Source organism: Moschus berezovskii, chromosome 16, assembly GCF_049115385.1.
Source record: "Moschus berezovskii isolate FMDL1 chromosome 16, NW_MosBer_1.0, whole genome shotgun sequence".
Taxonomy (NCBI): domain Eukaryota; kingdom Metazoa; phylum Chordata; class Mammalia; order Artiodactyla; family Moschidae; genus Moschus; species Moschus berezovskii.
The window spans coordinates 12717864-12789952 of NC_142475.1; the positions used below are offsets into that span (position 1 = coordinate 12717864).

The 72089-nt window shown below is 42.5% G+C and overlaps 1 protein-coding gene and 1 non-coding gene across 5 annotated transcripts; both read right to left on the reverse strand.

The window, feature by feature from the left end:
- Nucleotides 1-16460: 16460 nt before the first annotated feature.
- CFAP418 (cilia and flagella associated protein 418) lies at nucleotides 16461-44839 on the reverse strand. Of its 4 annotated transcripts, XM_088844676.1 has the most exons (7): nucleotides 44551-44688; nucleotides 39017-39099; nucleotides 37976-38048; nucleotides 36788-36852; nucleotides 36195-36260; nucleotides 26770-26865; nucleotides 16461-21097 (listed from the first exon to the last, which is right to left on the reverse strand). In XM_088844676.1, exons 2-7 carry the CDS (start codon nucleotides 39076-39078, stop codon nucleotides 20944-20946), a joined length of 516 nt encoding a protein of 171 aa, XP_088700802.1. In that variant the 5' UTR covers nucleotides 39079-39099; nucleotides 44551-44688; the 3' UTR covers nucleotides 16461-20943. The 4 variants fall into 4 exon arrangements, with proteins under 4 accessions (XP_088700802.1, XP_055287851.1, XP_088700801.1 ...); XM_055431876.2 differs by lacking the exon at nucleotides 37976-38048 and having other exon boundaries at nucleotides 39017-39104; nucleotides 44649-44839; XM_055431877.2 differs by lacking the exon at nucleotides 37976-38048 and having other exon boundaries at nucleotides 16464-21097; nucleotides 39017-39104; nucleotides 44551-44832.
- Nucleotides 44840-45194: 355 nt separating this feature from the next.
- On the reverse strand, nucleotides 45195-45276 carry TRNAS-AGA (transfer RNA serine (anticodon AGA)). The gene has a single exon. It is a non-coding gene; the product is annotated as a tRNA-Ser (tRNA).
- Between the last annotated feature and the right edge of the window lie 26813 nt (nucleotides 45277-72089).

The window sequence follows — 72089 nt, forward strand, 5'->3', positions numbered from 1 at the left end:
GTTTGAAAACATGAGAAGGCCTGAAATTAAAAAAAAAAAAACTCTCATAATATTCTTTCATTTGTTTATTAATCTACTTTCAGAAAGTGAGGCAACTTATAATTAAAAACACCTATGTAAACTGGGCAGATTTAAATATGTCAGAAACAGCAGCAACTAGACAGGAAATAGAAAATTCTGCCCAGAACCTAAGGCAAATGGCATTAAGCACTAAATGTAGATCTGATGCTCTCTTGCTTTCCTCACTTTCCTATATAAGAGATTCTGAAGAAGTTGCATTTCCCATGACTCTCATCAAAGGAGTTATGAAACTGTTACAGTGAAGAGCCGATTTTGACTCCATGTTGGATCTGTTTATTTGAATTTAAACTTTACATTTCATTGCTTTTGTTGTTATAATCATACATAGTGGCCTGCCTCAGGGAACCCTGCCCCTCTGCCTGAATGTTAAACTAATGTGCCTTTGTTCAGCTCACAGGGAGATAATCTGACGCTGCCCACCTGTGAATGGTGGCAAGAAAGAAGAAACTAACACATCCCTCCCTGGAGGCTGGTCATTCCAGGAGATGTTTTGCAAGACTGATTGCCGTTTTTACTTTACTTCATCACCCCTTCTCCCTCTCCATTCTGCCTTTTTTATGTAACTTCCTCATCATTTCTCTCTCTGGTTCTATAAAAGAACCTGGCGTCCAGACCCGAACTCAATGGTTATTTTGAGACATTAATCTGCCATCTTCTTGGTCAGCTAGCTTTCTGAATAAAGTCATATTCCTTGCCTCAGCACATTATCTCCTATTTTACTGGTCTGTTGTGAAGCGAGCAGAACAAGCTTGGACTTGGTAACAAAATATTTCCCCAGGAACTCAAAGCTGAAGCCTGGGTCAACTTTCAGCAGCTTTCAGAGCCCAGAGAACACTCAGGACCATGTTTTTGGTCCTGTGGCCCCTGCTCTGCTCACTTTGGAAGGTTACTGCTCACTCCCCATGTTTGTCCTGGACCCCACGCCCTGAGACAGTGTATGTCTGGGCCTCAGTTCACAGGGTTGGTGTCCAGTGGAGAGGCAGCCTTGGTAAGTATGGTGAGGCCAGGTCCTGAGGACTAGCTCTCAGCTTGTATGCCCACCTGGCCAGATTTCCCTCTGAACACCCTTCTGAATTGGGGGTGTGGGACCAGTAGGGCCAGGAGAAATCACGAGTGGGAGAAACAGGAGTTGGAGAGCGGGCAGGGACAGGAAGTGACCTGGTGAGAGTTGATCCTCACACTCACACAGCATTGGGTCTCCAGTTACTATGCTGGGTGACAGGACTGAACACAAGGAGTCCATCATGTGTGGAGCTTGGCATTGGGTCACGGCTTGGGTTAAAGGGGCAGGCCCACCCTATTGGGTTAAGGGGCAGGCCCACCCTATTGGGTTAAAGGGGCAGGCCCACCCTATTGGGTTAAAGGGGCAGGCCCACCCTATTGGGTTAAAGGGGCAGGCCCACCCTATTGGGTTAAAGGGGCAGGTCCACCCTATTGGGTTAAAGGGGCAGGTCCACCCTATTGGGTTAAAGGGGCAGGTCCACCCTATTGGGTTAAAGGGGCAGGTCCACCCTATTGGGTTAAAGGGGCAGGCCCACCCTATTGGGTTAAAGGGCAGGCCCACCCTATTGGGTTAAAGGGCAGGTCCACCCTATTGGGTTAAAGGGGCAGGCCCACCCTATTGTGTTAAAGGGCAGGTCCACCCTATTGGGTTAAAGGGGCAGGTCCACCCTATTGGCCCCTTTCCCATCTGGTCTCGGTCACTCCCCTCTCCTGCTTTCAGAGCTCCAGTCATATCGTGGATCTTCCAGTTCTGGGAAAGGGCTTCATGCTTTCCCGTATCTGGGCTTCCCCAAGACTGCGTTCCCTCCCATGAATATAAACCCACAACCTTTCCTGGGTTGCTGCCCACTTCTTCTGCAGGGAGAAGTCTCTGATGCCTCACTCTGGGGGCAGACTCTCCATGACACCCTGCAGTTCCCCTTCGCACTACTCACTGCTCTTATAATTGCATGGATGGAGTGGATACTTCCTATTTTTATGCCCCAGCAGTCTATTTTGTGTGTATGGCTACAGGACCCTTGTTTAATTTGGGGAGTACCACCTCTCCTTCACTCTGGACCTATGTGTTTTGGGAAAAATTGACCCTGGGCACTGAGAGTGGAACATGTGACCTAGGCTAGCTCAATCAGTATAGTCCATCCCTGTGGGCTTTAGTGATTGGTTTAGAAATGGGCAGGTGATCCAGTTAAGCCAATTAAGGCTAAGGACACTCAACCTCTGGATATTTGGATTGCAGGAAGCACTGATTCACTTCCACTAACCTGAATCAGTGATGATATGAACCTGCATGTTCCTGGACAACTATGAGTGAGAACTGAACCAACCCAGAGGGAAAAGAGCCAAGAGAGATCTGCTAGTGACATTGCGGAAGCTCTGAATTGAGCTGTATCTAAAGTCAACGCTATGTTTTTGCATTTCAGTTGTTGTTCAGTTGCTAAGTCACACGCGTCCAACTCTCTGCGACCCCATGTCCTTCACTATCTCCCTGAGTTTTCTCAAACTCATGTCCATCGAGTCAGTGATGCCATCCAACCTTCTCATCCTCTGTGACCCCCTTCTTTCCTGCCCTCAACCTTCTCCAGCATCAGGGTCTTTTCCAATGAGTTGGCTCTTCACATCAGGTGGCCAAAATATTGGAGCTTCAGCATCAGTCCTTCTAATGAATATTCAGGATTGATTTCCTTTAGGATTGACTGGTTGGATCTCCTTGCAGTCCAAGGGACTCTGAAGAGTCTTCTCCAGCACCATAGTTTGAAAGTGTCAATTCTTTGACTCTCAGCCTTCTTTATGGTTCAACTCTCACATCCATACATGACTACTGGAAAAACCGTAACTTTGACTACACAGACCTTTTAAAACAGAGACACTTTGTGTTGGGTATTCTGTCAGTCGCAATTGACATCTAAATAATACCCTTGGTCTAAGCTGTCTTCCTTTTGCAGTGAGCACAGGCATTATATCTGTGTCCTGGGGCCTGGCTTAGTGCCTGGTCCATAGGGATGGTTAACAAATGAATCAACCAATGAAGAGGTGGGTCCCAAGAGCTCCCCAATCTCACCCTTTCTTCCTTTCAGACCTAGAAATGAGGCAAAGGTTGTAGTTCTTTCTGGGTGATGAACTTGTTACAGAGTCCCACTGGAACCAATTTTCTTTAGAGCTGAGAACTCCAAGAAAGCAGCTACAAGTCATGACTAAAGGGTTGCTGGGAAAGACCTGTTGCTCAGATTTTCAGAGTGTCTATAGTTTTACTGTTGGCAGGATTTCTTTGGCTTACAGTTCTGAGACCTCTTAGGAGTTCTTTGTAATCTATATCTGCTTATATGAGTATAAAGTGTCTGAAAAGATACACAAGAAGCTAAAAAAAATAGTTACCTGCAGAGAGTTGAGATGAGAATTGGCACAGTGGAAGGCAGGTGGGTATAGGAATAGTTTTGATATTGTTTAAATTTTGGGCCATTTGAATGTATTACCTTTAAAAAACTAAGTTAGAGAACATCCATGAGGTGCAGTACTACTAGGAGCCATCATCAGCACTTAACAGCTGGGAAGGGCCATTTATTTATCAGCTCAGTTTTCAACTGGGGGAGCTGGTTTCATTGGGGGAGTCGCTGATAGATTAGGCAGGAGTGGTTTGCCCTGGTTGAGGAAGGGGAGATAGAGGGACAAAGCTTTCAGGGGACCCTGTGGTTGCGTCACGCATCTGACACGGTGAGGGGGAGGAGAATTAGGCAGGTCAAGGGAGGGGTAAGACATTAAAGACCCTCCTTCCCAGGGGCCTACCTGTCCCTGGATGGACTTGATGGTTTCCAAGACTCCTCTTGGTGGCTCAGATGGTAAAGAATCCACCTGCGATACGGGTTCAATCCCTGGGTTGGGAAGATTCCTTGGAGGAGGGCATGGCAATCCACTCCAGTATTCTTGCCTGGAGAATCCCCATGGACAGAGGTGCCTGGTGGGCTACAGTCCATGGTGCCTTAAAAGAGTTGGACACGACTGAGCAACCAAGCACACAGCACACAAGACTCCTCTTATTAAAAAAAATTCCTGATACCCTCACCTGTGTATATGCAGGCACAACTCTTCAACTTCCCAAGCCTGTTTGTTGACTCACCTGTAAAACAAAGGGCTGGATTGATGATCTAGTCCCAAGTCCTTTCCAGTTCTGATGCTCTTTTACTAAGATGACCATGTCTTCTCTCCCTGAGACCCCTGTTCAGAAAACACACCGGGAACAACTTATGTACCTTCAGGACATGCCAAGCTTAGACCCTGAAGAGAGCTTGGCTGTTGGAGCTCCCAACAAGAGCAGTCCCAGGTCCTTCCCGTGTTTAAATGTTGCTTATTGGAGTCAAGTGGATGAGGACGCGGTGTGTCAGTTGACTATGTAGTTGATGTGCCTCCTGCCCCACTTGCCCTGCACCCTGGGGGCTCCTTTGCGGCCCTCCTGATGCAGTGTGTGCCCCCACTGGCCAGTGGGCTTCTGCAGAGCTGAAAACCTGTGCCAGTGACTGTGACCTTGGAAAGGCTGCTGGCTGTCACCTCTGAGAACCCCTGTGAGAATGGGAAGACCCTCATCTTTGGAGCACAGTGGTAGCAATTGTTGTGGTCATCAGTGGTCAGGGGGCAGCAAGTTGGGGAGGGGGGGTGGGCGATGGGCAGCATTTGGTGATGACTGGAAGAACTCCGACCTGGTGTGGGGTGATGGCGGAGCACCCAGGCTGGTCTATGGGGTTGGAGGAGGGGTGTCCCTCAGGAACAGGCTCTGCTGAGGGGCAGGAAGACAGGTGGCCCACTGGGAATGTTCACAAGGGCTCAGCTTTAGATTTTGATATTATAGCAAATGAGTCAGTCAATTCAGAGACCGAGTTAGAGTGACAGGGCTGAAAGCTGCTTGTCACATCACATAAAACGGGCAGCTCCTGGCATCCAGCCCTTACGGTAAGAACAGCAGCAGCTGCTCAGGGAGGGGCGAAAAGCGTGGGAGTAAAGATGCTATTCAAGCCCTATAGACCCTACTGCCTATAATGAACTGTGACAGAGAAAAAGAGATACAGTTTATATACTACCTATATGTCGTTTTTATTTAATTTTTATTGGAGTATAGCTTATACTCCAATAAACTGTAACTGGGAATTATGTGTATATATATATATAGCTATATATATAGCTATATATCAGCTAACTGGGAGTTTAGAATGTTGTGTTAATTTTTGCTGTACAGCGAAATGACTCAGCCATACATACACACGTATCCCCCCCTCCTGGGTCTCCTTCCCCTTCGGGTCACTCCAGGTTATTAAACAGAGTTCCCTGTGTTACGCAGTATATTCTCATTGGTTACTTATTTGCTACATAGCATCAGTAGGGTATGTGTGTCAATCCCAGTCTCCCAATTCCTCCCATCCGCTTACTCTACTTCTGTGTCTTTTTCTGCTTTGCAAATATATGTCATTAAATTCCGTGATGATTACATGGCTTGGGCTTTTGTGATCAATAATTTGTTCGATGTAATAATTAAAACAGTATCAGTATTTCTGTGACTTTGCTTTGAGCCTTCATTTTCTCACTGGGAGTCCCAGTGTATGGAGGGGGCCAGGCTCATCCTCCTGGAGACCCCCTGGGTGATGGGCTCGTGGTTGCCCAGGCAGTCAACAGGGAACTGGAACAGCAGCTGAAGGGCTGACTCAGCTGTCTTCTGGCATCCTGAACACAGGGCTCTGCCCTCCGTCTCTGCTCCAGGCCTAAATGAGTTCAGGCTTTGAAGTTAACCAGATTTGGGTTGAAATCTCAATTTAACAATTCAGCTGAAGTAGGCAATTTTCTGGAGAAAAATAATTATTAAATTTAGTGCAAAATAATAAAAATGTGTATGAACCACTATTTTAGCCTATTCTGTATACTTCCCTGAATATTTGAAATATTTCATCATTAAATATATTTTAAAATTCTAATAATGATAAACAGATACAGACTCTTCATCCCGCTCCTTTAGGGAGGAAACCAGTCACTCTCATCCATAGCTCCTCCCACTACATAGATCGATGCAATCTTGTGAAAGGGTAATTTGACAGCATCATCAAAATTTAAAATGTGCTAATTTGATCAAGCAATCCTTTTTTTCCCTTAAAGCCACCACCATTTACTCTCACAATTTTATGGACCATGAATTCAGAAAGGGCTTGCCTAGGCAAATCATTTGTTCCACATCAACTGTGGTCATTGGCTAGTATTTAGATGGCAGAGGGGCTTATTAGGATGGTTTAAGATAACTTCACTGAGTAGGAAAGGCTTGGCTCCACCGGTGTCATCAGCCAGAAGGTCTATATAGGGTCTCTTCGGAATGTGGATAGATCTTAGATTAGTTGGATTTTTATTCAATGGACTGTTTACATGACCTGGCTGCTCAAAATACAGTCCATAGACCAGCACTATAGGCATCACCTGAAAGCTTCCTAGAGATGCAGAATCTGACCAGAATTTCCATTTTTAATAATCTGTAGGAAATATTACGTACTAGTAAGTGTACAGATATCTCTACAAAGACATTGCCTGAAATACTGCCTTTAACAGAAAAATTAGGAAACAGAAATCTCCATAAACAGAAAAATAGATAAATCTTAGACCATCCATAACCATGGAATATCAAAGAGCCATTATAAATGAGATAAATCTATGCATACTGGTCTGGAAAGATATCTATGATGTACTATTTGGTTAAGCTCCCTCCTCTCAAAGACTCAAACAAATAGCAGGGTAATATGTCTATGTATCAGTACTCCATTTTTGTTAAGAAAAAATTTCAGGAAATATCTCTAGCATCCATCCATCCAAAAGTTCAGAAGGATGGACATCAGATGAACAATATTTACCTTTGGGGGTAGTGGAGAGATTTTTGCATTTTTATATGTTGTATGTCGATGCACAAAAAAGTGAGTGTATAAAATAATTGTTTATTTTGTTTTGCTTTCTGTGTATTTAAATGAAAAAAAAAAAAAGCTTTAAAATAAAACCAAATCACTGTATTCTGGGAACATCTGTGCTGAACAATCAGGCTTAAAGGTCATGAAGATAAGGTTTCCTGGTCTCAGAAGGCCCGTCAGCACAAACTGGCTCACCCTTGCAATTTCCTCCATCGCCTCTGCCAAGTCAGTCACCTTGCTTTCCCATCTTTTGTTGTGAGGAGTCATTTCATTGCTCCTCTTTAACTTTAGGTCCAGTTATACTCCTTGAAGTGCTCAAGGAGTTGAATCTTGAAGTGAATCAGTTAAAGTGTTCCACTTTCCAGGTGGGTTCACAAGCTCAGATGACAAGTGCTTCCGTGTAGAAAGGGTTGTGAAGCTTCCTGGGTGAGCCTGCTCAACTGCTTGGTGCCTGTCCTTTTCTCCTAAGGACAAGGCAGGTGGTTTAGACTACGGAGGATTTCTATTCTCAGCCAGAGAAAAAACATTTAGCTTCACCACTACAAGGTGTCTTTAACACAGAAGGTGGATTTTGATGAAAAACTGAAACACCTGATGTTTAGGAATGTTCTGGGTGCTTTTCCAGAGACCAAAGTCCAACAAAAAAAATGAGATCCAGTCCTCAGTGCAGGTCTGCCCCCTATGGGCTAGATTCTCAATTTATTAGGGTCACTGGAGAAGGAATTGGTAACCCACTCCAGTACTCTTGCCTGGAGAATCCCATGGACGGAGAAGCCTGGTAGGCTACACAGTCCACGGGGTTGCAAAGAGTCAGACACGACAGACAGACTTAAAAAAAAAGTCAGCCTTAAGAATTTTCCTCAGCTTGTTGTGATCCACATAGTCAAAGGCTTTAGTCAATGAAGCAGATGTTTTTCTGGAATTCTCTCGCTTCTTCTATGATCCAACTGATGTTGGCAATTTGATCTCCGGTTCCTCTGCCTTTTCTAAATTCAGCTTGTAATGGTTCAATTTTTGGTTTCCCAAATTTGGGAAAGGAGTTCTTCCAGGCTGTATATTGTTTTCCTGTTTATTTAACTTATATGCAGAGTACATCATATGAAATGTCGGGCTGGAATCAAGATTGCCGGGAGAACTATCAATAACCTCAGACCTTCAGATGATACCACAGTAATGGCAGAAAGTGAAGAGGAACTAAAGAGATTCTTGATGAAAGTGAAAGAGGAGAGTGAAAAGCTGGCTTAAAACTCAACATTCAAAAAACAAATATCATGGCATCCGGTCCCATCAGTTCAGTTCAGTTCAGTTGCTCAGTCATGTCCAACTCTTTGCGACCCCATGAATCACAGCACGCCAGGCCTCCCTGTCCATCACCAACTCCCAGAGTTCACTCAAACTCCAGTCCCATCACTTCATAGCAAATAGATGGAGAAACAATGGGAACAGTGACAGACTTTATCTTCTCTCCAAAATCACTGTGGATGGGGACTGCAGCCATGAAATTAAAAGATGCTTGTTCTTTGGAAGAAAAACTATGACAAACCTAAACAGCATATTAAAAAGCGGAGACATCACTTTGCAGACAAAGGTGCATATAGTTAAAGCTATGGTTTTTCTAGTAGTCATGTATAGATGTGAGAGCTGTATCATAAAGAAGGCCGAATGCTGAAGAATTGACACTTTTAAACTATGGTGCTGGAGAAGACTCTTGAGAGTCACTTTGACAGCAAGGATATCAAACCAGTCAATCCTAAAGGAAGTCAATCCTGAATATTCACTGGAAGGACTGATGCTGAAGCTGCAATACTTTGGCCACCTGATGAGAAGAGCTGACTCACTTTAAGAGATCCTGATGCTGGGAAAGACTGAAGGCAGGAGGAGAAGGGGACGACAGAGGATGAGATGGTTGGATGGCATCACTGACTTAATGTACATGAACTTGAGTGAACTCCAGGAGATGGTGATAAACAGGGAAGCCTGGCGCGCTGTCCATGGGGTCAGAGTCAGACACGACTGAGCAACTGAACAACAAAGTGATGTCTAGTTGCTGACTCCTTTGAGACCCCACGGACTGTAGCCCACCAGGCTCCTCTGTCCATGTGATTTCCCAGCCAAGAAAACTGGAGGGGGTTGCTATTTACTTTTCCAGGGGACCTTCCCCACCCAGGGATGGAACCTGTGTCCACTGCATTGGCAGGGGATTCTTTACTACAGAGCCACCAGGGAAGCCCTACTCAGAAGATGGGTCTTTTAAATTCCCCAAATTCCTCGAGTAAAAATTGCCCCTTTCTTGTCCACTGTGACAAGCTGTAGCTATGTGAAGGCTTCTTCAGGACTTCCTTCCTTTGCTGGTCCAGGTCTTGGGGATGGCTGGTGCTGGGCTCAGATTGTGGGCTGATGACAGCTGACCCGAAGTTGCAGCGGGAATTTTAGACTATGAAAGGGGAAGTTTAACGGAGTGTTTTCCTTTCTCCCTCCTGGAGAGCAGGGTGTGTTTCTAGCACAAGTACTGACACATGGGTTAGCAGTTTCCATTTTCGTCGCCTTAGAATCAATGATGAGCAAACGGGGGGATGTCCAGCAGTGACTTTCACGCAGTGGGGAAATCATTGCCTTGCACCAGCTCTGCCTGTAGATGTCCACACTTGGGTGTTTGGTATTGGCCAGAGTCCAAGACACGTAACGTAAAAGATCCGTTATTATGATTCCTTAGGAAGTGACCCATGTGTTATCAACTTGACTCCTGACTGAAAACTGGCGCCTCTCTTACTACAAACCTGGCACAGTGCAGGAGGGCACTTTAGGTGAAAAGCGCCTGTGCTTTGATGCTCCCTTTAAATGGGTTGCTTCGGGTCTCCTGCTTTAAGGCAAGCTTGGGGGTACTAAGACATGTTTAAGGCAAAATGGAGAACGCTGAAGGGGGAGTTATCCTTAAGGTATGCATTCACATTCACTAAGCACTTACTAAGTGCCAGGCACCACATTAAATGTTTTACGTGGATCATTTTATTCACCTCCTCCCAGCAATTCTGTGATGTCAGCATTCGTATCATCTCTGCTGCACAAGTTGGGGAGAAGGGACTCGGGATGGGTAAGTGACCTGCAGATGACCACGTCCCCTGCGAGCTCAGAGTCAGGATTCCGAGCCAGGCTGTCTGCCTCCAGGTCTGCGCTCCTCCCCTCACCCACTCCAGCCGCTCACTTGTGGCACTGAAGGCTGATGAACAGGGCCCAGGCGAGGAGGGGCACGGAGCCCCTTCGCTGAGGACACAGTGCTGAGCCACATGCATACCCGCGTCATCTATGCCTTTACAGGTGGGGCCATACAAATTGTTTCCTTCTCATTTCTTGGGTTTATTATTGGACCGTGGATATTTCAGAATAAATGTGCTGGCGATTAAATGTCTAAATGCCTGCCATAGAAGCTGAGTGGAAAGAAGCCCAAGTGGTCTTCAGGGCATAGCCCGCTGTGGGATGAAACCAAGAGAAGGGACTAGGAAGGTTCCAGATGCTGAGGCTGAAGACACTTATAAGAGGATATGCCTCCGTCCGCTGGGAAAAATCTTGTTTAAACCTCAACCCCTTAGAAAAATGTAAAAATAAAACACGATATTCTTTGAGAGCAAATCTTTCATAATTTCCCCAACACATCAATTTAAAAAGAAAAATCTTGAATGTACGTATGAATCTTTTAAAAAATTTTGTAATGTATATTTAAAGAATAATTTTAATTGAAGGATAATTACTTTACAATGTGATGGTTCTTGCCATACATCGACATGAATGACCACAGGTAGACATGTGTTTCCCCCTCCCACCTCCCTCCCCACCCCATCCCTCTGGGTTGTCCCAGAGCACTGGCTTTAGGTGCCCTACTTTATGGGTAGAACTTGCACTGGCCATCTATATTACCTATGGTAATGAACGTTTCAATGCTATTCTCTCAAATCATCCCACCCTCGCCTTCTCCCACTGAGTCCAAAAGTCTTGTTTTTTTGCTGCCCTGCATGTAGGATCGTCAGTACCGTCTTTCTAGGCTCCATAATATGTTAATATGCAGTATTTGCCTTTCTCTTTCTGACTTACTTCACTCTGTATAATAGGCTCCAGGTTCATCCACCTCATTAGAACTGACTCAAATGCGTGACTTTTTATAGCTGAGTAATATTTCATTGTGTATATGTACATCAACTTCCTTTTCCATTCATCTACCAGTGGACATGTTGGTTGTGTCCATGTCGTAGCTATTGTAAACAGTGCTGAGATGAACCTGGGGTGCATGTGTCTCCTTCAATTCTGGTTTCCTTGGGGTGTATGCCCAGCAGTGGGATTGCTGGGTTGTATGGCAGTTCTATTTATTCTCAGTTTTTTTAAAGAATCTCCACACTGTTCTCCACAGTGGCTGTTGTATGTATGAATCTTGAAAGTATATCAAGTTTCTCTATTGACTTAAAATTGTCTTTCATGTGCTTTCTAGAGCCCTATTTTCTGCCTAATATTATTAGTGAGGGCTGCTGTTCGCAATGGCAGATGGTGCCAGTGACTCACTTTCTGGGGGGCTACATCTCTGAGATGCTTCTTCTAGTGGCAAAGGATTTGCACAGTCCAAATCTGGAGGTTGCTGTCCTTTTCTGTATTAAGGCGAATGAGTCATTATGAGTGTCAAGCCTCAGACTCAGCATTGACCCCACACTGTTTCTAGGTACTAACGGAAACACGGATGACAGTACACTCTGAACCATAAATGAAATAAGTACTTTAAAATGCTTACATCATGAAAAGAGATTCATGAAAATTTAATCCTGGGACATTAAAAATCACTTAGTATAGCCTCATATAAAAATATTGGCTTTTAGCATATAATTTCTTTTTTTAAAAACAGGTGATGATACTAAAGACCAAAGAGGAATGTGACATGCTGAAGGTCATTATCACTGCTAGTAGATTATCAACTCAGGCCTCACCCTGAAATAACTGGGAGCTTCTTGTTTTAAATACTGATGTTTGGGCCTTAACTTCAAGACAAATTAATCAGTTTTTGGGCCTAGGGCCAGGTCCTGACACTTTTTAAAGCTCACCAGGCAACTCAACTGAAGTCAAAGTTGAGAACCACTGCATCAGACAAGAATCTGGGCCCTAATATTCTCCCAGGGTTATCGAATTCAGGGCAGGCTCTCATTCCTCACCCCTGAGCCCTTGGAAGACTTGACTAATGGAATCTGGAACTCTTTCTCCTTGCATCTAGCCTGGCCTCCTCTCATTAGAGTCTACCACCTGTCCTTCAGCACTGGGAGACAACCTGAGCCTAGGACACCTGGGCACTGTTATCCTGCTTCCTCTGAACAAAGTCATGGAAATGTCTTCAAGTATTATTTTGGTAAAGCTGGGACTGCATATTCTTACAGTCCAGTGTATTTATCAGTTGCTCTACCAGGGCTCTGCCGGGGAATACCAGGGTGAAAGCCCTGGGTTACACAACCGAGGCTGCAGCTCATCCTGCAGAAAGCAACTTCTCTTTTCCCTCACACACAGATGCAAAGCCGAGTGGACCAAGGTTTGGATCCTACTCCGCTATTTACAACCTAGTAGGTGATTTGGGGCCAGTTCTTCGTGCCTCAGTCTCCTCACCTGCAAATAAGAATAATGACAGAACTATCTCTAGAGTCCAGCCTTCTTGCCTCTCTTCTGGTATTGATCTCTAGCAAAACTGATGCCTAGGCCAGCTGTCTTTTCAAGTCTTCTTTATCTGTTTGGATCTCAATCCTCTCAGGCCCCTGACAACAGCTTGTTTGGACGAACAAATCCTCGAGAAGAAAGGCCTCGCCCACTAATATTTGGAGTTCCTGCAATGGTCTTCTGAAGACAGTGACTGCATTACAAAGCCTCTCTTCAAGGGTGCTTTGTTTCCTTCTAGCCAGACATGAACTCTGTAGTCTCCTAACAATTTGGATTTTATCAGAATCAGTTCTGTTCAAATCTGAGAGTAAACGGTGTAGGCTGCTGACCAGATGCAAGAACAGCAGTCCAGCAGCCTGGGTCATCATCTGAGCCCTGAGCCCATGTCATGCACAGAAACCATCTTGCTTCTAGTTGGGACCAGAGTCGGTTAGATCTGTGAGGCCAGCCAACCCCCAGAACTATCGATTTTTTGGATGGAATCTAAGTTCCTTCCAGGCTCTCATCTCAACACTGCTTAACATCTCTAGCCATCCCCCGCTGCCCCACCTACCGCTACTCTTGCCTCTTGGCCAACTCTGTTTCGCGTGCCTTCTGGAATGTCCATTTTGTGGTGAACTCCACATGCCCCCAGTCTTTAACAAACATGGCTTTCTTGGGATGCCTCCCTGAGGTCCTCTCATTCTACAAGTTTGAGATGTCATTCTTTTCTGCCTGAGTTCAGATGAGGACGTGCAGTCTTCCTGGAGGGACAGGAAAGAGGAATTGTGAACAAAAGCACCACCTACAAAGTGTGTGCCACCTGGAAAAAGCGTTTGTCATCTCCCTCGACTGCTTCTTCCAATTAGTTCCATTTCTGTCCCACGGGACTCCATGGGGCAGGCTCTGAATTCAATCCTACCTCCCTGGTGCAGCCTCAGCTCTTACTACCATTCTCCCACACTAACAGTGTAAGTCAAGCCAAGGAAATTTACTTCCAGTTCTTTAAAGGCAATCATCTGCAAGAAGGTAGAGCCTCCTTCCCTCCACTTGGATTTCAACGCCTGTGTTCTGTAAGGGCCCTGATGACTTTTCTCTGAGAGCACTCAAGGTCTCAGCAGTTCACTTCTTTCCCCACTGACTGAAAGCTCCAAGAGGGATTCAGATCATGTTTTTGAAACACCACCTCCCTGACCCCAGAATGTGGGCTCTTCCCCACAACACAAACCCCGTCTCCCAATGCATGGCTAGCACAGCACTGTATTCTGAAGGGAACAGTATTCAAGTATCTTAAGTTGGAAGGAAACTCATGTGTCATTCAATGCAACTCTCATTTTAAATTTGAAGCCCAAGACACAGTGGCTTACCCACAGTGCTCTAGGAAGTCAGTGGAACAACGGTCCAGACAGTTCTCCCTGAACTGCCAGGAGATCATTCAAAACCATAAAGAGCTTGAGATCTAACCTCCAAGATGGATATACAACAAGCACACAAATAATTAAAATACAAGGCACTGCATGAGAAATGAAAGCTTGAGAGCAGGTGGGAGGGGGAGAGATCACACCTTTAGCCGGGGGTGAGATGTGGGGAGGGAGGCGGCAGAGTGTGCAACAGCTCTCAATCTTTTTGGTCTCAGGACTCTTTTCCTGCTTTAAAAATTATTGCAAACTCCAAAGAGCTTGTTTTATTTGTGGTTATATCTATTGATATTTATCATATTAGAAGTTAAAACTGAGAACATGAAAACTATTTAGTTAACTTAAATCCATTACAAATCACTTGTTCAAATCACTACTAGTTTCATTGGGAGTCTCATGCTCAGAGTGGTAGACACAAGTTTTCCAAAATTCTAATTTTTGCTTGAAGACTTACATTTTATCACTGGCAACAAATACTATCAGTTATTTTTTCTGGAGGAAAATTAACTTTGTTGATTTTTGAGAAAATATATGCTAAATAAGTCTTGAATACTCATAGTTTATCAGTTGTTCTTTCAAGCAAAAATGGATTCCATGAAAAAAGTGGTTTGTTCAGTTCACAACTCAACTGCACAAGTGCCTTCTGTGTACCCTCCTCCCACTTCAGTTCAGTTGCTCAGTCGTGTCTGACTCCCTGTGACACCATGGACTGCAGCACGCCAGGCCTCCCTGTCCATCACCAAATCCCAGAGTTTGCTCAAACTCATGTCCATCGAGTCGGTGATGCCATCCAACCATCTTACCCTCTGTCGTCCCCTTCTCCTCCTGCCTTCGATCTTTCCCAGCATCAGGGTCTTTTCCAGTGAGTCAGTTCTTCACAGCAGGTAGCCAAAGTATTGGAGCTTCAGCTTCAGCATCAATCTTTGCAAAGAATATTCATGGTTGATTTCCTTTAGGACTGACAGGTTTGACTCCCTGCAGTCCAAGAGACTCTCAAGAGTCTTCTCCAACACCACAGTTCAAAAGCATCAGTTCTTCAGTGCTCAGCTTTCTTTATAATCCAACTCTAAAGATACATACATGACTACTGGAAAAACCATAGCCTTGACTAGACAGACCTTTGTCAGCAAAGTTATGTCTCTGCTTTTTAATATGCTGTCTGCTGCTGCTGCTAAGTCGTGTAGTTGTGTCTGACTTTATGTGACTCCATAGACGGTAGCCCACCAGGCTCTCCCATCCCTGGGATTCTCAAGGCAAGAACACAGGAGTGTGCTGCCATTGCATTCTCCAATGCATGAAAGTGAAAAGTGAAAGTGAAGTCGTTCAGTTGTGCCCAACTCTTAGCGACCCCATGGACTGTAGCCCACCAGGCTCCTCCATCCATGGGATTTTCCAGGCAAAAGTACTGGAGTGAGGTGCCATTGCCTTCTCCAAATATGCTGTCTAGGCTGGTCATAACTTTTCTTCCAAGGAACAAGTGTCTTTTTAAATTTTCATGGCTGCAGTCACCATCTGCAGTGATTTTGGAGTCCAAGAAAAGAAAGTCTGTCACTGTTTCCCCATCTATTTGCCATGAAGTGATGGGACAGAATGCCATGATCTTAGTTTTCTGAATGTTGAGCTTCAAGCCAACTTTTTCACTCTCCTCTTTTACTTTCATCAAGAGGCTCTTTAGTTCTTCTTCGCTTTCTGCCATAGGGTGGTGTCATCTGCATATCTGAGGTTACTGATACTTCTCCCAGCAATCTTGATTCCAGCTTGTATTTCATGCAGCCCGGCATTTTGCATGATGTACTCTGCATATAAGTTAAACAAGCAGGGTGACAATATACAGCCTTGACATACTTCTTTCCCAATTTGGAACCAGTCCGTTGTTCCATGTCGGGTTCTAGCTGTTGCTTCTTGACCTGCATACAGATTTCTCAGGAAGCAGGTACCGTGGTCTGGTATTCCTATCATTTTAAGAATTTTCCACAGTTTGTTGTGATTCACATAGTCAAAGTCTTTGGCCGAGTCAATAAAGCAGAAGTAGATGCTCTTCTGGAACTCTCTTGCTTTTTCAATGATCCAATGGATGTTGGCAATTTGGTATCTGGTTCCTCTGCCTCCTCTGCACCATAGTATAATTGTCAACAAAGTGAAAACGTGAAAAAGCACTAATGTCTTAGTGTTACAAAAATAGGTTTGACCATGTGGACCCCCTGAGGACTCCAGGGGACTTCTCTGAGAGTGGAAAACACCCTGAAAACCACTGATGTACAAGATACAGACTTTAAGAAATGAGTTGGATTTTGATAGAATAAGATGAGGGTGAGCAGGAACATTAAGACAGCAAAACATGAAGTAGTCTAAGGAACAGTGGGTGTGCTGTAGATCTGGTTGGAAGAGGAGGGAAGCAGAGGCAGAAGACAAAAAGATTCTCTGAAAGGCCTAAGAGGCCTTCATGATGCTCAAATAGGTTTAAAGTAGACAGGCAGAGAAGGCTAGAGTGAGTGGGTGTTTTTGAAAGTTATTTCAACTTACATGAAAATAAAGCTAGACATGTTTATATTTACTAGTAATAACATAAAGTGACAGCAGCGCAGGTTTTCACAGATTGAATGTTAGGGAATGAATAAACGTGATCAAATGCTTTACTGTAAGAAACATGTGGTACCAATTAATTTAGATAGGAGGAAGAAGAGTGAGAGCATTTATTAAGCACTTATTCTGAACTAAACACCATACTATATCATTTTCACATGTTATATAATTTAATTCTTACAACATGCTTACAAAAGGATTATCATCATTCACAAAGATGAGGTAAATAAAGCTGCAAGGTTAAGTAGCTTTTCAAGGGACATGACTTCCAACTCTGACTTTGTAACACTTCATATTGTCACCCATCTTTAGGGAAAGTCTGAAAACAAATTTAATTACCAACCATACCTATATATTCCATGCCACATTTTAAAATAGGGTGCATTTGGTGTCACAAACCCAAATAAATGTGATACAATGTAAAATCTCTAAAGAGATTGTATATTTTAAATTTTTTCTTTCCTTCCAGAATTACCTTAAACAATATGTAAAGCTATTATGTTGGCTGATAAGAGATTTTGTTAAAAACCTAACAACTGAAAAAAAAAAATCAGCATTTGAGTTACTATTAAGCTTCATTATAATACTTATTAGATTTAAGACCCCCCCTCCCACATTAAAAAATATCAGGTGAGTAAGAAAAGGAGGGAAAATCATTAAAAATCATAGTTTGATGCTATCTTTTTTGGCCCAAGAAAAGGAGGGTGCTAAGTGTACGGACATCATCATATGGGTCTGGATGGACACCAACTCGTATCAACACGGCTCCTTCCTGCACTCGGACCTGTTCCTTTAGCTGCCAGACTCTCTCACACGTGCACGTACACACACATGGACACAGGCACTGAAACTTACGGCACGCTTCTCTTCCTCAATGCAGAGAAATACATTCTCTGTTCGACTGGATGGCTCAAAACTTTTTGTTGACATTTTAAAGGAAATTATCAAAATTATATCGCATTAATCCCAATATGAATATTTTATTATAAAACAAAAAAATGCAGCTAAATACAGAATAAAGCAACTTATTATTTATTCACTTCTGGGCAAGATAAAGGTATAAGAGTACAACATAGTTCAAATAAAGTAGTGAAAGTCTGTCGCTGAGCCATGAACGACACTGGGATTCTTGGCCTCCAGAGGAGAGAAATTCAATCCGGGGCCAGTGACGAGGCTTGATGGCTCCGAGCTTTTGTGTAATAAAGTTTTATTAAAGTATAAACGAGATAGAGAAAACGTCTGACATAGACACCAGAAAGGGGCAGAAAGAGTGCCCCCCTGCTAGTCTTTAGCTGGATGTTATATAGCTACTAGAGTCTGCTAATTAGAGAAAGGACCTATCTCAAAATCAGAGACTGGCACCAGGACCCTCACTCACAGCATGCATTTTGAGATAACACTGGCACAAGGTGAGTTGTCCCGGGCCATAAAATGATTGACATGAATCTTGAAGAAAGGCAGGTTTCCAAGCAAATACACTCTCATTAACACAGCTTAAGAGAACATTTGCATGAGTAAAATGTACTGGTTTGTCAAGTCGGTTCTGAGTCTTAGGTGAACGGACTTGAAGTCAGAATCTGGGGTATATATATAGTTCATTAACATAGCTTAAGACAAACATTTCCATAAGAAAAACTCATTGGCTAGCTCAAGGTTTGAAAAAAGTTAAGTTCAGGTGGAACCAGGTGTCATCATGGCAGCACAGAACTTTAAAAGAAACCTTATTTAAAATCTGCATAGAGAAGGGGAAAAAATCTAACACTAGCCACTTAAGACAGATAAAAAATGTCTGACACCTGCAGCCTATTTCCTCTGTTTGGAGACCCTTGGTCTTCCTGCCTGTTGCCCTCTCAGTAGCTACCTGGCTTGCCCTGGTGGCTCAGCTGGTAAAGAACTCACCTGCCAAATGCAGGAGACTCAAGAGACTAGGGTTTGATCCCTGGGTCGGGAAGATCACCTGAGAAGGAAATGGCAACCTTGTTTCAGTATTCTTGCCTGGGAAATTCCGTGGACAGAGGAGCATGGCGGGCTAGTTCATGGGCTTGCAGAGTCCGACATGACTGAGCATATGCACACAGATTTTTCATTTCTAGACAAGATAAAGGTCTGAGAGTACCATACAGTTCAAATAAAGTAGCTACCTGGCTTGATAAAAAAGAGACACTTGCTGGGACTTTCCTGGTGGTCCAGTGGTCAAGAATCCAAGCAATGCAGGAGACTCAGGCTTGATCCCTGATCCAGAAACTAAAAGCCCCCTGTTGCCAAGCAATTAAGCCTGTGCACCACAACTACTGAGCTGGCACTGGGGCTCTACAACTAGATAAACAAATGGGTTTGTTACATACTGTGTTTCAATAAAACTTTATTAAAAAAAATAAGATACCAGAAGGTAGCAGAAAATTATTATAAATATTGAAAACAAATGGGCAAAACATCTTGAGAGTTTTATAGACTTTGCATTTAAAAATTATAATTGATTACAAGCTACACTCTTCTACACTGACAGTAGAATAGCTGTGTTTTGGCTAATAAGTTACAATTGGTACTAGTCTACTCATTTGTACATAAACATATACTTTCTACATTTTAGATGAAAAATTATACAATATTAAAAAGTTTATAAAGTAAATTGCCAACAAAAATATGAACTCATTTACACATTTCTGACATTGGGGAATTAATTATTATAATTATTATGTTATGGACTGCTAAACATGGGCAATATATCTAAGTTACAGAATAGTTATAAAGAAATAATAAAAGCAAAAAACTCAAATCCATAATCTAGTAAGTTTCCTCATTTAAATTAAAAAAAAAAATCACCATTATGACTAAATGTGCCAAATTCCATGAGGTCCTCAATGTGTGGATCTTGCTGCTCTGCTATTTTTTACAATAGGCAATTCAACCCAGATCCTCCTATGTTTCTGATAAAATTTTAGGGGATAAAAAACTTTTATTGAAAGATAAGATCTATAAACATATCCTTAATATAAAAATGTGAGCATCTGCCAGTGAGATGTATCCTAGAATACTAGACTGACTTACTAGAACAAGTTATACACATATGCAAAAGTGTCATGGTTAGGAGGATTTTAATGACCAGATCTTTCTTTGCTTGAATAAAATGGCTGGAACAGATTCAGGATAAGACTAAACAGATCATAACTGTGTTTGGTTACTCCCTTTAAGGAAGCCTTGTGTCACATATCTGAACTGCATAATAGACACATGCTGTGAAGAGGGTCTGGCAAACGAATCTCCTGATAAGGCTGGGAGCTGGTAATTTTGAGGTAACCGCTTTTCCAAAGGTGTTGCTTTGTAGGATTCCTCAAGTCTTAGTCATATTAAGGAGCCCAACAGGTTACCTGCTGGTTCAGCTATGCTTTATTTCTCTTTTCATGTAGTTATCTAATAAACAGCATGTGAACCTGATCCTACCAGAAAAATCAACAGGCTGCCTGAGAAAATATCTTACTTGCTGTTCTCTTTACTTAATGGAGTTTTAGGGCATTAAAGGCAAGAAGGTACTTGGAAAATCCAGCAATGATCTGAATCAGGATTTTTCCTTGCAGTTTTAGGTGTATCAAAAAAACCTTTTTTATATAGAAATGAATATTTGCTAAAATACAAAACTAGATACCTTTTGATATCTAAATGAACAAAAGGAGGAGAAATAAGTTAAAACTGGTAATATACACTTACTATTGTGCATAGAATTGCTTTGAATTTGTGAAGTAAGATCAGATACAGGCAGTGTTTTCACCTACAATTCGCCCACACTATTGAGAACCCTTTCATCAGTCACTGACTATATGGATTCTGACATGTCTAAATTATGAGTTTTGCTAACAACAGATCTGACCAGAGCAGGTGATGTGTACCTCTCTCAGCAACCTCTCTGCAGGGCCAGCTTTATTCCCTTTAACTGCTATAATGAGGAATACTCACGCTAAGTGTATTAGCAGTCAGGAGTACAGCAATTACTAGTGAATGGCTATATATCTGTATGAAACTCCAGGAGACAGCCTAGCAAAGAAGTATTTGGATCACCTGTTACGTTACTAAGTGAAATGCTCATATATCAAAAAGGAATAATTCCAAAATGTTAAAGCACATTATCTTCCCAAGTCCATTTAGTCCTTGAAAATTTGTACAGCCATTAAATGAAATTTTGTCTTTTCCAACGGGCATGATACTATGTACCTTTACCTAAACTCTGTGGCGATTAACAGAGACTGCTCTCATGGAGGCACCTGTCTGAATGCGGAAAGTCTGGATCCTTAGTGTTTACCACAAACCCAGCGAAGCTGATGATCGGTCTGAAGGTCAGTCAGCTCTTCAACAGTTCTCCAGCTGCACTGGCAGGCATATGCTCGTGTTCCTGTCTTCTTTACCAGCTTTGTTTTTAATTTATGGAATTCTGGCATATTGTTCCTGTTGGTAAACAAGAAGGTTTCAGTATAATAGCTTTGTTCAGTGCTTAATGATTTAAAAAAAAAAATTCTCATTGCTTTATTTTCCAATCTTTACAACGTTCAAACACTAAACTACCCAGTGTTTTCACATGCAAAACAGAAGATACACTTTGGTGTTCTCTTTCTGAGGGTTTCAATATTCTAAAATGGTAATCCTCTAGGTCTGTTTATTAGGGCTGCTGTAGAACACAGTGACGTAAAGAGCTGAAGAATCAGACTTGTCCTATCAGAGACAATATGATGTAAGAACAGAGTGGAAAAGACGGTGGTTCATCTCCAACCTCAAACACTTACCCGTGCCATATTCTAAAAGCTTGCACATGGAGAGCATATAAGGGGCATAAAGTAACAGGCTTCTGATATGTTAACTATGGAAATTTTTCATTAATAGAGAAAAAGTGCTTGTTATTTCTATGTGTTGAATTCACACTGTATCTCATTTGTTTCAATTTGTTCTTATTCACTTATGGTATCAGAAAAAAAAAAGCCTATCCTGAAATAAATGTCAATAATTTTAACATAATTGAGTTAATGGGCAGAACTCATGAAAAACGATAACCATCTGACTTGGTGCTATTATAAAAAAGTCTACAGAAGTTAAATTTAATTCATAGAAATTAACAGAAAATCAATTATGATTTTCATAGTTCATATACTGAATTTACGTAACTATTCCACGGCAAAAGAAGATGAAAAAATTCAAAGTGGAATGCTGAAAAAATTGACAGTAAAAATGATGAAATACAGTACAAGTATTTAAAAAAAAAAAAAGACAGTGCTGTTATTTGATGTTACTGCAACGGAAAGCAGGATACAAAGTGCCCTCTGGTGGCCAATGGGCACCACATTCAGTACCGCACAAAATTCAGGCACAATTTAGACACGAACAAAAACCTGAAGAGATTTTTCAGGGCCAAGGGTCTGGCTTCAGGAGACAGAGACTTTGACTAGCTGAATGATTCAGCTAAGGTTACAGTGAGATAGGGGAAGAAATGAGTAAGTTTTATGGGAAAGAGAACGGCTGAACAAAACTAAATATGCTTAATTAAAACTAAATGGCTGAGTGAAGAAGTGTCCTTTATTCAATCTGTAATATATTTTGACAAACTTAACATCTGACACTTGATTGGACTGAATCCTTACAGATTTCAGGAACAGGAACACGAAAGCCAAGGAACTAATTAATACATTTCAAGTAGTGCATTATTTTAAAAGCTTCAAAAGAAAATATCATTATTTTCCATAAAGGAAATACAATTTAATAGAAAAATAAGGGCATTTTATTTAGCTATTATGGAAGGATGGTCAAGTATAGCTTACACTTCTTTTAGAAAGTTCTAGAACTTGTCAAAGCTAGGCTACATTTACTGCCCTCACTTGTAAGATAAGGACAATGAAACAACTAATGGGTTTTTACTGTATAACCAACATGCAGATTGGTACCACTAAAAATGAATGGCTCCCAATGTCCTGCAGGGCATTCAGGGATACTCTCAGACCTTTTACCTTGCCTTCGGTCATCACCTACTTCTGGTTTCCCCAGTGATCATTTCCCATCCTCCTCAAGTGTTTCATCTTCCCTCTACTTCTCTACCTACAAGCAGATCACATCTTCATTCACAAAACCAGGCAATGAGATGTGAAAAGGCTTCTGTTTCCTAGCTTTCCCCCCAAACACATCCGCATATGACCACCTTCTACCCAGGCACAGAGGAGGCCTCTTCCTACCCACAGCTCACTTTCCATCAGCACTCTGCACCAAAGCCTCCAGGACCTTGCTACTCACATAACCTCCCCTTCCAATGTCTTCCCTCCCCTCCACAATATAAACATCAAAGCATCTCCTATCTTAACTAAATGAGCCTTTAACTCTGCACTCACTGACAGGTTTCCAAGTCACCTTTCTGGGTAACATCTTCCAGTCTCATGGTTCTGACTTCCACTGTACAGACATTTCTTATCTGAGCTTCAGAGTCACAGGTTCATCAGCTCCCATAATGAACGTATATACTCCTCCTTCAAAACTGTTCTTAAATTCTATCAGTGGACTGTATCATGGCCCATGTTAGTAAACCAAGACAGAGATCCAGGACCCGTCCTGGGTGACAGTTGTCTCTCATCTTCCACAGTCAGACTACCTCTAAAATAGCTCTCGAATCCATCTCTAGTCTATCCTCCCCACTGTCATAACTCATCCTCACTTCCTTCCCATTGGATTACCACAATATCTGCCATCAGTTCAATTCAGTTCAGTTCAGTTGCTCAGTCGTGTCCGACTCTTTGCGACCCCATGGACTGCAGCACGCCAGGCCTCCCTGTCCATCACCAACTCCCGGAGTTCACTCAAACTCATGTCCATAGAGTCGGTGATGCCATCCAGCCATCTCATCCTCTGTCGTCCCCTTCTCCTCCCGCCCACAATCCCTCCCAGCATCAGGGTCTTTTCCAATGAGTCAACTCTTCCCATGACGTGGCCAAAGTATTGGAATTTCAGCTTCAACATCAGTCCTTCCAATGAACACCCAGGACTGATCGTCTTCAGGATGGACTGGTTGGATCTCCTTGCAGTACAAGGGACTCTCAAGAGTCTTCTCCAGCACCACAGTTCAAAAGCATCAATTCTCTGGCGATCAGCTTTCTTCACAGTCCAACTCTCACATCCATACGTGACCACTGGAAAAACCATAGCCTTGACTAGATAGACCTTGGTTGGCAAAGTAATGTCTCTGCTTTTTAATATGCTATCTAGGTTGGTCATAACTTTCCTTCCAAGGAGTAAGCGTCTTTTAAGTTCATGGCTGCAATCAGCATCCGCAGTGATTTTGGAGCCCAAAAAATAAAGTCTGACACTGTTTCCACTGTTTCCCATCTATTTCCCATGAAGTGATGGGACCAGATGTCATGATCTTCAGTTCAGTTCAGTTCAGTCACTCAGTCGTGTCCGACTTTGCGACCCAATGAATCATAGCACGCCAGGCCTCCGTGTCCATCACCAATTAGGAATCACTAATTCCTGTGATTCTAAATTGGTCTGGTTCCCATAAATAGCGAGCAATCTTTTATAAATCCAAATATTCAGATCTCTCCCCTGATTAAAAACCTTCAGTGGTTGTCCACTGCCTAAAAAAATTAAGTCCAAATTCCTCAGCACCACTTCTGTGCCTCTGCTCTTTTTGATCTCTTGCTCCTACTTCACCTCTTGCCAAGTTCTGCTCTTCTACCCAAAACTCCACACAGTCCAAACTGCTTGGAAGTTGCCAAACACACCACGCGGTTTCACCTGTGTCTTTAAAAATATCTCCTAAAAGAACACCAGTGTCCATCTGGCTTGCCAGGCAAACTCCTGGTATCCTTCAAGGCTCTGAGGCTTTTCTGATACCTCAGGGTAGAATGCATCCACCTTGCCCTGTGAAACTCCTCTTTCACACCTATCACATGACATTGTAACAGGGTCTCTCCTTCGCAAAACAGAGTGTTGCTTGAGAGCAGGCACTGTGTCCTATTCATCTTGTGAGCTTGGTATTTAACAACGCTATGGACTAGGTCCTAAAGAAACCTGATAAAAAGAAAAGGTAGTAAGCTCTACAAAATATCATATCGATGATCTATATCCTGATGGGGATTCACAGCCTCTCCTTTATCTGTTCCATTCTCTTACCTCCCAAACATATTCCCAAGCATCCCGAGGCCTGAGACGGTATTTTCTACTGACTTCAATAACTACTCATTATTCTTATTTTAAACACTGTATTCAGTATGCTGTGTAAAAATAAATCACAATAAGCATCGTCTATTTTTAATAGGTAATGAATCTTCTGTCTCTCACTGTAAAGTCTCTAGTTTTTGAAAACCAGGCTGCTCATAGCTATGGGCTTCCTAGGTGGCGCTCATGGCAAAGAACCTGCCTGTCGAGGCAGGAGATGCAAGAAGTGAGGGTCCGACCCCTGGCTTGGGGTGGCCTCCTGGAGTAAGAAATGGCAACTTGCTGCAGCATTCTTGCCTGGAAAATTCCGTGGACAGAGGAGCCTGGCGGGCTACAGTCTATAGGGTCGCAAAGAGTGGGACGTGACTGAGCAAGTAAGCACAGCAACAAACAGATCTACAGTAAACTAGCTGCGGTCGCGCCTGATAACTCGGAGATACTGTGAGCACCTCAAGTACAACCGAGTCCCCAGTAAGCTTCCTTTACGCCTGTGCTCACTGACGTTTTGATGGTACACGCACTCTATTACACTAGTTCTATAAAAATTGATGGTTCATCCTAGTGAAATATGTGGACTATTACCCATGCATTGCATCAACTAGAAGAAAGTATATAGCAGAGGGCTTAGATAAGTCAGAAAAGATGAAATGAATCTGAAATTAAAAGCTAACTTTTCCAACAATGGGATTAAAAAGTGGACTAATACCAATCCAGGTCAGGAGTAAGGGCTCCTGACCTGGATTTGGGGATTACACTAGGCTTTTTTTGGGTTGGGGACCATGAAATCTCTCAAATTGTTATTTTTCTATCTATTTACATATTTGAGTTTTTCTTTGCATATATGGAAAGGAGTCAAAGTTTTCACAAGATATTCAGACCACTTCTTGATGTGAAAAGTTTAAAAACTCTTACATTAACACTAGAGGAGACTCCTATAGATTGACATGAGAACAGCTACCAGAAAGGTGTGAAGAAAGCCTTTCACCCGTTTCCTATCCTACACAAGTGTGTTGCAATAATTCTGATTACTTGTATCTGAGAATATAGTCTTTGTTTAGGCATAGGTTTGGGGGCCCCAAAATGCATGATATATGTACTTTACTAATTTTTAGCCCTTAAATTTTATTTGAAAACGTGAAGGTATAGCTCAAATATATTTTTATACCTTAAAAATATTAGGCATTCAGTAAGTATTACAAAAACATGAGTAAGACATTATCTCAACCACAAGGAGGGAGGCAGACATATACCAACCTAAGAGTTTTTTAACCTTTTATTACAGTTAAGTACTGTAACAGGTACAAAGTGCTGTGGTGACATGAAAAAGGATAAATTTAATTCCAAGTTGAGAGAGTGGTAAGGGAACCATGGTAAATGAACAATGAATTGTACCGAGGGACACGTAGGGTTTAGGGAGATAAAATGGTGGGAAGGTACCCCAAGAGGTGGAGAGTTAACACCAAGTCATAGGGAATGGGAGTGCTGAGTAATCTGACGAAGCTATAATCTTGTAAAGGTGGAGACTGTATGGTGGAAAGACAAACAGCTGGGTGACAGATTGGGACTGAATCATGGAGGGTCTCATATGTCATGCTATGGAATTTGGATATTATTCTGTAAGCAGAGGGGTTTTGGGCAAGAGAATGACATACTCAGAGTTATGCTTTAATTCTCAGCTAGTGAAGGGTGGTCTGGAAGAAGAGACTATACTCAGGAAAAATAGTGAGGAGGCTACTTCTGAACTCTTCTCCAGAACTAACATGTCCTTAATCAGGCTGACAGCACAGATGGAAAGGAGATGACGTGAGAAATATCAGAGTGCAGGTCACACAATCTGGCCAAGGCCACCAAGAGGCATCACAGCACAATAAGAAATATAAAGGTGCATTAAGTACATTTTTCACAGAGTGAAGTTTTTAGAAACATACCTGAAAAACAGGTAATCACACGATTTGTCCCACCTATAGTCATCATAGCTTTCTACCCAGAAATCACAGGCTATACAACGCAGATGGTCACATGCTCTGTTCAGAGAAAAAGAACTGTACATTAGAAATGACTGGTAAGTTTAAATTTGAAAAGTTTAAATCTGGGACCTCCCTCATGGTCCAGTGGCTAAGACTCCATGCTCCCAATGCAGGTGGCCCAGGTTCAATCTCTGGTCAGGGAACTAGATCCCACATGCTGCAGCTAAGACCTGGTACAGCCAAATGCTGCTGCTGCTAAGTCACTTCAGTCGTGTCCGACTCTGTGTGACCCCACAGACGGCAGTCCACCAGGCACCCCTGTCCCTGGGATTCTCCAGGCAAGAACACTGGAGTGGGTTGCCGTTTCCTTCTCCAATGTGTGAAAGTGAAAGTGAAGTCGCTCAGTCATGTCTGACTTGTAGCAACTCCATGGACTGCAGCCCACCAGGCTCCTCCGTCCATGGGATTTTCTAGGCAAGAGTACTGGAGTGGCTTGCCATTGCCTTCTCCGACAGCCAAATAAATAAATAAAATATTTTAAAAATGTGAAAATCTGCTGATTTATTCATAGACTATACCATACATTATAGGTTACTGAGTAAACAACAAAAACACAAAGATGAATGTGATTATAAATTTTTATATTAATGGACTGATTATCTATTTGAATTTTTAGGTTAAATTTCTGCATAAACCTACCTATTTTACTAAGATCTTACATACTGATATATATATATGTACACATATATATTTACAGATTTAAAGAAAAAAAACTGATGTGAGATCTTTTAGTTTTTAAATTGCACCTAAGTAAATCTTCACTTAACTTTTTAAGTGTTTCCCTTCCTAATGAAAACTTCAGGATACCTCTATCCAGAATTGCCACACTGTATTGAAATGAATCTGCTTCTCCTGTAAGTGCTGGGACAATATCTTATTTGCTCCTGTTTCCCCACTACTTTGTATTAATGTATTCATTCACTCACTTAAAAAATATTTACTGAAAGCCTACTATGTGCTGGTGAGATTCTGTCCTCATATAGCTTAGATTCTAATTTGAGAATAAACTATACTTATAATAACTAAATTATATACTATGTTAGATGATAAAAATGTTTTAAATAAAAAGTAGAGTCAATAAAACTGGAAGCACTGGGAGGAATTGTACTGTAATTTTAAATTCAGTCGTCTGCATAGGTTTCACTGGGAAGATATGTCTATATAAGCAGTTTCTTTAGATGAAGTAGTACTTGTAAAGGAAGTAGGATTAAGAAAAGGTTATATTTAAAAAGGATGGAAAAAGAGGGGGCTTGCATGTCGATGGCAGAGGTGCAGTAAAAGGCCAAATGCTGTTGACGAAAGAGGACAGAACTGCTAAAACGATACTGAGCACATAGAAGGTAGTCAGTGACAACCTGAGGAACTGAAATGCCAAGCAAATCTCAATATTCATGGATTACACGGTAATGTCAGGAGTAAAACGATGACGTGCAGTAAGAACTACGAACTGCTGCTAGAAACAGTTTGACTTGTATAGTAATTGTGATTTACTTTAAAGAAATCGCCACTGTTTGAAGTATTTCAAAACTAGAATCAATATAGATACATTTCATCATCTAAAAATTAAAAGGAAATAAGGGTTTTCTAAGATACCAAAAACAAAATGAAAAGACCAGTGATAGAGTGAAATAAAACATCTTTAACACATAATCAAATATTTATACTGACAAACAGTGCTTACAAATGACAACAATGAAAAAAACCTAAAATACACCCTCACTAACACAGGTAGCACAGATGAGTGGTTAAGAGTGTAGACAGGACTCAGTCCAGCTCAGTTCAGTTCAGTCGCTCAGTCGTGTCAGACTCTTTGCGACCCCATGAATCACAGCACGCCAGGCCTCCCTGTCCATCACCAACTCCCGGAGTTCACTCAAACTCATGTCCATTGAGTCGGTGATGCCATCCAGCCATCTCATCCTCTGTCGTCCCCTTCTCCTCCCACCCCCAATCCCTCCCAGCATCAGGGTCTTTTCCAATGAGTCAGCTCTTCCCATGACGTGGCCAAAGTATTGGAGTTTCAGCTTCAACATCACTCCTTCCAATGAACACCCAGGACTGACAGTCTTTAGGATGGACTGGTTGGATCTCCTTGCAGTACAAGGGACTCTCAAGAGTCTTCTCCAACACCACAGTTCAAAAGCATCAATTCTTCAGCGCTCAGCTTTCTGCACAGTCCAAATCTCACATCCATACATGACCACTGGAAAAACCATAGCCTTGACTAGACGGACCTTGGTTGGCAAAGTAATGTCTCTGCTTTTTAATATGCTGTCTAGGTTGGTCATAACTTTCCTTCCAAGGAGTAAGCGTCTTTTAATTTCATGGCTGCAATCACCATCTGCAGTGATTTTGGTGCCCCCCAAAATAAAGTCTGACACTGTTTCCACTGTTTCCCCATCTATTTCCCATGAAGTGATGGGACCAGATGCCATGATCTTAGTTTTCTGAATGTTGAGCTTTAAGCCAACTTTTTCACTCTCCTCTTTCATTTTCATCAAGAGGCTTTTTAGTTCCTCTTCACTTTCTGCCATAAGGGTGGTGTCATCTGCATATCTGAGGTTATTGATATTTCTCCCAGCAATCTGGATTCCAGCTTGTGCTTCCTCCAGCCCACCGTTCCTCATGATGTACTCTGCATATAAGTTAAATAAGCAAGGTGACAATATACAGCCTTGACGTACTCCTTTTCCTATTTGGAACTAGTCTGTTGTTCCATGTCCAGTTCTCACTGTTGCTTCCTGACCTGCATATAGGTTTCTCAAGGGGCAGGTTAGGTGGTCTGGTATTCCCATCTCTTGAAGAATCTTCCACAGTTTATTGTGATCCACACAAAGGCTTTGGCATAGTCAATAAAGCAGAAATAGATGTTTTTCTGGAACTCTCTTGCTTGCCTAGGTTCAAATGCTGATTCCCCAGCTGTGTAATTATAGTCAAGTAACTTAACTTCTCTGTGACTCAGTTTCCTTACCTCTTAAATGGTGATAATACTTACACGCTCACAATTAGAAGGAGCTAGGGGTCGCTGAGGGTCGGACTCGACTGAGCGACTTCACTTTCACTTTTCACGTTCATGCACTTGAGAAGGAAATGGCAACCCACTCCAGTGTTCTTGCCTGGAGAATCCCAGAATCCCAGGGACAGGGAAGCCTAGTGGGCTGCCGTCTATGGGGTTGCACAGAGTCGGACACGACTGAAGTGACTTAGCAGCAGCAGCAGCAGCAACCAAGCTAATACTGATACAGTGCTTATAACAGTGCTTGGCACATAGCATTTGTTAAAACACTATATAAAGAATTAAAATTTAAAGCAACTATGGAATATATATTTAAACCAATTGCTGCTAAGTCACTTCAGTCGTGTCCGACTCTGTGTGACCCCATAGATGGAAGCCCACCAGGCTCCCCCTTCCCTGGGATTCTCCAGGCAAGATTTAAACCAATTATGTTAGCAAAAAAATTAGCACTCTCAGACATTTCTGGTAGGTATGTGAACTTATAACCTTTTGGGAAAAATCTTAGTTGTATAATTTTAAAATTAAAATTTTAAAATTATACCTAGTTGTTGTGCCAGCAATCCCATTTTGGGGAACCTACAAATAAAAGTACCAGAATATAGGCATATATCTCAAGAATTTCTACTTCAGTATTGTTGAAATGGCAGAAAAACAGGATATCACCTGGATAGCTACCCAAGATGGAAAAGACTGAATAACATTTATACCATGGAATATCATGCAATTGATAGAGATAATTACATTTACTTATTGACCTAAAGGTGCACAAAGCTAGGTGCACAATAACATACATAGCATGATCCTGTTTTTGTAAAAACCACTGCCTGTATTTTCCTGTACAGGTGTTTATAAAAACATTTTGCTCTTGTTCAGTCACTGTCTGACTCTTTGTGAGCCAAGTCCCCCGTCCTTCACTATCTCCCAGGGTTTGCTCACACTCATGTCCATTGAGTCAATGATGGCATCCAACCATCTCATCCTCTGTCATTCCCTTCTCCTCCTGTCCTCAATCTTTCTCAGCATCAGGGTCTTTTCTAATGGGTTGGCTCTTTGCATCAGGTGGCCAAAGTATTAAAGATTCAGGTTCAGCATCAGTCCTTCCAATGAATAGTTAGGGCTGATTTCCTTTAGGATTAACTGGTTTGATCTCCTTGATGTCCAGGGGACTCTCAAGAGTCTTCTCCAGCACCACAGTTGGAAAGCATCAATTTTTCAGCACCGAGCCTTCTTTATGGTCCAATTTTCACATCTGTACGTGACTACTGGAAAAACCACAGCTTTGATTATATGTACTTCTGTTGGCAAAGGGATGTCTCTGCTTTTTAATATGCTCTCTAGGTTTGAAAGGAGATTGTTATCTTTCTCCTTATACATTTTGACTTTTGCTTTTATTTTTTTCAATAAGCATATAATACTCCTACAATTAAAAAATAAAATCCATCATTATATGTTTTTCACTTATTTCCCTCTAAAATTCAGATATGTCAACTTCAAAATTGCAAATATATTTTGGCCTGAAAGTTTGATAATGCTTTATATTTCTAAAAATATTAATTACAACAATAACTAATCATTTAAAATCTATACAAGCTTGAAAATCAATTCTGTATTTTCTTATGAACTGTTAGAAATCTATGAAATTGAATTTGTTCATATGGAAATTCAACACACTTATATTTGTACACATCTGATCTTGGATTTTGAATGTATAGATCAGGAAAATGCAAAATGATGGTTCCCAAAGCTGCTATAACTGGCTTTCTTATGCATATGTAGTTTATTACATGACTGCACAGAGTGTTAACTTTAATGCCTTAATACATACGTGCAATTTGGCTGAATTACTGCTGTTGTGGGAACTATAATTTAGAATTTCCTGACATTTTGTATGTGTAAAATTTCAACCATAATGTTAAATACAGCTTTTTAATTTAAAATTTAGTAGTTTATTCGAATCTATTCACACTACCACATTTTCCTACAAACACTGTCCTCTGAGAAACATAAAACTAACTTGCAGCTAAGAAATCATTCTGCTGCTACGATTCACTCTATTAGATCATAATTAGTACCAGTCTATGGAATACTCCAGTCTTGCAAGTAGTTTAAAAAATGAGCAGGGTAAAATTCAGTTGGGCTTGAAAATGACGCTTTGGTTTTATCCATACCTTATCAATGCCATCATGCTTTGCTATTACTCTTCCTCCTTTACCACCAGCTGGGTAAAAGACTCAAATCTTTTCAGTCTAAAATCATTCAGGATTACTCTCAAACCTGAGCTTTATCCAAAATCAAACAGATATAACAGGTAAAGCAGACCTTCTTTTATACCCTCAGCATGTAAATCAGTGCTTATTTTCAGAGCTTAAATATATTTTTCTTTCCTAACTATACATAAAAGAATATCTAACATAAAGTCATGGCTCCAATTAAAGATAACTGTCAGGTCTTTCCTCTAAAATGTGAGAACACACAAACAGGAAGGTGTCACCAATGGCTTTGTCCTTTTATCTGGCTAGTAAGTAAAATCTGTACCATTGTAAAGATGTTAGCGGTGGGAATGTCCAAAACACAGCCCAATACAGTCTTCTGCACAGACACCGTGGTTCCCGGTCAGATGTACACAATGCATTGGGGAGTCTTGCCGTTTGGGCAGTTGGAAAATAGGAACAGTTATAGTAGCAGAAGCGCTTCCTTCTTGCATATATTATATAATCAACTGGTGTACTAGAAAGCATAATGGACTAGGAATCAAGTTACACAGTTAAGTCCTTGCCTTGGGCAAGGAACAGTACTTGGGAGTCATTTTTGACAACTTTCTCTCTGACCTTCAATAGCCATTTAATCACTGAATTCTGTCATTTATATATTTTAAGTATCTCAAGTGAGACCCCTTTTCCCTATAGCCACTGCCAGCACTTAGGTCACCGTGGCCATCACTGTCTCTTTCCTGGACCACTGCTAAGTACTACTTGTTGACTGGTCTTCCAGTGTTCCCTCCTGTCTTGTCCTTCCAAGTTCCAATCCATTTTCTATTCTAGAACCAAAATTTCTTTAGAAACACAAATATGATTATGTCACCTTTATTTGCTTAAAACAAAACAAAAAACAAACCTAACAATCCAATGGCTTCCACTGCTCTAGGACTTATGTTTCTAAAATCCTCCTCAGGGCCCCAAACCAAACATCCCTTGACTACCTCTCCAGCTCCTTCCGGAGCCACTCTTTCCCCAACTCACCACACTCCAGCTCACCTGGCTGTTCCCTTCCTCCAAAATCTCTGGCTTCTCAAGCTCAGGGATCACCTAACGTGGTGTGCCCATCTAATGTGGTGTGTCCTTATTTAACGTGGTGGTGCCAATGGTCCCCTCTCTTTGGTTAATTCCTACTTATCGCATCATAGTCTGATTAAATATTATTTGCTTAGGAAAGCATTCCCTAATCTTTCATATTAGTTAGAATACCTATAATCTATGTGTATAGTATCCTGCATTTATCTTTTACATTACATATTATGTGGAAATTAAATAGGTATTTGTAGAATTAAAGTCTCTTTCCTTATCTAGACCGAAAGCTCATTGAGGGAAGGGAAATGTCCATTTATTTGTTTGCCACAAGGTGTTCACTTAAAACCTAGGACTTAGCAAGCACATGATGGATTAGTATATGTTTAATGAAAATAACACCAGTGCTTAAATTTCCTCACTTATAAAGTAGTATTAAGAATTCTTGTTCTATCTGCATCTTGGTTTCTTCCTGTGAGCAGATGAACCAAAACACATATACAACAAAAGTAATCTGGACAGTATAAAGTACTTCACACATATAAAGTTTTACATGTACATGAATATGTACGTGCTTATCTTTCTGCGGGTGCTGAGCTGTGTCATGAAGAGGGTAGTCAATGATTAATACCTTTGTGATGGGTGAAGAAGATCTGTGAATATAAACATTTACCTGTGCATATAAATGCAAATTGTATGTGTGTTTTCCATTCTAGACAGGGAATAAATGTAAAAATACTCAAAGGCAGAAAAATGTTAAGTGGAAAGAATTAATAGAAGCATAACAAGTGTTCTAGTGGAAATAGAGTATCTGACCTAGGCTTCACCTGGAGGTAAAAGGACTGAAAGCAGAAGAGGGCAACAAGCACAATAGTGTGGTAAAGCAAACAGTGAGTTTAGAGTTAACATGAGACAGATGTCAGCTCCCATTTTCCTTCTGAACAGGGGAGAGGTGCTCAAGGCAGTATGTGCGGGATCTTTTCTGTAATGCTCTATGTGGGTGAGACTACAGGAGATGGAAGTGGATGGTAACTAGGAGCCCTTCACTGTATAGTTCACGGGTGACTTGAGAGAAGCCTGGATCCAAGGCAGAGTGGTCTGGCAATGGCTGAGACAAGTCCAACGGGGCTGACACAGGTAAGTCGGGACTGACAGCAACCAGACGGAATTCTTCTCTAAGGGCAGTGTGTGTCTCTAATTCTTTGTATAGACAGTCCTCAGTGCAGGGTGAGTCAGGTGCTATCGATGCTCATTTACAGCCCTCACAGCAAGCATCGTTCCTGTGCTGCTGCAGCCTGCCCACGGCCTGGTCTTCCTGGTCTAGATCCCCAGTTTCCCTCCCACAGCCCTTTGTTCTGGGCCTCCAAGGTGTAGGCCAGCTGCATCCTCCAACAATGTCTTTTTGGATCCCACTTTTATTATTCAATACAACGATTATCTCTCCTGAAGTGTGACTGTGTAGTCATATAGCACAGTCTTCCATTTCTTAAAAAATTACCAGAAAATGAAAAAGTGTTTTAGAAATAATTAGACAAAACATAATAATTTAGTTAAGTAGGCATCTGTAAAAGTAGAACCAAATTTATCAGGACAGTAAAATGATTTGCTGAACTATTTAATAATAAACAACACATGGAAACAACCTAAATGTCTATTGACAGATGAATGGATAAAGATGTGGTACATAAACACAATGGACCTCCCTGGTGGCTCAGATGGTAAAGCGTCTGCCTACAAGGCGGGAGACCTGGGTTCAATCCCTGGGTCAGGAAGATCCCCTGGAGAAGGAAATGGCAACCGACTCCAGTACTCCTGCCTGGAAAATAACATGGATGGAGGAGCCTGGTAGGCTACAGGCCACAGGGAAGCAAAGAATCAGACACGACTGAGCGACTTCATTTCACTTCACATACACACAATGGAATACCACTCAGCCATAACAAAGAACGAAATAATACCATTTGCAGTAGCATGGATGGGCCCAGAGATTATCATACTAAATGAAGTAAATTAGAAAGAGAAAAACAAATACTGTATGCTATCACTTATATATGGAATCTAGACTATGACACAAATGAACTTATCCACATAACAGAAATAGATTCATAGACAAGAGAACAGACTTACGGGTGTCAAGGAGAAGGGGTGGGAGGAGATGGCTGAGGAATCTGGTGCCAGCAGACACAAACTATTACATATAAAATGGATACACAACAATGTGCTTCTGCTGCAAGCACAGGGAACTATATTCAGTATTCTGTGATAAAGCATAACAGAAAAGAATATAAAAAAGAATCATATATATGTATAATTGAATCACTGCTGGACGGAGAAAATAACAACACTGTAAACAACTATACTTCAATAAAGAAAAAGATTCACTAAAACTCAGTCTGTTTCCCCACTCTATGACAAACGACAGTGGAGCAGGCCGCGAGTCTGAGGCTGCAGGGCCTGGGATAGGCAGCACCATGATTGCAAGACCGCCCTGGACGAGGTCCTGAGCGAGACACTGGGCAAAAGCTGGGGAGGCGGTGCCAAAAGGGGGGTTTCTGCTTTTGAAACACTAAAAGCAAGAGACTGTGCCGAACAACTCTTGGGGTGCTCCCGACCCGCAGCTTCTCATGCTGCTTGGCCAAGGCAGGGTGCGCAACACACCACAGAGTACCCGGCTGCGTTATCCGCCCGTCTCCTCACTGGCTTCCAGTGCTGGAGGGAAACAGGGCACAGCAGAAGCTAAGCTCCTGGTGTCCTGTGGAAACCAAGCTGGGATGGAAGTGACCCAGGCGCTGCAAGTGGATCTTAGAGAAGGTGTCAACACAATGAACAACGCATACCCAACATCACAGCTTTCACAGCTATCACCTATGAATAATACACATTTCAGTAAAGCGTTCTTAGACTGGCCAACAAAACATACCTCTTATGATGAAACAGACTCATGTCAAGATGATAAGAACTATGTTTTACCAGGGTATCAATTTGGAAAAACCTAATTAATGTATAACGTATTTCTGACATCTTACCTCTGTGAAGTATTTGTCCCAATCCCACATGGAACAGTGCTCCCGCCAATGTACACTGGGCTGCAGCTAGACATGTTCAACAGAGGGGAGAAAAATAAAACCAAAACATAAAAGAAGGATGAGAAGTTAATTAGGCCTCACTGACTCTATATTCTTGAAATCAAACTGTATATTTTCCTGAGCAAGTCAACTATTATAAGGAAGAGGTATTCATTCCAGGGTCAGTGCTTTATTGGCTAAAACCTGTACATTCAGGACGACGCAAAGAGTTAAAATGAGTCAGAGGAAAATGTGTTTGCCAAATAATGTAAGGGACAAAGTAAATACTGAAGAGTATAACAGCACATTAATTCTGAGAAACTGTTCACACTTTCTTTTACACAGTGGAAAATTATTTACAACAGCAATAACCTCCCATTCAAGTTCCTTTGCACTAAGGAGTCACAGACCATAAGAGCACTGAAAATGCTGCTATTTGGTCTTTTTCCTGAAAACTAACCAGTGCTTTGTTGCTCAATGTTGTTAAATGGTAACAAAATCTACTAGACCATGCTTAGCAGTGGGTATAATTCACTGAAGCAATCCCGACTTACCTTTTACCAAGGCCTTGAATGGAAGCTCTGACAGATGTGTTACCTGAAGATTTAGATTTTAATTTCTGTTAAAAAAACAAAATAATAAAAGACCACTGGTAACTTAGAGAATTGTAACAAGAAAACTAATATTTGTTATTTTTAACAAAAGTATTTAAAAATGGCTTAAATAAGAATTTCCTATGATTTTAAAGTTTCAGAAATAAAAACAATGATCAAAACCGTGTAAAAGCAAAAAGGAAGTAGACCTCCCTGAGGAATTTACAAATTACTATGCTAACATTTAGTCTAGAAAACTGACATACTGCCATTATTAGCAAGCTAAGATTTAGAGTCACTTTATAACTCTTCAGTTAATACTAGAGTTCAGTGATTTAATATGAAGGATCTGCTATTTAAAACTTCATCCTGGAAAAATGCAATTGAGGAAAAAAACCTCAGACTCATTTTAAAGGCTGTGAATGGTACTCACTTGAACTAAAAATAAATTAACCAACCTCCTGGGTAACTTCAGGAATATTAATTTTGATCAAACGGAATGGTATCAACCGTTAGACATTCAATGAAAATGTAGAGCTACCTAGTCACAACCATACAGTAGTTCCTATATGGTTACAGAACATCATCATTAGCAAGCATTTATTAAGTGTTAACTGGTATAAGGTACCAAACAACATAAGCCAACCACAAACTAGGACCACCGCCAAGGTAAGGAAATGAGGAGAAAAGGCAATTTAAACTATGCAGAGACACGCCATCATTTTACCGAGTAGGTGAGGAAATTTAATGGAGGCAAAATACTTTGCTTTACTATTTTCTCTTAACTCTTTTATTTGTTAAATAAACAGAACTGGAAACACTTTTGGTGCATATCTGAAAAATACTAATGTGCCTGAGTCTCTTTTTGTCTTTGGAAGCATGCTCCATGTGTCATCCTGGATCGTGTTTATGACTCAAAGCTGGCACACTGGGACATCTGCAGCTGTTTCTGGGCTTTCTTGGGTTAATGGTTAATGAAAAAAATAACTGGCAAGTAATATAATACTATAAGTCAACTATACTTTAACTAAAAAGAAAAAGAAAGAAACACACAACACAACGGGTGAGCAATGGGGGAGGGAGTACTGTTCTCAGGAGCATGATCTGGCCTCTTAGGACAAGCTGGGCAAGGACTGGCAATTCACACACTTCTTTTCTCATCCAATCAATGTTTGACATCAATCTGCTTTTCTCCAGAAGTTTACTTGGGTTGTTTTCTCTCCTGCAGGTTGGAAAATGGAACATAATAACTAACTTCAAAAATGGGGAACATACAAGGACTTCCCTGGTGGTCCAGTGGTTAAGACTCCAAGCTCTGAATGCATGGGGCATGGGTTCAACCCCTTGTCGGGGAACTAAGATTCTGCATGCTGCAAGGCACAGCCAAATAAATAAATAAAATCTGTTTCCTCACCCTCAAAAAAAAGGGAGCATAGAGAAGAAATGTATATTTCTTCATGATTATAGAAGCTACTTTTGTTTCAAATTATCTTCTCTAATACTTCTTTAGAAAACTATTTCCTTCTCTTTCTGAAATGCCTTGATCCGAAGATACATAGCTCCTGGTAGTTCACTGGCACTTTCACTACTTTGGCCCAAGTTCAATTCCCAGTGGGGGAACTAAAATCCCGCAAGCCATGCAGCGTGGCCAAAAAAAAAAAAAAATACAGAGGAGTAAATCTGGCAAAATGTTAAGATATGTTCAGTATGAGTAGTAAAGATACAGGTGGCTGTTACATTATTTTACAAGCTTTTATAAAGTTGTCATAGATACACAAGTATTTAAAAAATTAAAATATTACCAACTAACTCATTAGTTCAGGGATGAGAGCAATGGCAAAGCATCTGAGATGCTAAGCACATTCCTATAATGCAAGCTGATTTTAATCTTTTAGAGAAGTGCTCTTAGAGTCTACCAATAAATACAAGTAATCAACTTCATCTGTAAGTTGCACTTTGTTCAACGGCTTTTCTAATTTATCATTCTTGATGAGAAATAAACAGCAAAACACACACAGTTTCTAATACTTTTTTCTTGTATAAATCTAAGTGGAATGATTTCTTGAAACAATTTTACTTCTCATAATTCAGGACTATAGATACTTGTAAATTCTATAAGCTTTCATAATATTCTAAACATGTCTTGAGATAATGAAAGAATTGCTGTTACCTTTATGACACTTTACTTACAAAGCGATTTTTGTCGAAGTGGGGCTCTTCAAATATTTCATTGATAAGACTGTCAAGATCATCTTCTTTTTTAAATGTTTCTGCTGATCTGAGAAAACAAACAACAAAAAAAAAACCAAGAAAACATCTGAAGCTTAAGTGCAGATAAAGTCAGTCAAGTATCTGAAAAGTTTTGTTTCAATAAATGTGATGTTATTTTTTTTTTGTACTATGGGCATAGCCCAAGTTTCTTGAGAAAAAGATGTAGTTTGTTGGGTATAAATTCACATGTGTACTTTTACGTACTTAAAATATAACATTTAAAGCCATATGATATATAAGAAAAAGGTAGGTATGTACTTTTCCAAATTATATCAACCACTTAAGAATAAAAAATATGTACAATTATAAGTAGAACCTGAGAATTATAAACAAAGACAATTTTCATATGTCTAATTTTCCCCTAAGGGTTCCATTGTAAGTCAAATAATAGTCTCTTTACTACAAGAGCCAAAGGTTATATAACCAAACGATCAACTACTAACCCACACAGAACAGTGTTAGTTGCTTGACAGAGTATCTCAACTACCTCTTTATCTTCTGCAGGTAAAGCCATCACAGGATTACTGACAAACTGTTACTGCATGGGACTTCTATTTAACAGCTAACATTTACTAAATGTTGGAGAAGGAAATGGCAACCCACTCCAGTATTCTTGCCTAGAGAATCCTGTGGACAGAGAAGCCTGGTGGGCTGCTGTCCATGGGGACACACAGAGCTGGTCATGACTGAAGCGACTTAGCAGCAGCAGCAACATTACTGAATGTTACTGAATTCAGAAACATTTACTGAATACACAGATGAAGAGATTAAAAAACTTGCCCAAGGTCATATAAATAGTGGGAGGAGAGGCTTGGAATTTAATCTAGGGCAGTTCAAGATACCTAACAGTAAAGGAGATTAACTCTCTTCAGAGCTGCTATTGTACAGATGCTATACATCATTAGTACTTTATAACTTCACTGGATCATGAAATTATTTATTTTAAAAGACAGGCTTTTCAGTCTAACTCTGTTTCTAGAAACATATTTGCTCTGAAATTCTTAACATCAGGACTATAGTCCTTCTCTGATATTATTCATGCTGTGCTGTGCTTAGTCGCTTAGTCGTGACCCCACAAAGAGTTCGACTCTTTGGGACCCATGGATTGTAGCCCACCAGGCTCCTTTGTCCATGGGGATTCTCCAGGCAAGAATACTGGATTGGGTTGCCATGCCCTCCTCCAGGGGATCTTCCCAACCCAGCGAGGGAACCCAGGTCTCCCGAATTGCAGGTGGATTCTTTTACCAGCTGAGCTACCAGGGAAGCTCCTGATACTGCTTAGAGTGAGATACTTACCTGACGTAAGAGAATGCAGAGGCTGCTGTCTAACACTGAATGACTGATTCCATCTCTGTTCAGACTCTGCCTTTTCAGTTTTTCCCTTTCTAACTTTTACCTTTATGATCTTCCACTCTACACTTCGTTCATAGCTCAGTTGATAAAGAATCTGCCTGCAATGCAGGAGACCAGGGTTCGATTCCTGGGTTGGGAAGATCCCCTGGAGAAGGAAATGGCAACCCACTCCAGTATTCGTGCCTGGAGAGTCAAATGGATAGAGGAGCCTGGCGGGCTACAGCCCACGGGGCTGCAGAGAGTCGGACACGACTGAGCGACTGCACCACCACAATACTGGTTTCTTGCCAAGGACGCTTTCCTCTTCAAAGAAGCACTCCAAAAAGCCTCTCGAAGCTGCCATTCTCTCTTTTCACTACAGAAGAGCAGTTTTTATCCATTATTCTACCTCCTTACAAGTATTAACATACTGGATTTAGCATCAGTTGGTGACCTGGCTGAGGGCTTCTCAACCTTAGCAACACTGACAGTTGGACCAGATCCTTCTTTGCTGTGTGTCAGTGGCAGGCTTGTGCACTGCAGATGTTTTACAGCATCCCTGACTTCTACCCACTAGATGCCAGTAGCACACCCTTCCCCAGTTGGGATTATCAAAAAATGCCAAGACGTTGTCAAATGCCCTGTGAGTGGTAAAGTCATCAACAGTTGAGAACTATCCACCTAGTTTAAATTAAGCTTATGGAATTTAAGCTTAAATAAGCTGTTGAGGAAAAACCCAAACGAACTTTTTGGCCAACCCAATATTTAATCTTTTTGAATCACCTGCAATGCAGGAGACCATGGTTTGATTCCTGGGTTGGGAATTTCCCCTGGAGAAGGGATAGGCTCCCCATGCCACTATTCTTGGCTTCCCTGGTAAAGCGTCTTGTTTCTTGGGCTCCCCTGGTGGCTCAGATGGTAAAAAATCTGCCTGCAATGTGGGAGACCTGGGTTCCATCCCTGGGTTGGGAAGATGCCCTGGAGGAGGGCATGGCAACCTATTCCAGTATTCTTGCCTGGAGAATCCTCGTGGACAGAGGAGTCTGGCGGGCTATAGTCCATGGGGTCTCAAAGAGTCAGACATGACTAAGTGAATAAGCACACAGGACCTCAGACATTTTGTATGTTAACAAGCAGATCTAGAAAACTATTTAAAACTTCTTCCAGGTGTAATATTCTGTCTTTGCCTCTATATCCTTCAACTACAATGAAACTCCTTTTTTGCCCCCAAAGTCTCTACTGCCCAAATCATTACATTCAATAGCCTTTCTCAGTAACAATCCTTTCTAATCTTTCAGAAGCACCTGACACTGGGGTACCAATTCCTTCAATCTCTATTATGACAGCAGGTTGCTAAAATGTCCCTGAGAAATTCTCTCCTTTGGTTTTCAGGATGTTCTCTCTGGATTCCCCTCTCCCCTTCAGTTTCACAATTTCAAGAATCAGATGCATTCAGATTTTACCAGTCTACTCAGTACTGTTGGGGGTTCGAACTACTAGCTTACATTAAGATTCTGGTCTGTTATTAGATCACACAATTTTATGATGTCTATGCTTGCCTATGTTTTCCTATAGAAGTGGGGAAAAAAGTGCCATCATTTCACTGAGAAAGCATATACATTTTAAAGCACGGTATAATGTTGTTTGGTTTTTTGATGCTACAATACAATAATCTTTATCAAAGGTTAATAAAGAGCTATTGGTTCTCTGATTTTGCTTCTTATATTGACTCTTGATTTAAAATATAGTTTCTGTCAAAAATAAAATACATATTCTACATAATACAGACAATTGGGGTTTAACACTTGAACCACAATTAAATGTGAAAGGTATACAAAAAAGCTTATACCTAGGTGTACAATGTCCTGGTAGACTTGGAAATATGAACTTGGGCAAGTAACTATTTTTCTAAGACTTGGTTTGGTCAGTAAAATGAGTGTAATAATAGCATTCACTTCATAAGGATTTGGAAATTAAATGAAACAACACACATAAGGCTCTTAGTATATAAAAAAGATTTAATAAATGTTGGTTATTATTATAGCTATTATCTAGGAGGTTATGATATTATCTGTAAATATCCCCCATCTGTATCATCCTGAACCACATTATTCTTATTGCAGTTCAACTCACATCAGTCTTTTTTTTTTAAACTAATCATATATTTCTCTTTACCATTTTGAAATCTTCATCAAATTGCTATGTTCTGACTGTTTATATTAGCAGCTGTTCCTGATATCCAGATGTGGCACAGTCATGTATTAGTTGCAGAATTATCATTTTAAAGACACAGTTTCAGTATTTTAACTCTTTTAAGAAAAAGAGATACAGGCTAAATCACTATACAATTGGCAGGTAGTATCCTATTAATAAATTCATAATATACGTAGGTTCCTAACTTTCTGGTATCAATTTTGGCTCAGGACAACACTGTCATGTTTGACATTATATACTGCACTTATATTTAAGTTTAGGGTCTTTGTTGGTGCTTTCTGTGCAATTTACCTTCATAACTATACTGCCAAGTGAAAAGTTTTAACATATGGAAAACAGTAGTACTGGCTTGCTACGGCTTCTGTAAATGTATTATTGAAGAACTTGATTTAGTATGGTGGGATGGGGTGCTAGGATTACGGATGGATTTAACAGAGAGAGAGGCATAAAAGGACCTGTGCTTGGAAAGGATCTGTCCACCTTACTAATCCTTACCATTTTCAGCAGCCAGCTCCAAGTCATCCTATCCCTCTGTGCTAGTTCTCCTAAGATTGACAGGCTGTGGAAGGCTCTTTGATAAATTCTCCCCACCCTCAAATTAGGAGTGAATAAAAAGAACAAAGAAACTGCAAGGTAACACTGTTGTAGGGCAGGAATGATAGATATGCTGGAAATCAGTACAGAAGGATGTCCAGCCTTCAAGATAACTATACACAAATTAATGAGAGTGATATTTGCATATACAGTCAAGTGAGCGTTAGCCCATTCAAAGCAGTCATTTTAGTTGGCTCAACATTTATTTCTTAGAATGCTGCCCAGCACTCAACTAATTTTTAGAACTTCTGTTTCTGAACTTTAGACTCTTTCCAATGTTTTTATTGTGAGGGTGGGTTTTTAAACAAACATATGTCATTGGAGGTAAATCTAGTAAATTGGGTAGCAATGGTGCTGGGCTCTGGGAAATCACACAGAGGTACGCAAAAACAAAACAAAATCCACAGATGCAACCATAAATGAACAAGACTGACTCTCTTGACTTGTTCCAAAGCTGCCTCCGGGTAATTCCACAAGAGTTTCCAAGAGATTCAAGCAAGAGTTATTGCAGAGCCTCCCAAGTTATCACTTTGAAGGCCTATACTCACTCTGGCAAAAATGGAATTGAGAGGAAGTGGAGATAAGAAGAAAGCCATTGCTATTTAATAATTACACAGGAAAAAAAACAGACTGACAAATATGAAAGATACATTTTTGGATCAAAATCCAAGACTTTAAGAAATGTCCCCACATTTCAATTTGGATGCCTGAGATCCTCTGGGACCCTTAGTTGGGGCCCTGGGTAGAAGGACGGTGGTGGGATTAATACAGTGTGACCAATAGCTAAAGCTTTTATCCTAAGTCCAACCTCATTCAATTCTGAGCTTCAAAGGGAACAACAACAACTAATGATGGACTGGAATGCAAACGTTTTCTCCAGCAACTGGCCCAAGGATTGTTCTGCCTGGGGAACGGGGTCCCCGCACCTGAAAAGGGGACGAGAATCACTCACGCAGACGGAGGCCCGGGTCACCGTGACCCGCCCAGCCTACGCTGCACCCTCTCTGCCCACTGGCAGCCCCGGGGGTGTGTGCGGGTGGAACAGCCCTGGGGAAGCCGCGGGCTCTCCGAGGCGGGGCCTGCTCGGGGGCGGAGTCGGCCTCGCGGAGATACGCTGAGGTCCTCGAGGACGGGGCGCGGGAGGACGTGCGGCCCCGGAGTGAGGAGCCGAGGGTCTGGGCCCGGAAACGGAGAGGAGCTGGAGGCCGCGGGCGGGGGGCGGGGGTATGTTTCTTTCGGTGCGGCGGCGGAGGGGTGGCCTTAGGGCCTGGAGCAGGCTTCACCACAGCAGCCCACCCCTCCCGCCTGTTAACCTGAGATTCTCTTTCGCCTCGGCTCGGTTCTGGTCGTTGCCGAAGAAGCCGCCGCCGCCGCCGCCGCCTCTGGGCCGCGCGACCGTACCCAGTCTCACCGGGTCTGGTCGGCAAAACTTGGACTCCACCTCATCCAAGAGCTCGTCCAGGTCCTCCGCCATCTTGTACTCTCACGTCCTGCTCCCGGGTCGCTCTGGCACCGGTGGTTTCCAGGGGCAACGCGAGGACCACCTCCATCCCCTCCCGGGGCGCGCGCCCCGTCGCCCCTGCGCATGCGCGCGCCGTTTCCGAGCCTCGCGAGGCTTGGTTGCTGACGAGCTCGCGCGAAAACACGCCGTGGGGTCGCGAGGCCCCCGGGCGGCGCGGACGTTCCGGCGGCGGGGCGGGAGCTCGGCGTGGTCCGTTTCTGCGCTACTGGCTTTCCTGTTCCCGACTGTCTGAAGTGTTTTGTCCCGTCTCCCGCTCCTCCTGGACTCAGGTTGTAACCACAATCGCCCTACTCCCTGGCTCTGTCATCTCCTCCTCGTCTAGCCCCCTTGGGGTCCCAGTGGTATCCCAGCCGTTCATAAATTCTCTAAGTGGTCTGCGGAGAAGCCTGCGAAAAAGGGAATTAATTAAGCACGTGCGTCAAAACATTGACTTCCCGTAGTCGGCAGGATTCGAACCTGCGCGGGGAGACCCCAATGGATTTCTAGTCCATCGCCTTAACCACTCGGCCACGACTACTGCTGGTGGTGGCTTTGGCAGTGAGATCTATGTAGAGCTTGCACACAAGTGTCTAGTAACAGGTATGTTTGCAGCACGAGGAAAACACTACAAAGCTGTTCTGTCAGATTAAGCTCACGTTTGCATGTTTTAGCTCTTAATAATTTTAGCTTCTCGGAGGGGGTCTTGAGAGTATCGCCGCCAATCAGAAAAAACTGAATTTTAGTAAAATCGCTAGTTAGTCAGAAAAAAAGAGAGTGAAGAAAGGTTGGTGCTGCTGTACCCTGGCTTGCAGAGGTGTGCATTTTTCCGGAGATAACTGGGCATCTTAGGGCCCCAGATCAGCCTCCCGGCCTCCTTGCGTGATCAGCTCCGCTCCCCCACCGCCGTGTAAACACAAACAGCTCCAGGACTCTTTTTACCCGCTACGCACTAAGATAGTGTTCCCCACTGATTTAAATTCACTGTGCAGGGCTAGAATGTCCCGCAGTGTCTTAAAGACACTGCTCGGAAAAGTATGATGTGTGATACACCTGCAAGGTATTGTCTCCTGTAAATACCATGTATGCACACTGAAACCTGAACTTTTGAGTATTTCTGAAGGGGAATTGCAGAGAGGTTGGCAACCTTGGAAACTCTGGAGATACTTTGATCGAAATGAATTAGTAGCTTCATTTACTTGGGATTTTTGTTGTCTCTTCAGAATATCTATTAAAGATATTCTGAACAGACAACATATTATGGAGCAAATGTAGAGCCAACTTTTAAATATTCATGACTTTGGGGAGCCAGTTGTTAAATAAAACCACTATTAGAAAATTAAATTATGTAAACTTACAGTTTAATTAACTCTATTAAAAAAACAAAAACAATAGTCAAAATTCACCATGGTCTGGTTATTACCCTACATTTTATTATAATTTATGTTTGGGGTTATTTACATCTGTTGTATCTGAAATAGTATACAGTGGTCTATTGTTGTGAACCTCTTCCTAACCTCCCATTCAGTGAGTCACTTGGTTAGCTTGAAATTAGGTTTCCTGGGTGTATTTACACCAGGGATATTGCAAACGGTACAAAATACTTTTTTCGCTAGAGCTAGCTGTCAGGCACTTATCAGCATGTCACTAATGTTTCAGTTGAGTTCAGTTCAGTCGCTCAGTCGTGTCCGACTCTCCGTGACCCCAAGAATCACAGCACGCCAGGTGTCCCTGTCCATCACCAACTCCCGGAGTTCACTCAAACTCATGTCCATCGAGTCGGTGATGCCATCCAGCCATCACATTCTCTGTTGTCCCCTTCTCCTCCTGCCCCCAATCCTTCCCAACTCTTCGCATGAGGTGGCCACCAGGCAAATCTTGAATATTCCCAGCAAGGCAACATTCCCCTTACCTGTCAGGCTTCCCTGGTTGGTATTCTAACTATCAGAATCTTGTGGTATTGTATGACGTCCCACTCAGTATACTGATATTTTGTTTTGTTTTTTTCCAACTTGCCTTGCTGGGTGATTTCTACTCAGAACTGACCTCCAGCAGAAAGACAGGAATAAGCCACTTGATACTGAAATTACCCTTGTAGTATGGTTCCAGGGGGAGTTAAGCACAGTTGCCGTACAGTTTAGTACACTTAAGTTAATAATTTGATTTTTCTTTAGAAAAGGTGAAATCTGAGGTATGCCGTCAGTAGTTGAAAGACTTAGCATGTAGATTTGCATGAAGGACTATGAAAGATAAAAGAGGAAGTGTTTCTAGTTTTGTGTTTTGTTTATATGAATATTAGAAAAACTGAAGCTTATTTCCTTCTTCCTCCACTCCCACCCCCATTTTAGTGTGTCTATATCATGTGTAGATCATCCAGAGGTAGGTGTTTTGAGAATTTCACTTACAGCTTATCAAGTCTTCTTTGGAACTTCTGACTTCAGTTGTGTTGTCTTTCTGGCTTTAGAGAAAGTCCAGTTCAGTGTCTACAGTGAGAAATGCCATATACACATATGTGGATGGCTGTATGATAAACTGGAAAATGAAAGCACTCTATTAAAAATCTTCAGGGACATCCCTGGTGGCCTAGTGGTTAACATTCCAGACTTCACAATCGTGGCCCAAGTTCAAGCCCTGGTGGAGGAACTGAAATTCTGCATGCCACACAGCGTGGCCAAAAAAAAGAAAAACTCCAGATGTCAGGAGCAATACCAGGTGCACTTCAGTGGACTCTAAGCAATGGAGGTGGTTGTATACGGTGAATGTATACATGGTTTTGGAAAATTCATGCAAATCATATTAGAAAATAATAAAATTTTTTCATTTTTTTTCCAAAATAAAGAGTCTTGTTTATTATCTCTATAATTGTTAATATGTATTGACAGTGGTGTGAATACTTGTCCCCTAACTCTTTCCCAGTCTTGGAAAGCATGCCAAGTGTCAGATGTTTCATAAAGGAGTATAGCCAAGAGTCTTCAGACAATACAGTTATTAAACATGGTAAAAGTGGCGTGCTGTGTATTATTACATTTGCTTAGCATTCCAAGGGAGTATTTTAGGGAAAAGGTGTCCAAAATAAGAAAACAATGCCCTGCTGACTTTGCCAAGACTGCTCGTAACCTGCCTTCTTGCTAGCATTGATCTAAATGAGTTAGAGGTGGTAATACAACTGGTTCTGTTCTCACACACAGTCCAGGCCAACCTCTTCAGTTACAAGGTGTTTTATAGACATCCTAGCTGTTCACATCATGAATTGCAAGGCCTCTTTGGACTTCCATATGTTAATAGGGATTCCCTGGTGGCTCAGATGGCAAAGAGTCTACCTGCAATGCAGGAGATCCAAGTTCAATCCCTGGGTTGGGAAGATGCCCTGGAGAAGGAAATGACAACTGACTCCAGTTTTCTTGCCTGGAAAATCCCATGGACGGAGGAACCTGGCAGGCTACAGTCCATTGGGTCGATGTATTAATGCTTTTCTCCCCCTACACCAAAAGTAGATATTCACTGCTGGGCAGTGACAGCGTGGTGGGTGTGAGGGGAGGCATTTTCGCAGAACAATCGCCAGCCTTCTAGCTGCTGATGCTGGAGATGGAATAGCACTGGAGCAGCTCTGATTCTTTTAAGTGGTCCCCGAGTTAGGCCTCAGTGCCCCGTAGGTAAATTCAGTCCAGAACACGCAGAATCTTTATTGGAATTTGTACACTCATCTCTCACAGCTGTGGGGAGTTTAGACTAATCACAGCTCTCGCTGGGATCCTATCATCTTTGTAATTTGAAAAAGGATCAGGAGCCTGCAGGCTTGGAACATCTTGAGAAAACTCTGGCTCTGAAATACATCATCACACGTGGGGGACACCACTTGCAGCATCATCGCAGAGAGCTGAAGAATGCTGAATCGAGTATTTCTCTGGCGTGATTTCAAATGGCCTGAGAAACCTGAGAACTTTTTTTTTTTAAACTGCAAAACAGATTCTTTCCTCTTCCATCAACCCTGTTGCTGTCAAAGTATCCCATGTTAGGTGCCAGAAATGAGCATAGCCTTTTAATGATAGCAACGCCAAGGTTAACACGGCTGCCGGCGCTCTCTCAAGAATCTGTTAGGGTGTACTTTGATCCACAGACATGTTCCAAAGGTGTGTACCTCCTTAGTCCTTCTAGTTTCAGTACATTTCTCTTCAGCAGCCTGGACAAACCCTGTCACTTTTTGTCAGAACTTCTCATGCTTTCTGGCCCCTGGAACACTATTTTTCACGGACCCCCATGAGTCCATATGGTAGGGCTAGGCTCAGGTTGCTATTTGGGAAGCAGCCTCTGACAGCACAGAGACCTGGTTAACTACAGTCATTTGTTCAAAAGGCCAGTGTTTACAGATGTGCTCTAAACTGCTGCTGCTGCTAAATCACTTCAGTCGTGTCCGACTCTGTGCAGCCCACCAGGCTCCCCCGTCCCTGGGATTCTCTAGGCAAGCACACTGGAGTGGGTTGCCATTGCCTTCTTCAATGCATGAAAGTGAAAAGTGAAAGTGAAGTCACTCAGTTGTGTCCGACTATTTGGGACCCTATGGACTGCAGCCTACCAGGCTCCTCCGTCCATGGGATTTTCCAGGCCAGAGTACTGGAGTGGGTTGCCATTGCCTTCTCTGGATTATGGCTAGTCCTCATATTATGTGTGAGGACACAAACTCTTGAGGGGCAGGGACTGGAACTGATGCATAGTTGTTTGTCCTATATTGCCTAGGAAGGTGGGGAAGAAGAGTGCCTTTTGAGAGCATCTAAATTGAAATCCTCTTATGTGACTTTTCAGTTCAGTTCAGTCGCTCAGTCGTGTCCGACTCTTTGCGACCCCATGAATCACAGCACGCCAGGCCTCCCTGTCCATCACCAACTCTTGGAGTTCACTCAAACTCATGTCCATCGAGTCGATGATGCCATCCAGCCATCTCATTCTCTGTCATCCCCGTCTCCTCCTGCCCCCAATCCCTCCCAGCATCAGAGTCTTTTCCAGTGAGGCAACTCTTCGCGTGAGGTGGCCAAAGTATTGGAGTTTCAGCTTTAGCATCAGTCCTTCCAATGAACACCCGGGATCGATCTTGTTTAGAATGGACTGGTTGGATCTCCTTGCAGTCCAAGGGACTCTCAAGAGTTTTCTCCAGCACCACGGTTCAAAAGCATCAATTCTTCGGCGCTCAGCTTTCTTCACAGTCCAACTCTCACATCCATACATGACCATGGGAAAAAATCCCCATTGTATGTTAACAGTGAGTCTGGTTCTCTTACCAACTTGTGAGTTAGAAGCCTGTAGAGATGTTTAGGTATTCCTTTCCCTGATTCCTGCTAACACAGGTGTGGAATGGTCCGTTCAAGCCCCAGAAGCTCTCGGCTGAAGGAGAATGAATCTTCTGAGCCTGCAGGGAGGTCTCAGCTCCAGGAGGGGCTGTGAGGGCTACCGAGGAGGGTCAGAGCAGACCTCGCGCTTACCTCCACACCCCTGCACTGGCATGTGCCTGGCCCTTGAGTGAAGGGACAGATTTCTTCCATAGAAGGAGCAGCATGTTTTCTGGTCTTTAATTTTTTTTTTTTTTCCTGAAAATGGACATCATCTCAGACTGCATGCAGCCAGGTTCCACCAGATATTTATGACTGGCAGAGCATCTCTGCTTACTCTGCCAGTTCCTACTTGCCCTGCTTGGTACTGAAAAGTCCTACCTGCATGATGAACCGTACCCTGTCCCGCCCCCCCCCACACCCAGTCCCTGAGTCACTCCAGGACTTACTCGCTCTTCTCCATCATGGCTAGATTTGGAATTGGTCTGGGATGGGCTATGTCTAATGGGGCTTCCCAGCTGGCGCCGGTGGTAAAGAACCCCCCTGCCAATGCAGGAGATGTAAGATGCACCGGTTTGGTCCCTGGGTTGGGAAGATCCCCTGGAGGAGGGCAGGGCAACCCACTCCAGTATTCTTCCCTGGAGAATCCCATGGACAGAGGAGCCTGTTGGGCTACAGTCCACAGGGTCACAAAGAGCAGGTTATGACTAAAATGACTTTGCATGCCTGGCTGCCCTCTGAACCAGTGTGTGGTGGATTTCTATTTTTATTTAAGTTTTTCTGTATTTTGGGCTGTGCTGGGTCTTCATTGCTGAGCGTGTGCCTCTAGCTGTGATGAGCAGGGACTACTCTTTGTTGGATGCACGGCCGTCTCGCTGTGGTGGCTTCTCTTGTTGCAGAGCACGACCTCTAGACTGCGGACTTCAGTAGTAGTGACGTATGGGCTTAATTGCCCTGTGGCATGTGGGATCTTCCCCGACCAAGGATCGAACCCGTGTCCCCTGAATAGGCAGGCGCTTTCTTGCCCACTGGACCACCAGGGAAGTCCCTCTATTCTACTTTTAGATTGAACTCCCATTTCTATTCTGAGGCTGAAGTTTTGTCCAAAGCCCAAACTCTTGTCCAGGGCTGTAGTCATTTCCTAGGGCTTCCAAAGATACATCACCACAAACTTGGTGCCTTAAAACAACAGAAATTTACTCTCAGTGCTGAAGGCAAAAAGTCTGAAATCAAGATGTGGGCGGGACCACACTCTCATGGTTTCAAGGGACAATGAAGTCCTTGCCTCTTCCATCTCTGGTGGCTATTAGCATTCCTTGATGTGCACACTCATCACTCTAGTCTCTGCCTCTGTCTTCACATTGCCTTCCATGTGTCTTATTTTATGAGGATCCATCTAATTGCCTTTAGGACTCACCCAAATGACCCAGGGTAAGCTCTTTCTTTCAAGATTCTTAAGTTAATCACATTGGTAAAGCTCCCTTTTCAGATATTCCTGGGTCATTTGGGTGAGTCCTTAAGAGAATTAGACTCTAGGGATTTGACATGGATATCTTTTCTTAGGGAGGAAGAAGTCATTACTTAGTTTACAAAGGTTCTGATATCTCTGGGCCCATGTTGGCTCTTCTTCCTGGGGGATGAGCCCCTTGTCTTTCTTATTTCTGGCTAAGGTTAAGAGTCAACATTAATATGTTCATGTGTACACAACGCAGTATACACATCTTTCTGCTGTCTATCTCTCTATTCATCCATCTAATCTACCTCTTTATGTTGTCTATCTAAAATGAGACAAAAGTTTTATGAAATTATATTTTAATCGATATGACACGTATTCTGATAATTCCTATTCTATTTGATTCCGTTCCATTCTATCATTTTATTTGGAAAAAAGTGCTAGTCAAAACCTACTTCAATTGATTCACAGTAAGTAGTGACCTACAGTTTGCCGCATTCTGTTCTTAGAGCACTGCTCTGATTATATCCTGTTTCTTACTAACTCTCTTTTTAAATCTGTTTTTTTGTATTTATTTATAGCTGTGCTGAGTCTCCACTGTTGCAAGAGGGCTTTCTCCAGTTGCTGAAAGCAGTGACTTCTGCGTGGTCTCTAGGACACATGGGTAGTGCAGGCCCAGCTGCCTCGCGGCATGAAGGATCTTCCTGGACCAGAGATTGAACCACAGTTCCCTGAATTGGCAGGCAGATTCTTAACCACTGGACCACCAGGGAAGCGCCTTTGACTAACTCTCTGATGGTCTTACTTTGCTTTCCATGTGAAGTCTAAGGTCCTCAGCCTGGCAGGCTCCTAGTTCCCCCTCAGATCCGTTATCCCTGGCAGGAGGCAGCAGACTGGGGGCTTTGGACCCGAAGGCTGGTCTGTGGCACTTGGAAGTGCGGTGGCCTTAGACCAGTTAACTTCATTTTTTTACGTCCCTGTCCCTTCACTTGTAAAAGGGAATCACGGTGTCTCCCTTCCTGGGCTGCTGTGAGGGTCAGATGAGAGAACGCACACTTGGTGCTCAGGAAACATTAGCGGGGAGGTTTTCTGCCCAGGGCATGCTCTGGTTCCCAACATACTCCACTTTTGGCTGTTTCCAGAAGAATTTGGTGCCTTCTGTATCTGTCCATTTGTTTATTCTATTACCCCTTCCAGACCCAACTGCCTTTTTTAGAGAAATCTTATTAGTCTTTCTTGACTCAGTCAAAATGTCACCATTTTAGTCTGATCTATGAGTGAGAAGTGGTCCACTCCTCCCTTGTGAGCCTGTAGCCTTAAAACCATGTTTTGGTACTTCTTGTCTGTCAGAGTTGTCTCCAGTGTCCTTTACAAGAATGTGAGGGCCTTTTAGGATGGGGAATGTGTTCACTCCATGTTTGCTTTCCCAGTGTGCATCCCCTCAAAACTCTTAGAACAAATAATATATTGAGTGATTTAGTGTGTAAAACTACCCCTTGCTGTAGGAAGCTGGGATAAGTATGACTCTTAAGTTTTCCAGTTAATGTAGAATGTTTGATAACTGTGTATGTAACTGAGGATGTCTTGCCTATCTTATATTTTTAATTTCATCAGAAACAAAAAAAGTAATCCTTGGTTTATCTGAAGTTTTCATATACACACAGCTGGTATATATGAAAGTGACCAGCTTGTATATAAGTAATACGATAAGTAGTAATATAGAAGTAGTAACATGTACAAGTAATAATGCTTGTATATAAATAAGTGACCAGCTTGTAGCTGCTTTTGTATCAATGATATCAAAGAAGTTATCGATCATTCCTAGGGTTATCTTACGCATGTGTATGTGTGTGCTTTAATTCTTGTATCAGTGCATGGTAAAGGAAAATTAGCAAAATAAAAGAATGGTATAGTTCTAGAAGAAATCTCAGCTTAAGAGTATAGATTGAAGGTTATGAGCACAGGCTTTGGACCTAAAACTCTTGAATTTAAACCCTATTTATTATAAATAAAATTCATTCATTTACTGGTTGTGCTATTTAATCTATTTAATTTCTCTATGTCTTTATGTCCGCATATGTATAAATTGGGGCTAATAATAGATCTACATTTTGGGGACTGTTACGAGGATTAAAATAGTTAATACATGTGAAGTACTTGCATAGTATCTGGACAGCATCTACCAGCAGAACACTATGCATACACTATGTTCCACTTCTAGGTACATATCCCATAGATATGAGTACAGATATTTACCAAGGGACATTTACTGGAATGTTCATAGCAGCATGGTTTATAATAGCCCCAACTAGAAGCTACCCAAATGCCCATCAATAGTACAATGGGTAAATAAATTCCATTTTATGGATATAATAGAATATTGTAACATGTAGCAACATGGATGAATCTCACAAATGTAGTAAAGAGTGAAAGTAACCAGATGTGAAAAGGGAAATGCTATATGATTCCATGCATGCAAAGATCAAAATCAGGCAAAACTGGAAAATAGGATAACGATTGCCCCAGCTGGGGAGAATGACTAAAGAGTAGCATGAGGAGAGTGTCTGGGGGTGCTGGGTATGCTGGCTTTTATGTTGTGGGTACTGACTATGTGGGTGTACTCGGTTTGTGAAAATTCACCAAGCTGTGCACTTGTGATTTCTGTACTTTCCTGTATGTAAATTATTTTAAAAAAGTTTTTAAAAGCAGTGTTGACTTGAAATGATAGACTGCTAGATATTTTTCCAGCAAAGATGAGTTTATTCAGGATTGGCAGAGAGTTGCAGTTTTGGCACTGCAACCATGACAAGCCATGTGCAGATCTCTACATGACAAGAGAAGGAGAATGCTTTTATAGGGAGAGGAAAGAAGCTGGGAGCGCTATTATAAACAAAGTCCATGGCTTCTCATTGACTGAGTCTTGTCAGGAAAAAAGAAAAGCCATGCTTGTTCCTGTTGAGCTCTGCTATCGTTGCAGGGCCTGGGAGCTCCCTCTTCTGGTCTCCTTAATCTATTTAACTGAGGTTTCTGTTTATTAAGTTTTTATATTTCCCCTTTTGATCAAGATCTTTCTCTGAAAGCATCCCTGATCAAGAGTCAAATTTTCAAGTTTTAGTGGCTTTTTGTCTCTCAGTGTTAAGAAAGATGTGTCAAGTTGGAGGGAAAGTGAACAGGTTGGAAACTTATTAAGGTCACATTTAAGTAACAGGGAGGTAGGAGGGTAAATGCTCAGGCACTTTTTATCTAAAATCCATATGTTATCAAGAGGAGCTTTCCAGGTGGCACTAGGGGCAAAGAACCCACCTGTCAATGACATGAGACATGGGTTCAATCCCTGGGTTGGGAAGATCCCCTGGGTTGGAAGATCCCTGCAGTATTCTTGCCTGGAGAAGCCCATGGACAGAGGGGCCTGGGGGGCCACAGTCCATAGGGTCTTACAGAGTTGGACATGACTGAAGTGATTTAGCACACACAGAGGCATGTTATCAAGACTGTAGACATTAGAGATCATCTGAAGTGTAGTATCATCATCAAAGTTTGGCAACAAACTTCCAACAGGCCATCTGAAAGTCTTGGGGAAGCTGTTCCATCAGTTGTCTTCTGCTTCAGTTCAAGGAAATCTTTACTTTCAGGTAGGCAGATGATGTGCAGTTCCAGCCACAATTCATTGCTTTCTTTATGTATTTCACGCGAATCCAAGAGTTTATTTCCTGGAATTTGGTGACATGTGGGTCACTTAGCAGTACCTGATAGGGGCCTTTCGAAGAAAGTTCTTCTGGAAGTATCTTTTCTAGTACACAAAACCTCCAGGTTGCAAGGTGTGATGCTTAAGGTCTTTATCTGCTGACAAATTTTTAATAGAAGTAGTTAGGCCTTTGCAATATTAGACTATCTCTTATCAGTTGTGGGTTAAAAGAAGCAGGAGTCAGGTGTATTGGGCACCATGTGACTATCTCAGAAGAAATTTTCAGTTCAGTTCAGTTCAGTCGCTCAGTCATGTCCGACTCTTTGCGACCCCATGAATCACAGCACGCGAGGCCTCCCTGTCCATCACCAACTCCCGGAGTTCACTCAAACTCTCGTCCATCGAGTTGGTGATACCATCCAGCCATTCTCATTCTCTGTCGTCCCCGTCTCCTCCCACCCCCAATCCCTCCCAGCATCAGACTCTTTTCCAGTGAGTCAACTCGTCACATGAGGTGGCCAAAGTATTGGAGTTTCAGCTTTAGCATCAGTCCTTCCAATGAACACCCAGGATTGATCTCCTTTAGAATGGACTGGTTGGATCTCCTTGCAGCCCACGGGACTCTCAAGGGTCTTCTCCAACACCACAGTTCAAAAGCATCAATTCTTCGGCGATCAGCTTTCTTCACAGTCCAACTCTCACATCCATACATGACCACGGGAAAAACCATAGCCTTGAGTAGACGGACCTTGGTTGGCAAAGTAATGTCTCTGCTTTTTAATATGCTATCTAGGTTGGTCATAACTTTCCTTCCAAGGAGTAAGCGTCTTTTAATTTCATGGCTGCAATCAGCATCTGCAGTATGAGTTCCAAAAGGTGTGAATCTGCGATTTAGAAACATTAATGGTAATGTGATAAGGGACAGAAATGGTAAGGACCTAACAGAAGCAGAAGAGATTAAGAAGAGGTAGCAACTCTGTGACAACCTAGAGAGGTTGGATGGTGTGGGAGGTAGGAGGGAGTTTCTAGAGGGAGGTGACATATGTATACCTACAGCTGATTCATGTTGATATGTAGCAGAAACCAACACAATATTGTAAAGCAATTATCCTTTAATTAGAAATAAATAAATTAAAAAATAAAGAAGTGGAAAGAATATGCAGAAGAACTATACAAAAAAATATCTTAGCAACCCAGATAACCATGATGGTGTGGTCACTCACTTAGAGCCAGACATCCTGGAGTGTGAAGTCAAGTGGGCCTTAAGAAGCATCACTATGAACAAAGTTAGTGGAGCTGATAGAATTCCAGCTGAGCTATTTCAAATCCTAAAAGGTAATGCTGTAAAAGTGCTGTACTCAATATGTCAGCAAATTTGGAAAACTCAGCAGTGGCCACAGGACTGGAAAAGTTCGGTTTTTGTTCCAATCCCAAAGAAGTGGAAAGTGAAAGTCACTCAGTTGAGTCCGACTCTTTGTGACCCAAGCCAGAATACTGGAGTGGGTAACCTTTCCCTTCTCCAGGGGATCTTCCCAACCCAGGAATCAAACCAGGGTTTCTTGCTTTGCAGGCAGATTCTTTACCAACTGAGCTATCAGGGAATTTCTAGAAAGGCAATGCCAAAGAATCCTCATACTACTGTACAGTTGTGGTCATTTCACATGTTAGCAAGGTTATGCTCAAAATCCTTCAAGCTAGGCTTCAGCAGTACACGAACTGAGAACTTCCAGGTGTACAAACTGAGTTTAGAAAAGGCAGAGGAACCAGAGATCAAAGGCCAACATATGCTGGATCATAAAAAAAGGAAGAGAATTCCAAAAAACCATTTACTTCTGCTTCATTGACTATGCCAAAGCCTTTGACTGTGTGGATCACAATAAACTGTGGAACATTCTGAAAGAGATGGGAATACCAGACTACCTGACCTGCCTCTTGAGAAACCTATATGCAGGTCAGGAAGCAACAGTTAGAACTGGACATGGAACAACAGACTGGTTCCAAATAGGAAAAGGAGTACGACAAGGCTGCATATTGTCACCTGCTTATTTAAATTCTATGCAGAGTACATCATGAGGAACGCTGGGCTGGAGGAAGCACAAGCTGGAATCAAGATTGCTGGGAGAAATATCAATAACCTCAGATATGCAGATGACACCACCCTTATGGCAGAAAGTGAAGAGGAACTCAAAAGCCTCTTGAGGAAAGTGAAAGAGGAGAGTGAAAAAGTTGGCTTAAAACCCAACTTTCAGAAAACTAAGATCATGGCATCTGGTCCCATCACTTCATGGGAAATAGATGGGGAAACAGTGTCAGACTTTATTTTTTTGGGCTCCAAAATCACTGCATATGGTGACTGCAGTCGTGAAATTAAAAGACGCTTACTCCTTGGAAGGAAAGTTATGACCAACCTAGATAGCATATTAAAAAGCAGAGACGTTACTTTGTCAACAAAGGTCCGTCTAGTCAAGGCTATGGTTTTTCCAATGGTCATGTATGGATGTGACAACTGGACTGTGAAGAAAGATGATCGCCGAAGAATTGATGCTTTTGAACTGTGGTGCTGGAGAAGACCCTTGCGAGTCCCTTGGACTGCAAGGAGATCCAACCAGTCCATTCTAAAGGAGATCAGTTCTGGGTGTTCATTGGAAGGGCTGATACTAAAGCTGAAACTCCAATACTTTGGCCACCTCATGCGAAGAGTTGACTCATTGGAAAAGACTCTGATGCTGGGAGGGATTGGGGACAGGAGGAGAGGGGGTCGACAGAGGATGAGATGGCTGGATGGCATCACCGACTCGATGGATATGAGTTTGAGTGAACTCCGGGAGTTGGTGATGGACAGGGAGGCCTGGCGTGCTGTGATTCATGGGGTTTCAAAGAGTCAGACACGACTGAGTGACTGAACTGAACTGAACTGAAGTTGGTCATAACTTTTCTTCCAAGGAGCAAGTCTTTTCATTTCAAGGCTGCAGTCACCATCTCCAGTGATTTTGGAGCCCCCCCAAAATAAAGTCTCTCACTGTTTCCCCATCTATTTGCCATGAAGTGATGGGACTGGATGCCATGATCTTAGTTTTCTCAGTGTTGGGTTTTAAGCCAACTTTTTCACTCTCTTCTTTCCCTTCCATCAAGAGGCTTTTTAGTTCCTCTTCACTTTCTGCCATAAGGGTGGTGTCATCTGCATATCTGAGGTTATTGATATTTCTCCCAGCAATTTTGATTCCAGGTTGTGCTTCATCCTGTCCAGCATTTCTCATGATATACTCTGCATAGAAGTTAAATAAGCAGACTGGCAATATACAGCCTTGACGTACTCCTTTCCTGATTTGGAACCAGTCTGTTGTTCCATGTCCAGTTTTAACTGTTGCTTCTAGACCTGCATACATATTTCTCAGGAGGCAGATCAGGTGGTCTGATATTCCTATCTCTTGAAGAATTTTCCACAGTTTGTGGTGATCCACACAGTCAAAATCTTTGGCATAGTCTGTAAAGCAGAAGTAGATATTTTTCTGGAACTGTCTTGCTTTTTTGATGATCCAACGGATGTTGGCAAGCTGATCTCTGGTTCCTCTGCCTTTTCTAAATCCAGCTTGAACATCTGGAAGTTCACAGTTCATGTATTTTTTTTGTCTGGCTTGGAGAATTTTGAGCATTACTTTGCTAGCATGTGAGATCAGTGCAATTGTGCAGTAGTTTGAGCATTCTTTGGCATTACCTTTCTTTGGGATCAGAATGAAAACTGACCTTTTCCAGTCCTGAGGCCACTACTGAGTTTTTCAAATTTGCTGGCATATTGAGTGCAGCACTTTCACAGCATCATCTTTTAGGATTTGAAATAGCTCAACTGGAATTCCATCACCTCCACTAGCTTTGTTTGTAATGATGCTTTCTAAGGCCCACTTGACTTCGCATTCCAGGATGTCTGGCTCTAAGTGAGTGATCACACTATTGTGATTATCTGGGTCATGAAGATCTTTTTTGTATAGTTCTGCATTTTCTTGCCACCTCTTCTTAATGTCTTCTGCTTCTGGTAGTTCTATAGTGTTTCTGTCCTTTATTGTGCCCATCTTTGCATGAAAATTTCCCTTGGTATCTCTAATTTTCTTGAAGAGATCTCTAATCTTTCCCATTCTATTGTTTTTGTCTGTTTCTTTGCATTGATCACTGAGGAAGGCTTTCTTATCTTTCCTTGCTATTCTTTGGAACTCTGCGCTCAAATGGATATATCTTTCCTTTTTTCCTTTGCCTTTCACTTCTCTTCTTTTCTCAGCTGTTTGTAAGGCCTCCTCAGAGAAGCATTTTGCCTTTTTGCATTTCTTTTTCTTGGGGATGGTCTTGATCCCTGCCTCCTTCCTGTACAATATCACGAACCTCCGTCCATATTTCTTCAGACACTGTCTATCAGATCTAATCCATTGAATCTCTTTCTCACTTCCACTGTAATCATAAGGGATTTGATTTAGGTCACACCTGAATGGTCTATTTCTTCAATATAAGTCTGAGTTTGGCAAGAAGGAGTTCATGATCTGAGCCACAGTCAACTCCCTGTCTTGTTTTATCTGACTGTATAGAGCTTCTCCATCTTTGGCTGCAAAAAATATAATCAATCTGATTTCAGTGTTGACAGTCTGGTGATGTCCTGTGTAGAGTCTTCTCTTGTGTTGTTGGAAGAGGGTGTTTGCTATGACCAGTGCATTCTCTTGGCAAAACTCTATTAGCCTTTGCCCCGCTTCATTCTGTACTCCAAGGCCAAATTTGCCTATTACTCCAGATGTTTCTTGACTTCCTACTTATGCATTCCTGTCCCCTGTAATGAAAAGGACATCTTTTTGGGGTGTTAGTTCTAGAACTTCTTGTAGGTCTTCATAGAACTGTTCAGCTTCTTCAGCATTATTGGTCACGGCATAGACTAGGATTACTGTGATATTGAATGGCTTGCCTTGGAAACAAAGAGAGATCATTCTGTCACTTTTGAGATTGCATCCAAGTACTGCATTTTGTACTCTTTTGTTTACTATGAGGGCTATTCCATTTCTTCTAAGGGATTCTTGCCTACAGTAGTAGATATAATGGTCATCTGAGTCAAATTCACCCCTCCAGTCCATTTTAGTTCACTGATTCCTAAAATGTTGACGTCCACTCTTGCCATCTCCTGTTTGACCACTTCCAATTCACCTTGACTCCAGGTTCCTATGCAGTATTGCTCTTTACAGTACTGGGCTTTACTTCCATTGCCAGTCACATCCACTGCTGGGTGTTGTTTTTGCTTTGGCTCTGCCTCTTCATTCTTTCTGGAGTTAGTTCTCCACTGATCTCCAGTAGCATGTTGGGCACTTATCCGCCTGGGGAGTTCATCTTTCACTGTCCTATCTTTTTGCCTTTTCATATTGTTCATGGGGTTCTCAAGGCAAGAATACTGAAGCAGTTTGCCATTCCCTTCTCCAGTGGACCACATTTTGTCAGAACTCTCCACCATGACCCGTCCGTCTTTGGTGGCCCTATGTAGCATGGCTCATAGTTTCTTTCATTGAGTCAGACAAGCCTGTGGTCCATGGGATCAGATTTGTTAGTTTTCTGTGATTGTTTTTTTCAGTCTGTCTGGAACCCACTCCAGTGTTCTTGCCTGGAGAATCCCAGGGATGGCGGAGCCTGGTGGGCGGCTGTCTATGGGGTCGCACAGAGTTGGACACGACTGAAGCGACTTAGCAGCAGCAGCAGCAGCAGCCCTCTGATGGAGAAGGATTAGTGGCTTATGGAAGCTTCCTGATGAGAGAGACTGACTGAGTCTACAGAAAGATGAAACTTTAAAATAGAGCCCAGATAAAACCTGGAAATCTTTAAATGCAAAAAGGGAAAGTGTTTGCACTGAGGATCAAGGCATACTTTAAACTGCAGGGTTGGTGAGAAAAATAGTGACAATGGGTTCAATTTTGAGTATTACACCTGTTTGCTCATTAGACCCAGAGCTGTTAGGGGTCTTCTCTGGTTCCCGTACGGGCCACTAAAATATCAACCTGAAATAGACTGCTGGATATTTCTCCAGAGAGGAGTTTTATTCAGGATCAGGAAAGAATTGCAATTTGGGGACTGCAATGATGGTGAGCAACATGCAGGTCCCTGCACAGCAAGGGAAGGAGAACACATTTATGGAGGGGAAAAGGAAGTTGGGAGGGCTAGAGAAAGTGAAGGGTCCACGGCTTTTCATTGTCTGAGGCCTTGCCAGGAAAGCAGATGAGTTGTTCTTGCTCCTGTTGGGTTCTGCTCTGGTTGCTGGGTGTGGGAGCAGTCGCTTCTGGTCTTTCAGCTCTGTTTAATCGAGGTTTCTGTTTATTAATCATTTACAGTATACAGTAAATAAAAAATGCTTGATAAAAATTAGTTATTATTATTAGTCAGAAAGACCAGGCTTTGAATACTGGCTCTGTGGTCTTTGAGACTAGGGGTTTCTTAAACTCTCTAATTCTAAAATTATAGACCAAGATAATGATAATGATACTTGCCTTGAAGAGATGTTAGATATTATTGAGAACTGCTGAAATGAGATGTTTAAAATGGTGTTAGCCTCTTTAATATCCAGCAGCAGCCTTGGGGCAGATTTTTTATGCTAGTAGGAAAAAAATCACTTGAGTGCTTTGCTTAGTTATAAAAATGTAAGGCCAGTAGATATGTGTTATCCTTGGGATAATATTTTTAAGAGATTTTTGTTTATGATCTGAAAAAGGTAGCCCCCTTACCATAGTCCTTGGTATACAGAGCTAGTTTTGAGTAGGAGTTGTTAGGTTTTCCAAGTAGCCAAGAAACCCTCTGGAAGGAAAGGAATAAAGTCCTTGGTCCTTCTCTTTTAAGGGTTAATGTCATGAGACTTTGATATAATGGACTGACATTTGTTGGAAAGAAAGAACACCAAGGGTCCTAGAGTGGAATTCACCATGGTCATGTCAAGCGTGGATTCAGGGTCAGGGTTTCGTGGGGCTCTGGGACTATGAGAAAGGGTGTTCTACAGCACTTGGGTAAGGCAGGCATCATTTTAACCTTAGAGATGGTGACTGAGAAGATGCATTTGACTTAAAATGATGAGTGGAGTGGAGGCTTCATTGTGGCCTGTGTGAAAAAAACACATCTGCATGGCAGGGATAATCAGCCACTGGACTGGGTGTGACTAGGTTTGGTATGACTATGAGGTAGCCTCCAAAGCAGTGGTACTGGTGAGCTAGTCCAACTTTCTAGTTATTTCTCTCACCTGGCATTCTCAGTTCTCTTTAGAACTGAGAAAGGCCCTAGGAATGAAAGAATGGAAAAGGCCTCAAGGAAAGAATTCCATGTTTCCTGCTGGTAAGGTCTTTGGGTCTCAAGGAATTTACTAGAAGGATAGAATAGATGAAACAGTGTTTGTATTCTAAGCTTGTGGAACATACATCATTGTTAATAATAATAGCTCTAATAATAGCCATCATCTATTGAGCACTTACAGTGTGTTTGACACAGAGACTGATCTTTGTTCTTTCCTTCTTTGCCAGGAGAAATATCAATAACTTCAGATAAGCAGATGACACCACTCTTATGGCAGAAAGCAAAGAGGAACTAAAGAGCCTCCTGATGAAAGTGAAAGAGAAGAGTTAAAAAGCTGGCTTAAAACTCAACATTCAAAAAACTAAGATCATGGCATCTGGTCCCATCACTTCATGGCATCGATGGGGAAACAATGGAAACAGTGAGAGACTTTATTTATTTGGGCTCCAAAATCACTGCAGATGGTGACTGCAGCCATGAAATTAAAAGACACTTGCTCCTTGGAAGAAAAGTTTTGACCAACCTAGACAGCGTATTAAAAACCAGAGACATTACTTTGCTAACAAAGGTCTGTCTAGTCACGGTTATGGTTTTTCCAGTAGTCATGCATGGATATGAGAGTTGGGCCTTAAAGATGGCTGAGCACTGAAGAATTGATGCTTTTGAACTGTGGTGTTGGAGAAGAGTCTTGAGAGTCCCTTGGACAGCAAGGAGATCAAACCAGTCCATCCTAAAGGAAGTCAATCCTGAATATTCATTGGAAGTACTGATGGTGAAGCTGAAGCTCCAATACTTAGGCCACTTGATGTGCAGAGCTGACTCAGACCCTGATGCTGGGAAAGATTGAAGACGGGGGAAAAGGGGACGACAGAGGATGAGATGGTTGGATGGCATCACCGACTTGATGGACATGAGTTTGAGCAAGCTCTGGGAGTTGGTGATGGACAGGGAGGCCTGGCGTGCTGTGGTTCATGGGGTCACGGAGAGTCGGACACGACTGAGCGACTGAACTGAACTGAACTGAACTGAGAGACTGAAGTGAGCTACAATGTGTCTGGCACGGAAACTGATCTTTGTCCTTTCCTTCTTCCTAGACCAGACAAAACCAGACCAACATCCTTTGAATTAGATGTGTCTTGTGGCTAAATTCAGAAAAGAAACACTGTGTAGGACTTCTGGCCTTAGGCCTCAGGATAATAGGTTTTCTTCCAGTTCTCTCTTTCCCTGCTGTAGGCTGCAACCTGGAGTGGTCCAGCTTTGACCAGGTAGATGTTAATGTCCTAGGGGGCCACAGAGCAACAGAAAGGAAGGAACCTGGATCCCAATTGACTATGTGGAGTCGTCTTCCCTGCTATCCTGGACTTTTAGCCTTGGAACTGTTCTGGGAGGAAAATAAGGTTTTTTGTCATCTAACCTTATATTTCTCAAGCTTCAGTAGTCCTTGAATGGGGACTTGAGCGGGGTTTGAGAATTTGCTTTTCTAACAAATTCCTAAGTGATGTTAATGATGTTGGTTCAGGATCTCTAATTTAAGTCCTTCCCCAGGAATTTTGACTTAATTGCTTGCAGTGGAGTTCTGGGACAGCTGGAAGAAACAAAACAAAACAGACAAACAAACAAAAAACAACCCTACTCAGGTGATTCCAATCTACAGCTAGGTTTGCAATTCACTGCATGGGAGGAACATTTTCTGGGAATGCAGGAATCCTTTCCTGGTGCCCTTCAGCAGAGGAGACAATTCCTTTTAGCTGTTCTAAACAGACTTGTCATCCTATCTTATTATTTATTAACCACTTATGGATAATGCTTCTGGTTGCTTGTCTGCACTGCTGGGAGTACTTGTCTTCCTAAACTTCATTTCAACCAGAAACTTCTTTTTTGACTTCTTCTTGTTTGACATCTTATTTTGGATGCTGAGCTTTGTCTTTGAACAAAATAATTCAAGATGATGATGTATAGAGAAGCTGATTGTTGGTTTTCCCCAAAATCTGCCTTTAGGGACCACATATCGAACATTTGATCTTCAGCACTGCAGCAGTGGTCTAACTTGAGCTTTCAGTCCTGAGACAGACAGACGCTTGCCATTACTGAGATGGATGATGTAATAATTAAACTACTATTTTGTGCAATCAGTTTCACTTGAAGGTTCCAAAGGCTTAAGAACATCTGGTGGCAATTTGTAGTTAACACAACATTATTTTGCATTTATTAAGTGTTGATAATGCAATAGGTGTTGTACAGAATACAATCTCTGTTCAGAGGTCAAGAGAGGGCAAATATGTCCCTAAAGAAAGAATGTTATGGATTTTTCCTAAAAACCCCATCTGTCTAGGTTAGTTGAAACTTTATAATTTTGGAAAAAACTGTCATTTGTATAAATTTTCTGCAGTCTTTTTACATAGATTGATCTTTAGCACTGTTGCATTGTGATTTAGTCAGTAGCAAGCAACTGAAAACCTGACTCAAACTGCATCAAACAATAAGAAAAGTTATGATGGGCTTAAGTCCAAATCCAGAGGTACCATGGTTTTGGGTTGTTAATCCAGTAGGTTGATGAGGACTTAGGTACCGTTAGGGGAAGCACGCTGACTGAAACTGCCCACCCTGGCCAGGCACCATAGTAACCATTTGCATGAGTTTTCTTAGGACACGAGGTCCTGGTAAGGAACACAGAACTAATAAGCCACCACCAACTAGAAAAGTGTGGGAAAGGTCAAAAGGAGGGTCCACGTGTTCTTCTACCTCCCAGAATCCTTCTCGTTGGCATCCATCTTGCCTGAGCAATGTGTGCACGACCAGGAAGGACCCTGAGTCAGAATGATTGACCAAGGACAACCTGGAAACTAATCCCATCACCATAAAACCCAAGACTGCGAGCCACGTGGGTTTCCTTACCCTCCTGCTCTCTGCCTGGGCACTCCTTTCCAATAAGTCTTTTGCTTTGTAAGCATGTTTGTCTCCTCAGACAGTTAATTTCTAAGTGTTAGACCAGAGCTTCCTTTTGGGCCCTGAAAGGGGTCCCCCTTTCTGCAGCAGTTCTCCTTTCTCTCTTTCATGCTGTTAGCCAGGGCGTCATCAGCTCAAGCCAAGACCACTTTCCCAAGCACTACCTCAGTAGCAACTGGCTACCCATCTCATTATTCTAGCTCAAAAGAAGAAAAGTCTCTCACCCAAGCATGGAAGAGAAATCCTTCTCTTATCCTGAATAGTCAGATTGGATAATGTGTCTATCCCATGGTAGGGGGGTCAGTGAGGTGGGGTGGCGACCTGCAATGACTGCTTTGGTTTCCTGGACCAATTACTGGCAAGGAATCGTGTCCGACTCTTGTGACCCCATGGACTGTAGTCCGCCAGGCTCCTCTGTCCATGGGATTCTCCAGGCAAAAATATTGGAGTAGGTGGCCATTTCCTTTTCCAGGGGATCTTCCCAACCCAGGGATTGAACCCTGGTCTCCTGCATTGCAGGTGGATTCTTGACCATCTGAGCCACCTGAGAAGCTCTGCTGGCAAGGAAAGGTGGGGTTACTGTGATTGGCATAGACCAGTCAGGATTCTTCCCTGGAGCTGGACAGGGAGTCTGTTCCATGGAAGGGGTGGATGAACAAAGTCTAGTCTCTCTTAGGAAATAAGCAGAAGGGAATGGATACTGGTAGAACTCAACAGGGTTTACTGCCAGTATTTGGTGCTAATTTACAGAGGAAAGGGCTTCCCTGGTGGCTCAGATGGTAAAGCATCTGCCTGCAATGTGGGAGACCTGGGTTCGATCCCTGGGTCAGGAAGATCCCCTGGAAAAGGAAATGGCAACTCACTCCAGTACTCTTGCCTGGAAAATTCCATGGATGGAGGAGCCTGGTAGGCTACAGTCCATGTGGTTGCAAAGAATTGGACACAACTGAGTGACTTCACTTACAGAGGAAAAAACAGTTATGGAAGTTGAAGGACGCCCAAGATCTCACGGTTCAGCGGTGGCGGAATTGACACTTCCAGTTGTCGAACTGTTGTGTTTTAGCAGTGAAACCAACCCAAGACAATACTCAAAGCAGAAGTTTGTCTGCAGGACCTCCGCCTCCTCCACCCTTCCTCTGCCCCTCCCCCTTCCGTGCTCATCCTCTTTCCTTCATGATTTAGGGAACACGGAACTGAACTGAACTGAACTGAACTCGCTGGCCTCATTGTGGGGTCCCGGCTTATTGACGGTGATGCTCTCTGCTGGAATGCCTGAGGCACTTGGCAGGCCTGGCCAGCATTACTTGTAGGGAACTCCCCTTGCCCCAACCCCAGACATTCCCCAACCCCAGGCCAGTGCTGTGGCTGGAGCAACCTTTGAGGTTCTTACTGTCCTTGCAGGATGCCCTTCAGCCAAGACACCAGGGAACTTTGCTGAGCAAGACTTATTACTTATGAGTCCTGGAGGGTCCATGGCACACCTGAAGGCTACACAGTCCAGAGGAGGGGAAGAGAGGGAGAAAGAGGGAACCTGGGGCTCTGCCTTCATTAGGGCCCAAAGGTGGGAAGTAAGTCTAGGGTTTGCAGGCTCACTATTGACCACTTTAAAGGGTAACGGTGGTGCTGGGGCACAAGAAGGGAGAAGTGAAGTCGCTCAAGCTGTCAGTTTTCTAGGCGACCCAGGGCTTTCTGAGAGAGGGACCTGCATAGGTGAGGTCGGTCTAACTTACTTGATTTTTTGCTAGTAGCTGTGTCAATAAACTATTTATTAATAAATAATATATTTATTACAGATGGATGTCTTTGAAATGGATGCCTCGGCAATCAAAAGTTTAATGTCGGGCATTTTGACCTTACAGTAATGAAGATACCATTTCTGCACTGTCCTGAACCCTAGAAGCTTGGGCACCTTATTTTGTTTCTTTGGGCTTTTGTTCTTCAAGGAAGGCATTAGAACTGTCATGGAGTTTGCTGAGAACTCCAATTTTCATGAATTTTACAACTCTTTTTCTCCCTCGTCCTCTCTCCTGGAGCTTCTGCTTATCAGTGGTTTCAAACTTTTATAATAAATATACACGGTAAGATGTGGATTTTATAAAACAACTCAGTGTACAAACACAAATACACACACACCATGAATTACAAGTTTCATTGACTAGGGACTTCCCTGGTGGTCCAGTGGCTAATCCTCTGGGCTCCCAGTGAAGGGGGCCCGGGGTCTGATCCCTGGTTGGGGAATTAGATCCCACATTCTGCCAGCTGCAAGTTCGAATGCTGAAACTAGAGATAATGCATGCCACAACAAAGATCAAAGATCCCCCCGGCCCCACCCCTGTGCTGTAACTACGACCTGGCGCAGACAAAATAAGTAAAGTAATAAGCAATGCTAAAAACGTTTCATTGAACAATATTTATCCTAGTACAGAAGGTGATGCCCGCATCTAGTATAATCCGCTGTAGACTATATCCTGTGCTGTGCTAAGTCGCTTCAGTTCTGTTCGACTCTGTGCGACCCGCTAGTCTCCTCTGTCCATGGGATTCTCCTGGCAAGAATACTGGAATGGGTTGCCGTGCCCTCCTCCGGAGCATCTTCCTGACCTAGGAATTGAACTCACATCTCTTATGTCTCCTGCACTGGCAGCTGGTTTCTTTACCACTAGCGCCACTTGGGAAGCCCTCCATGGACCTCAACCCTTAGTAAAGCTTAAGGGTCAGCCTTCAACTGACTCCTTGCGCTTTAACTTGGCAAGTCTTCATTCTCCTAATCTCCCTATCCACTCCCCAACTCCCCGTAAGATTTCTCTGCTTTACATCTCATCTCCCTGGGATCCTGGCTCCTATCGTTCCTTAGATATTCTGACATTTAGCTCAGCTGTGTGCTAACAGTGTATTCTGCCCAGCCTTCTCTGGTCCAGGCAGTTATGAAACCCCCTGGTTAGATCTGATGACCTGTACAATCTGATTTCTGTGCAATCAGATTCTCTTCTCCTTCTCCCTCTCCCTCCCTCCCTGCCAGGTTTTCTTCTCCTCAGAGTGAGGTGCTCAAGTCAAGACTCAGTTGTGGTGTGTTCACTTGTACACTAACCTTGTTTACCACAACTGTTTGACGTTAGCTCAGCCTGTAGAACTGTAGCTCTGCCCAGAGTCCCTGCAGAAATGCTGGATTCGTGCAGGTTCACCAGCAACTTTCACCCCCAGAAATCAAGTCCAGTCTAGCTATTCATAAGTACATAAATCATTTTAGGGAAGGTCAAAGTTCATCTGGCCCGATATTTCTCCTCTGTTTTTGGTTTATCTTAATCCCGTTTTGCTATTTTTTCACCACGCCCTCAATCTTCTCTGTCTCCAAAAGAAGCATAGCTGCCCCTCCTCAACTTTTAAAAATTCTGTTAGAGCCCCTTTCTTCAATAACTTATTCCATATGTTGCAGACACAAGCTCCATCAGGATCCTTCCTCCCCCCGCCGCTTCCTCATTTTTGTCTGGCATCCCTCAGTGTTTGAATCATTACAAGCAAAAGGAGAAAATACTCTCCAATCCCAGCCCAGTGGGGCCTTTCTTGGTGCGTCCCATGTGTTGCATCATTTCAAAGGTTTTATGGGAATTTAACCCAGTGAGAAATGGCTGCTCAGCCTTTACTGTCCATCTTCTCTTGAAAGCCCCTCATGGCTTGGGTGCTATAGCGCCTCTCTGCTCAGGACACCAGGCTTCCTGGGATAAAGGCACAAAAAAGCCCTCCATCTTCCTTGTGTGTGTGCTAAGTTGCTTCAGGCGTGTCCGACGCTTTGCGACCCCATGGACTGTAGCCCGCCAGGCTCCTCTGTCCATGGGAGTCTCCAGGCAAGGATACTGGAGTGGGTTGCCATTTCCTTCTTCAGGGTATCTTTCTGACCCCAGGATTGACCCCGTGTCATCTCCTGCATTGGCAGGCAGGTTCTTTATTGTTAGCACCACTTGGGAAGCCCTCCATCTTCCTTAGTGGGGTCCAGTAAGAACTCTGAGTAAACAAAGGACACTTCTGTGGTTTCCCAGTCAATTCCTTCTGCAAACATACTCTCAGATTTCAGCTTTTTTTAACTGCAGGTGGGCATAGGGCCTTTGAGTTTTTAAAATAGATTTTTTTTTTCTTTCTGTAAATAACTCCACTTAACCCATTCTGGTTCTTTTTCTGGTCTGTGCCCAGGTTTGACTGTTCCATGAGAGACAAACTTAGTGTTTGGTTCTCTGCTTTCAGACTATTTCACTTTTCACTGATACCAATTGCTTTTATCTTTGTAGACCTGAAATAAATGTCTTCAGCAAAGATGGGTTTATTCAGGATCGGCGAAGAATTGCGAGTCAGAGTCTGCAAACATGGTGAGCCACAAGCAGGTCCCTGCACAGCGAGGGAGGGAGAACACTTTTATAGAGGGGAAAGGAAGTTGGGAGGGCTGGAGGAAACGAAGAGTTCATGGCTTTTCATTGGTTAAGTCCTCGATGGAGAGAGAAGTCTTCTTCTCCGTTGGGCTCTGCTATTGTTACAGGCTATGGGAACTCCCGCTTCTGGTGTTCTCTCTTTAATTGAGGTTTCTGCTTATTAATATTTTTACACCTTTCCGGTGGATATAGCTTTTCTTTGAGATGAGATCTTTTCTGTGCACCAACAGGCATTGTCACCTTTTCCTTTTCCTCAGATCTCTCTGAAACAGGAGGAAGGGCCTTGCCCAACTGGCCCTGGAGTTGGGGCCCGACAGGTTCTAGGACCTGCAAACAGTTCACAGGGCCTGGCAGGGCTGCGGGTGGGGAGTTTCACTTCATTATTGTCGATTGGTAAGTCTGAACTTTGTTGCAAAGATAAGCTGCCAGGAAGTTGCTTTAGAGCGTCTGGCCTGCCCCACAGGCACGGATGCTGTGGAGTGGTCAGTCTGTAGAGGGGCTGCCAGGGTTCATGAAAGCGAGCGATGCATGCTGAGTATTTTTTCACAGTACCAGTTTCTTCCCTGATCCCCATTTTTCTAGTTCTTTAAAGATGTCATTGGGTTTGCTCCACAGCTCCAAAAGACTACCTCTCTGCAGACACTGGCTTTACATGTGCTGACACTCACTGTTGGAGGTGCTTCTAAGCCAAAGGGGACTTGATAGAGTCCTTTGTCTCTTGTTTGACCCCATAGTGCATTATTTAAGGGGATTCTTTGGCCTTGAATATAATTCAAGCAAATATATATATATATATTTATATGTTTAATATATATATATATATATTCAGTCAAATAAATGCTGATGCCATACTGCCCAGATAAAACCTAGCTTTGCTACCTAATTGCTGTGCATCTTGAGGAAGTTACATAATCTTTCTGTGCCTCAGTTTCCTCATCTGTAAAATGGAGCTGATAACGCTGCTCTCCTGAGAATGAGATGAGTTATGCGTGGGAATGCTTAAGAAGAGTGCCTAGCGCACTTTAAGCACCCAGACTATACTGGCTCTTAGGATTTGACACTTCCATGTTCTGGATCCATTCTCCAAACCACCTCCCTTAGGAGCACTTCTGTGAATGGACATTGGTCCTTGGAACTGTATTCTTTTTTGGAAAATCTCTGGTTTTGTGTTGCTAATTTCTGAGATCCTAGATCTGTGCATAGTATGGGCGCAGGATTTTTGCGTTTGGCGCTCTTCTGATGGCACCGTGACCCCCCACGGGGAAAACAAAAGAGGCTTTCAGCCTTGTCTACATCTTTCCAGGAACACAGCTCTATCGCTTCCCTGGCTGCCTTGAGGGAATCAGTAGGAACCAGCTCCATCCAGTTGTCCCTTCCTAATTGCCTGGATTACCTGCTCTGATTCAGCTGTTTCTCTGGTATTTATTAATTATGTTGTGACTGGTCTTTAAGGTATGTCTTTGCTTATGCAGCTTAGCCAAATTCACCTTTTGGGGGAACACTGATTGTAGTAATACTGCAGGCACTGTGACTTGGCTTTCTAAGCTCTTTCTGTACCTAAGTTTTAGCTTGTCTTGGTAATTTTATGAAATGGGGAAAATCACTGTCTAACTCTCATATCTTTCCCTGGGTGAACTTTCGTTTTCATTTTCTTGGCAATGAGCTAAAGATAAAAGCTGGAATTATAATAAAAAATGTTTAAAAACTTTGACTGAATTGAACACAAAGTTAACCGAATCTTATACTAAACTGGAATCAAGATTGCTGGGAGAAATATCAATAACCTCAGATATGCAGATGACACCACCCTTATGGCAGAAAGTGAAGAGGAACTCAAAAGCCTCTTGATGAAAGTGAAAGAGGAGAGTGAAAAGGTTGGCTTGAAGCTCAACATTCAGAAAACAAAGATCATGGCATCTGGTCCCATCACTTCATGGAAGCAGTGTCAGACTTTATTTTTTTGGGCTCCAAAATCACTGCAGATGGTGATTGCAGCCATGAAATTAAAAGATGCTTACTCCTTGGAAGGAAAGTCATGACCAACCTAGATAGCATATTAAAAAGCAGAGACATTACTTTGCCAACCAAGGTCCGTCTAGTCAAGGCTATGGTTTTTCCCGTGGTCATGTATGGATGTGAGAGTTGGACTGTGAAGAAAGCTGATCGCTGAAGAATTGATGCTTTTGAACTGTGGTGCTGGAGAAGACTCTTGAGAGTCCCTTGGACTGCAAGGAGATCCAACCA

Coding starts and splice junctions, on each gene's coding strand:
- CFAP418 (XM_055431876.2), bottom strand. CDS start 44,824: ATGCGCAGGGGCGACGGGGCGCGCGCCCCGGGAGGGGATGGAGGTGGT. Junction 39,105..44,648: donor AGTTTTGCCGACCAGACCCG/GTGAGACTGGGT, acceptor TTGTTTTCTCAG/ATCAGCAGAAACATTTAAAA. Junction 36,853..39,016: donor ACTTCGACAAAAATCGCTTT/GTAAGTAAAGTG, acceptor TTTTTTTAACAG/AAATTAAAATCTAAATCTTC.